Raw genomic sequence first — 72,089 nt, 5'->3', positions numbered from 1 at the left:
CTTGCTGATCTCAGAGCCATCCCAACCAACATACTGCAGACTGTAATTCAGCTGTATCTGATTCAGACCGAGCTATATCTAGAACTTTGAGACAGTTTGAGAAATCTCCTGGAGTATTTTTGTCTGCAGCATATAAACTGTATCATTTGAGTCCTCTTCATTTATCCTCCATATGATGCACAACTTCTGCTCATGCCAAAATAGGACCATGCAGCTGCTTTCACCCTGGTAGTTCACCCTGTGGCCTCAGCTGTACATCCTGTAGGTCAGAGATGCTCCCAAGGTCATATACTGTATAGTCTAATCTCAAAAAAATATGGTCTCCAGAGCTTCGCCAAAAGACAGCTGAATTTCAATTGTTAATGTGACAAGAGGGAAATTAAAACAAGAACTTGCCAATCTTGTCTGGGCCTGATTAGTACTTCGATGGGTATTAGATAGGATAGCATATTTTGGATAGACTGGGAAGTTTTAAAAAAATCTTGGGGTGGGGGGGAACAGTGGCAAATCATTCTCATATTGCACCAGCAGAAACTCAAATGGACATATTCATGTACATCATAAAGAACTGTGCTTGACTTGAAGGCATTTTAGCTTACTATTAGTAAAGTTCTTACCTTATTCCCTCATATATTCAGAGCAGGACTTTAATCTGTTTCCTTTTTTTTCCCCAAAACGAAGGAAATTGAATAGAATACAGGCACCCAGATGACAAGGCACCATAATTAATTTTAGAGGGTGCTTTCACAGAAGGATTGCTGAATAGACTACAATGACACTGCTAGATAATGGGGTAGAAATATAAGGAAAGTGGTTGTTTACAGAGATCATCAATAGGAAATATCGTGCTCTGCCAAGGAAACTATTGTTGCCCTAACTGAAGTGTTTAAACAAATAGGATTTTTAAAAAGCCTTTAACAAAATACTGTATCTCCAAACTTCTGTGTAGAGTATGTCTATACATGAAAAGTAAGCACAATTGCAGTATTTCAGTTAAAATGTTTTAGGGAAAAAAAATCACTGAAAAATTCTTATAATAGTGTTAATGGTGAATAGTTGCCTGGGACCAAAAGCTCTCTCTTAGAAAGAAACATATTTTCCTTCTTGTTTTCCTTACAATGAAATAAACCCCTACATAAAATTAACAAAAGCAATTCATTCTCTCTCTGTCTTTGTGTGTGTCTCTCTATATATCTTTGTGCCTCCAAGTCAGTGTTGACTCCAGGCAACTGTCTGAACAAATCCCTACAGTTTTCTTGGCAAGGTTTTTCAGAAGTGGCTTGCCATTGCCTCCTTCCTAGGGCTGAGAGAGAGTGACTGGCCCAAGGTCCCCCAGCTGGCTTCGTGCCTAAGGTGGGACTAGAACTCATGGTCTCCTGGTTTCTAGCCTGGTCCCTTAACCACTACACCAACCTCACACGTACATACAGAACACACACAAATTCTATAAGCATTTATTTATATGTACATTCATTTTTTTTTAAAGTTGCTTCCATATTACTGTATATGGGATTACAGCCTAAATTTCCCTTTTTAGAGGGTAACAGTAGACTTTTTTGTGTGACTCACTTTTTGTACCAGTACAGGAAACCAACCTGATATCAGGTCTGTCTGTTACCAAAACAATAGACAGATAGAAACTGGCCTCACCACTGAAAGAGAGGACAATCTAGCCCATGCATAGCTCAGGCTGAAGAAAGAGGCAGAAGACTGGGAACATGGTTGCATTATAAATAAGTTTGGCATTTGATACACAGTAATCAGTGAAATTCTTTCATAAAGGCTTCTTAGTTTTTCTACAGTAAAACTTCTTATATGAAGTTCCTGGCTTTTTATATGCCTGCTTAATGGGTTCCAGTCTAGGCTGCCAAGGAAGCATGGCATTTTTATAATTAAACAAACAGATAAAAAAGGGATGAGCAGTGCTAAAAATGACCCTTTTGAAAATATTTTTCAACTTGTGTAAGAAAAAATGGCATTGTTCAAAATCCCTTTTTATCAGATACTTTGTGACGAACCTGACTCCATTACTGCACAGCTAGATTGCACGTCTCTCACGTAGCCTCAGAATGCTGTATATTCCCTTATAAGGGCATGACTTGTATTTCCCTATTCTCTTTGTACTCACTCCCCCGCCCTGATAGAACTGCTGAATAAAAGGAGGTGGGGGCGTGGCACGCAGGAGGCAGTACCAGCATCCTCCTGAGATGTAGCGTCTCTCACCACAAAAGAATCCTGTACCTACCGTTGTTTTTTCGACCTCACCCTTGCGAGGGAATCGTTGGCTCATTCCCCCCCCAGGGAATCCCATAGACCGAAGGGCGAAGGACTGGTCGCGCGACGCGACAACTGGGGGCTCGTCCGGGATTCCTTCGGTCTCACGGTGTGATCTCTGTCTAGAGGTGCACTGCCTTCACTCTCGTTACTACGCACCTGGAAAAGGCTCTGCAATCGTAAGTAATGGGCTCCCCACTCTCCAAAGTTTCGTCAGTTCATAGGGACGAACTTTATGATTTAGTGAAGAAGGCTAACTCTTGTCAAAAGGCTAACGGTACGACCATCTTTCCCATTTCAAAAAAATCGGTGACTCAACTCCTAATGTACATGGAGAGACACTGCCCTGTCTATCCATCAGAGGGGTCGCTCAAAGCATCCACTTGGGAAAGGATAGGAAAATATTTTCATGATACCCCACGAGCACCCGTGCCTATTCTGACTGCCTGGAAGGCTGTCATGGCGGCCATCAACACTCTTTACCCTCCCCCGTCTTCCCCGGAGACTTGCCCTTCTCCTCCCGACCCAAAAATCCCACCCCCTCTTGCCGCCCATCTCGATGCTGCCTCACCACCACCCCCTCCATACCCAGCCGTTCCTCCTCCCCCTTCAGCTCCAACGCCCGACTCCCCTCAACACCACCCCCTCGGAGGCGCCATCACTGAACTCCTCTCCTCCCCCCTCTCATTGGAAATGGAGAGTCCCTCTGCCTTTCCCATGACCATCGGCCTAGGGGCGGCGGGAGGAAATTTGTATAACAATATTGAACTTAAAGTTTTGAAACAAATCAAAGATGCTGTAACCACCTACGGCTTGCACTCTCCTTTTACTAGGGGAGTTTTAGACTCTTTAGTTACTGCTAACACTGTTATGTTATTGTATGATTGGAAAATGCCTTTTTCTATGCTTATGACCCCGGCGCAATACGTTGTGTGGCAATCTGAATACGACAAAGGGGTGGAAGTAGAAATTAGAAGAGGTCTTCCCGCAGGGGTGACCGCAGATCAATTATTAGGAAAGGGACAATTCGCAACCTTAGTCCAGCAACAGAACTCCCCCCGTCGTAGTTTTGCTATCATTCACATGTGCGCCATGAATGCTCTTAAAAGAGTGGATGATTCCGACTCTCAATCCACCCAAACGTTTCTGAAAATTATGCAAGAACCAAATGAACCATACGCTTCCTTCATAAGTCGCCTTCAGATTGCTTTAGACCGACAAATTGATAATGCCACGGCTAAACAAGAGCTGCTAATGAAACTTGCTTTCTCTAACGCTAATCATGACTGCCAGACCATTCTGCAACCCGCAGTCAATCAACCGGGTATAAAACTTGCAGACTTCCTGCAACTTTGCAGAATCGTTGGTACCACCTCTCACAAAGTGAGCGCTCTCGCTGCCGCCATTACCACCTCGCTGCCTTCTACTAACCCCTCCCCTCAGCTCCATTCCCCGGAAGCCCTCGCAGTCACTCGTCATGGAAATTGCTTCAATTGTGGGAAGCCGGGCCACTTTAAGAATCAGTGCCGTGCACCCGGGGGAGGTGGTGCGCCCCCTTCCACTCAAAGGGGGCCGCCCCCCCCTTCCAAACCCAAAACTCCTTGTCCCTGGTGCCGCAAAGGCTACCATTGGGCCTCGCAATGTCGCAACAACTCCTCCCTTCACCAGCCTTCGGGAAACTAGATCGGGGGTTGTCAGCTAACCCCGCCCCAAAGGCTGAATTACCCATCACCAGCTTCCCTGTGGAGTTGGCAGAGGATCTTTTGTATGACGATCCGGGGGCTGTCCTTTCCCTTCCTCTCGTTGTCACGCTGAATAAACCCCTTCCTCCTCTTACCCCTGCTTTGCTCATTCCCAACTCCTCGCTCACGCTTGAGGGAATGGTTGCTGCTCCCTACTTGTATGACTCGTCAGATCTGACACGAATTGCTCTGGCAGGAGTGGGAGATAGGTGCTTTTCCTTAGATAAAGGAACAGTTGTCGCCACGCTCATACTTCTCCCTTCTCCTGATACGCCATCATTGTTTGCCTTGCAGCAACCAGTCCAAACCTCTAAACCCACCCTCCTTGTCACACTAAATGGTCGCTCTTTCGAAGGCTTGATTGACACCGGCGCCGACGTCTCTGTCATTCGTTCCGCTGAATGGCCCTCCTCCTGGCCTCTCGCCGAAGCCTCCTCGGTGCAAGGAGTAGGCGGAGCACAGGCCGCTAAGGTCAGCTCTCATTGGCTTTCTGCTGCGACTGCTCATTCTAATATTACAGCTTATCTAAAGCCTTATATCCTGCCTTTGCACTGCAACCTATGGGGCCGTGACTTGCTTTCACAGTTCCACGCTTTTATTCAACTTCCCTAATGGCTTTGCAGGACCCTTTAGGGTCTCTCTCTCTCTCTCTCAAAACCTCTGTGCCGGTATGGGTTGATCAATGGCCACTCACCAAAGAGAAACTGGACGCCTTACATATCCTGGTCCAGCAGCAGTTAATTGAAGGCCATATCGAAACCTCCACCAGCCCATACAATACTCCGGTATTTGTCATCAAAAAGAAGTCTGGCAAATGGCGCCTCCTACAGGATCTTAGGGCTATCAACACTATCCTTCAGCCCATGGGACCTCTGCAGTGTGGACTTCCCAACCCCAACTTGATTCCGGAAGGGCACGACCTCATTGTAATAGACCTCAAGGATTGTTTTTTTTCCATACATTTGGCACAAACGGACAGAATTATTTTTGCATTTACGGTACCGGAGCTCAACAATTCAAAGCCTACTGCTCGGTACCAGTGGAAGGTCCTCCCACAAGGCATGTTGAACTCACCCACAATGTGCCAATTTTTTGTTGATAAAGCATTGCAACCCTATAGATCCCAATTTCCGCATTTTCTTGTGTATCATTATATGGATGACATTTTAGTCGCTGCTGAGGGCCCGAAAGGGACAGTTCAAAAAACTTTTCCTACTCTTTTAGCCACCCTAGCAACGGCAGGGTTACACGTTGCACCAGAAAAGGTCCAGTCTCGTTACCCAATGCAATATCTAGGCCACAAAGTTTTAGCCTCCACGGCTGCCCCACTTCTACCTATGCTCACGCTTCCCCAGCCGACCACTTTGGTCCAATTACAACAATGTCTGGGGGTCATTAACTGGGCCCGCGCATACCTCGCTTTAACTACACCCATGTTATCACCTTTATTCCAAGCGTTAGTGGGTTTGACAAATCCAGCTGACAAGGTGTACCTTACAGAACAACAATTGCATGCCCTACAACAGGTTAATGCCACCCTTACGACCCAATGGGTGGACCGTGCGCTCACTGACAAACCACCCTCTCTTGCCATTCTCTCAACACATCAATTACTGACTGCCATCATTGTCCAAACGTCTGATAAAAAACATCTACATATTTTAGAATGGCTACACTTGCCACACACACCTAAGACATCCATCATCACCAGAGCAGCACAAATGGCCTCTCTTGTTGAGAAAGGCCGGAAGAGGATTAGAGCCCTAATGGGACTGGATGTTTCCACCCTGTACATTCCCCTTAAGGTTACTCAATGGGAACCCCTCCTACAAAACTCCACTGCATTGCAGGATGCCTTGGAGGACTGGTGTGGCCAGGTGTCATGCCATCTTCCCCCTGATCCTCGATTGCAACTGTTGCGAACAGTACCCTTCACACTAACCTCGCCGTTCGTTCAGCAGCCACTCAAGGAAGCCCTCACTGTTTTTACAGACGGCTCCAAAACCATAGGGGCTTGCATATGGCAAAATAATCGCAAATGGCAAAAACGCCTAACAGCCCCACAAGCATCCGCCCAACAGGCTGAATTAGCCGCTTTTCTGTTAGCCTTGTCTCTTTTCCCAGAACAGCCTTTGAATGTTATATTAGATAGTATGTATGTCACTCAAATGGCTGTGGCCATGTTTGATGCATATATTTCCCCTGTTACCCCCCCCTCTCTCATGACGCTTTTTTTGCAGCTTCAAACTTTCCTGAAGGACAGAACATCCCCTTTGTTTGTAGCGCACATTAGAAGCCACCAACAGCTACCCGGTTTCCTGTCCGAAGGCAACCACATGGCAGATGAGGCTTGCAAAATTATGGCCTCTTCCCCTCTTCCTCCGCAGCTTTTAGCAGGGGACAGCCATGCTTATTTCCACCAAAATAGAAAGGCCTTGGTGCGCCAATTTGGCATTACATATCAAGAAGCTACCGCCATTCTTCAACAATGTCCAACCTGCAGTTTGCAGGCAAAGTGCATCCCTGAGGGTGTTAATCCCAGGGGTGTCCAAGCTTGTGACACATGGCAGATGGATGTCACTCATTATCCCTCCTTTGCACCTTGGAAGTACATCCATGTATCTGTGGATACTTATTCGGGATTCATCCTGGCAACTTTGCAAAGAGGAGAAGCCACGAAAAACGTAATCAATCATTGTATTCGCACTTTCGTCACATCGGGATGTCCCAAAACTTTGAAAACTGACAATGGCCCTGCTTACGTCAGCACTCCCTTTGCTGAGTTTTGCCGTAAGTGGTCCATTACCCACAGATTCGGTATACCATTCAACAGCCAAGGTCAGGCTATTGTGGAAAGGGCTAACCAGACTCTAAAGAATGCCCTTGATCGGCAAACGGGGAAAAAGGCCTTAGGCCCCCCGAACCTCCCGATGTTACAAAATCTCCTTAACCTCACCTTGTTTACCTTAAATTTCCTTAATCTTACCGGTACCCCCTCTGCTACGGCCGCATCTCGACACTTCTCTAAGCCAGTAGTTCCCTCTTCCCGTCCCCTTGTTTATTTTAGGCAACTGCCCAGCCCTGAGTGGAAAGGCCCTGCGCAACTCGTCACCTGGGGAAAAGGCTACGCTGCTGTGCAACTTCCTGATCGAGTGCTCTGGGTTCCTGCTCGCTGTATCCGGCCATATCATGGGCAGCCTCCTGACAAGCACCTCCTTGATCCTCCTTCTCTGTTATCTCTCTTCCATCTCTGCTCCCCTCACAACGAACCCTAAAACAACCTCTCTCATTCGAACCCATCGTTTACGCTACCCTGCCATCATCGGCCACAGCTCAGCATCCAACGCCATGGAATGTCTTCAACGCTCTCCCATCAAAAGCAAAGGCACCTTCTGGCGCTGGTTCCGCAACAACACCCTTCTCCAAGATGGCGATTCCTACTCCATCACTTATCACTTCCGCCAAACTACCCTTGCTGTCACCAACGTACAGTTGACCGATCTAGGACATTACCACTGTGAAATAACAAAGTTAATTAAGGGGTTCGCCACCTCATCTCGCCTTACGCTCACCTTGTTTCAACTCTCCCTTCCTGAGCCCGCCCGTTGGCAGGGACGACGCCTGCTGGCATCCGACGCCCAGGAATCGCATCGCCCTTACAGTATCACCTGGACAATCCGCGATGCCTTGGGTCAGGTCCTGAATACCTCCTCCTGTTATAGCCCAATTGCATCTTGTTTCCCTAACCTGTATTTTGACTTTGCAGAAATGCTTCTAGGAGTGACAGCCTATAGGAGGCTGGACGGCACCCCAGCGCCCAGCCACTCCATCGTTAAAAGGTGGCCCCTGTATGTGTGTCCAGGACATGACACCCGCCCTGATCACGTGCACGACTGCGGAGGCTTAGCAGATTATTTTTGCAAGTCTTGGTCCTGCGTTTCCACCGGCCACATCGACTGGACCCCTCCATATAAGACTGATTACATCACTCTCACTCGGTTGAGAGAGGACATTAGGTGCACCGCAACCAGAAAGGGTGCGGCAGGACAGGGGGGTTGGAATAGATGTAATCCGGTTATTGTACAATTCACTGCTGCAGGGAAAGCTCTGGGGAATGCCTGGGACTCAGGTGTAAAATGGGGAGGTCGTATGTATGCCAGATGGCCCGGGGTTCATCGTGGCAACATATTCTACATCCAACGACAGGTCACTCTCCCTCAGTCCCCACCTGTTGGGCCCAATGCCGACGACATTCACTCCACCTTTCTTAAACCCCTCAACAAACAAATAAACCCCCTTGTCTCTCTTCTTAACTCCTCCTTTTCCCTCGTTCACACCGCTTCTAACACATCTCAATGTTGGCTTTGCTTGTCTTCCTCTCCACCATTCTATGAAGCAGTCGGTTCTCCTGACCCTATCCGAAACTCTACCTCAGCCTCCTCCTGCCGCTGGCAAAACACCACGTTGACTATCACCTCTATAATAGGGCAGGGCTGCTGCCTTGGCCGTGTTCCTGCTAACTATACTCAATATTGCCTTAATTCTTCTCATGATCACTGTGCCCTCTATCTTCCAAATAATCGCTTGAACATCAACGGTTACATCGGCCATGGTGGCTACGGTGTACTCTACACTGCCTCTGGTAATATCTCTGCCCGATTGACAGGGCAATACTTCATCCCTGGGAACAACTCTGTTTGGGCATGTTCTTCTGGCCTCACCGCATGTGTATATGGCGATACCTTGTTACGAACTAACGCCTTTTGTATTCAGGTGCTCCTACTCCCCAAAATCTCCATCTATTCCCCTGACGAACTTATCTCCATCCTAGAGCCCCCTCATTACCCCCTCAAGGCTAAGCGCGAAGTAGTGACTGCTGTAACTTTATCAGTCCTACTGGGCTTAGGTGCGGCCGGAGCCGCCACCGGTGTGTCAGCCCTTGTTGTCAATGATCAGAACCTGCGTCACCTTAGTGCTACCATTGACGCTGACCTTCGCGCCATCGAACAATCTATTGTGGCGCTACAAGATTCCCTTACCTCTCTATCCGAAGTGGTTTTGCAAAATCGTAGGGGTCTCGACCTTCTGTTCCTCAGACAAGGGGGACTGTGTGTTGCTCTAAAGGAAGACTGCTGTTTTTATGCCGACAACTCAGGAGTAGTATTGGACTCTATGAAAGAGCTAGATTCCCGTTTAAAAGCAAGGGAATCGGAGCGCCAACAATCCATGTCATGGTATCAAAATATGTTTAGCATTTCTCCGTGGCTAACCACACTGTTGTCCACTCTGTTGGGGCCCCTCCTTTTACTGATTCTCGTATGCACCATAGGCCCCTGTGTGCTGGGTCGCGTTCTCCGCTTCTTAAAGCAGAGACTTCATACATTGGACTCAGAGGTATCCGAGACAAAGATTGCTGTTCAACACCTGGTCACTGCTGTAGGTATGGAGAAAACACCACTCTTGGGATGGTCCTCTGATAGTGAATCGGATATGGACAAGGACCCCCAGTCACACTACCCCCCGGAAGAGGAAGCTGGGATGGGTCTCCTTGGACTGAAGAGTCCCTGGCTCCCCGACTCAGACCCTCTGGGGGGAGGACTAAATTAAATAAAAAAGGTAGAAATGTGACGAACCTGACTCCATTACTGCACAGCTAGATTGCACGTCTCTCACGTAGCCTCAGAATGCTGTATATTCCCTTATAAGGGCATGACTTGTATTTCCCTATTCTCTTTGTACTCACTCCCCCGCCCTGATAGAACTGCTGAATAAAAGGAGGTGGGGGCGTGGCACGCAGGAGGCAGTACCAGCATCCTCCTGAGATGTAGCGTCTCTCACCACAAAAGAATCCTGTACCTACCGTTGTTTTTTCGACCTCACCCTTGCGAGGGAATCGTTGGCTCATTCCCCCCCCAGGGAATCCCATAGACCGAAGGGCGAAGGACTGGTCGCGCGACGCGACAATACTTAACTAATAATAACTATTTATCTGACTTCTTTATTAAAAAGAATTCCAAACATCTCAAAAGTAATAATGGTAATAGTAATAGTAATAGTAATAATAATAACAGTATAAAATCAAGAACATGGTGTCCATTTTAAACCAATTTTCACACAAACACAGACTTGCTGATGTCCAGTTGGCTGATGGTGAATAAATGTTTGCCATTGTGCCAATGGCACAGTACAATGTCCTATATAACCACCAGAAATGCTGGTGGTGCAACAAAACAAAACAAAAGTTTTTGCTCAGCTGAATTGGAATGTTATAGGATTTATTTATTTATTTCAATTTATCCCTTAGTACTCAATGATTTTTGCCTCTTTTGATTTTTGTAAATAGGTTTTTGATCACTGTTGAGTGCCTGAGGCATATCTAGCTGGAGTCTTGGCTTTAGAAATAGTCACAGTGAACTTGGCCAAGTCATCTCCTTTACTAGGGAGAACAGCTGATAGCTCTGAATAGCTAGCTTTGACAATGGCTAAAGAATGGCCAGAGATTATTCCCCTTTGGCTGAGGAAGCTATCATCAAACTATGTATAGGAAGAAACTGCTGTTTGAAGAAAGCCTGGCTGAGTTGGGTCTGGAAACATTTGAGGATCTTGGCTGTTCCCCTAGAAATACGTCATGGGAACAGTGAACATTGAACCATCTGTCAGATTGTTTAATGCTTCAGCTCCCCCAGTGTTCAGCCTACATATTTATAAATAAATACAAATAGTACAAAAGACCATAAGTCTCTTGCAATGCCTCCTCCCTCTAAGAAACTCAAACCAGTTTCATGTTCTAGAACTTGTTATCGCCCAGAGGATTGGGTGTATACTTAACATCATTTTAGAATGCATCATGAAAAGGTTACAAATATTTGAAATGAACTACGGTAGCATCTACTTGCAGAGCAAGCTGGTACAAACAGCTTGCTATATAAAAGAGCCCCCACATAAAAACAATTCCAATAGGCTGGCATATTAAGAAAGCTCTATTTTTTTTTTTTTTTCATTTCCATACCATGCTGAAACATTATTAGATAAACTTAATGAAACTTTTATAGCTTTTGAAAGGTTCATAAGAAGAGTTCATCCATAAGGTGTGTTTAGACAGGGATGTAAATGCATTCATTTGCCTTGTGCATTTTGAGTGTGTCAGGCACTGCATATACCATCTAGTTGGTGGGATGCAGGAAACTACAGTATATTTGTTTCTAGCTTAGAGATATTAGCTTACATAGAATACCTTGAGAATGCAATACCGTGGGTCCCCGGTTTAAGAACATCCCAATTTATGGACAACTCCTGGTTAAGAACGGACTGCCATAAAGACTACTATATTAAAAATTTGAGTTAAGTACAATGTTTTGGGTTACATACACAATGCTTTGTGTATTATTAAGTTTAAGATGTTTTAGTGTATTTGGAAGGTTTTTTTAGTGTTTTACGTGCGTGGAAAGGCAAAATATATACTATATACTAAGACAAACATTTGATTAACTGATGCTAAATAACTGTTCTGACTTACATACAAATTCGGCTTAAGGACAGACTTAGGAATGGAAATCGTTCTTAACCTGAGCACCTGCTGTATAGTGATTGAGAAGATGGTGACTTTACAAATTCAGGAGATTCTGATTATCTAGACCATTCTAATCAGGTTTAAGCTAGGATATGAGACAGAGATGGATGGCTGATGTCAGAAACTGGATAGAAGAGAATACAGCCCTGTATGTTTTAGATACATACAGTACCTATGTGCATGGCAGGGTTGGGAATTGGAAGCATTATATATGGTATCACTGGAAACCAACTTTTTGCCCCTGTAGTTTGGTGGTGTGAACCTGGGGTGAGAATGGGTCTGGAATCACCAAAGTGGGTCTGGGAGTCCACGCGGGCTTCCTATTTTACAACCCAATCCCTGTATTTGCATTTTGTACATACTTATTTTGTTTCATTCTTTGTCAGTTTCATGGACAAACATCACAGTACAGATTGAAGAAAACATTTCTTGAGGAAAGTAGACTTTGGCCTGGAGATTATTATTATAGCTTATGTATGGTTATTCTCTATTTTGTTCATCAGACCTAATCCTAGGAAAGTGTGAGAAGTCATATAGCAGAGATGGGAGGTTATGCCTCTCCAGCTGTTGCTGAACTTCATACCAACTCATCGTACTGACAACAGCTATTGGAGTTGTAATTCCATCGCATCTAGAGGTCACAGGTTTCCACATTTCTATGGTGCATAGCTTATCTGGTTTGTGCTTAGACAGTAGACTACCAGGCAACACCATAGCTGCAGAATTACCTGGGGAAAATCATCCTAGAAGACAAAGCCACTTTCCATATCATTGCCATGGAAACCACAAGGCGATACCATAAAGTTAGCAGATTTTGAGCTGACTCAAAGGAGGCTTTGCTTTGACCTGCTATGTGTACCTTCCTGGAATGAAGTCCTACTAAACTCAATCAGACACATTTTTTAGTATCATATAACACTGCCCAAAATGTAGGTAGGCTTTAATAGGAATGAATAATATTACCCTACATAAAACAGGTTCTTTGAAAATATGGTCAACTCTCAATCTTTCCTAGAGAAAATAGTTTGGTTATCTCAGATTTAATCACAACAATGTTTCTCCCTTTGTTTCACACCTGCCAAGTGGAAAAGAGCAATCTAAGCTAAGCAACTTTAAGAATGTACTAGACCAAAGTTCTCAACCTTGGCAGCTTGAAGATATGTGGACTCCCAGGATTTATGCTGGCTGATTGAGGAATGCTGTCATGATGGCTGGGGAATTTTGGGAATTGAAGTCCACACATTTTCAAGTTGCCAAGTTGAGAAACACTGGACTAGATTAACCTCATAGGGCAGGTGAGCATTGGGCACAATTTCTGATGACAGGCTGATAATGAAGAAGTGATTTGTATTCCCCTGGAAATAAAAACGTGGGGCAGAAAGACACAGGGTTAAACAGTCTTTGCTATCTAGAATATGTTAATGCCTGATGACAGTGAAACAAGCAAAAATAAAAAGAGGAAAAATGATGGACTGCTAAGAATATTTTGTGATATATACACAGACATGCACATACACACCTAGCTCGAGTGGAAACATCTAGTTGATCTTGGCCTATCTAAAAAAAATAAGCTGGGTTTGAGCTAATGACTACTTGGATGGAGAACCTCAGGAAATCCCAGGGCTATATGCTAGACTAGGAAGCCATCATCATCATCATCATCATCATCATCATCATCATCATCATCATCATCATCATCATCATCATCATCCTGAAAGAAGGTAATGATATGTCCATATTATTGCAAAGCAATTTAGATGGACTTGCCCATGTGGTCCCCAAGAGTGACTAGAGGGGGGCTTTGCATTGCCAGTTCTTGTACCAACACTTAAGAAACTACTTTGGGCTAAAAACACTGACAAACTGAAAATAGATCAGAGGTGAGGAGCTGTTGAATGCCAGTTGGAGGGTATGGTGGGTATGATCCTCAAGTTTCTATGTTGGGCAGCCTGATACAATTTTGATAAATAAATAAGTTAAAAATTGTGGGGGCTTCTAATGGGCAACTAGTTATCAAATTCTAGAAAGAGGATATTGGAAAGGAAAGGATTTTTAATTCTGTATTCCTGATGAAGGTTTATTCAATTCAATTCCTTACAGGCCAGGATACTTTAAATAGCTGGGTGTAGGCAGATTGACAGACTGAAATATATGCCCTGCATGCAAGTTCAAGCCTGCATTGATAAAGTTTTTGGGATGCAAGTGTACCATTTTATTATGGTAAAACCCACCCTGTTTTCACTGCAAATAACCAGTGTCAATGCATTTTCATAATTGTTATTCTCAGCTATTCAAAAGTTAATAATGTTTGCTTTTCTTACTGCTTAATCATGGGGTTCTTGATGTATTCCATCGACTGGAAGTAATGTTTGCAGTTCTTCATCTGCATTGTGATTACCAACATACCCCTGCCATCTGGGTCAAAAATTCTGGCCTACAAAGTAGACATTTATTTCAGCATATACTTGGCCAGAGCAAAAACAACCCCTGCCCAATCTGCCTCCTTGTTCACAGGGAGCAGAATGGGTCAATGTGGAGGGACCAGAGCTATCCATATTGATATTTTCCATTTAAGCTGCTTTAGTCCTGTGTTCATGCAGGTTTGATGCCAAGCAGGCTTAAAACAGCTTGCAATGCATTGGGTCTGGACTGCTGGCTACCATTACCTTCTACCTTCCCACTAGAAATCTCTCTTGCTGCTGTGCTCCCCACCTTTCTATTTCTAGAAAAGCATTGCCAATTGTTCCCTTCCTCTGGGAAGATTCTTCTGGACATATATACCTATTCGTGCATACTTATTCTGTGTGCATGTGTTTGTATGTGTAAAATTAAATGAAATACATATATACAAAGCCAATGCATCAAAATTCACATACATGCAGGGATAACAAATAGCTTTTAAAAATACCCTTTCTTACTACTGTGTTTCTTTCTAAAGCTTTTAGACCCATCCACTTTTATATTTATGATTCATCCTATAGTGGAAAAATGACCAGTTGCCAGGATTCAATTTTGCACCATCCTAAAAATCCGGGATTTTGATGGAGGAGGTAAAGGATGCCATGATAGATCTATGAATCATCAATGACCTGAGGACTCTTCAAGACTATAGTGTAGAGTGGTAGTTCTGGAAGTCTCCAAATTAGTAGGCTGGATCCAAAGTCAGCTTTGATCAACTGCCAGAAGTCTGAAGTCTACCAGTGAAGTAACTGATTAAGAGGTTCATCGCTTGGAGTGGAGGTGGGGATTCATTTCTGGATCATGGTTAGGTTAAGAGCAAGAAAGGTAATGGAATTTCCATCTTCTATATAAGGTCTCAATTAGAACTGATTCTTTGGTGAAACAGCAGTTCTTTTTCAACTGCATACATTTCAACTGCAGTTTGGTCTAGTGGTTAAGGCACTAGGCTAGAAACCAGGAGTCTGTGGGTTATAGTCCCACTTTAGGCATGAAAGCCAGCTGGGTGACCCTGGGCCAGTCCCTCTCTCTCAGCCAAACTCACCTCACAAGGTTGTTGTTGTGGGGAAAAGAGGAGGAGAAAGGAGTATTAGGTATCTTTGCTGCCTTGAGTTATTTATAAAAATAATAAAGGCAGGAGAGAAAATAAATAAATAAAATAAAAATCTTACCCTGAGTAAACATATACTTATTATCCAGAAAACACTGCTTTCTCCTTTCATGGACTTTATTTACCTCGAGTGATATGAGCAAATAGCCAAATTTATGTAGCCTGTATTATATACTATTTTTATTTCACTCTGGCTACTGCATAACTCTTGATTAACTAGGATTTCCCTTGAAAGAAAGAAAATCTGCAATAGATTGCTAAGTAAGCCTAGAGCAGAAAGAATAATGCAAGAAGCAGCCTTTAAAAAAATAACATTTCTAAGTAAGGATTTGGTGGGAAAATTCTCCCTCAACCCCTCCATTCATTTATTTGTGGGCACAATTCAGACTGGTTGTCAATTACATTTTTGTAAAAAGAGTTACATTTTCAATCCAAAGGTTTAAACTGAATGATAAGAAGTGTTTAAATATGTATAACCCGGGGAAAACATTACCAGGATATTAGTTTTGTTAGATCTACTAGGAAGACACCTAGGAAATATAAATTACTAAGAAGTCAACAATGATTATTTGGAAAAGCAGATTATTTTTCTGAATTATGTTTTGTTTCTTTCTTTAATAAAGTATTCCCTTTGTCTAAGATAGTATATATACAAGAGATCCTCCTGGAGAAAAATCAAGATATTGGGGTAATGAAAGTATATAATTTAAAGCAACATATGGATCTAAAAATATTCATACTTTGTCATAGAATACACTCTTTATGATTTATGTTATCATGGTTACCTATTATATAAAGGAAAGCCATTTTCTTAAATCAATGGTAGCACAGAAAATCTTACTGTGCTTGAATTAATGGAAGTCAAATGATATCACACCATATTCTCATTAACCTCTGAAGCTGTTTTTGAAGAAAAGTTATATTATAGGCCTCTGGAGTCAACATGAACTCTAGATACATAATCTAACAGGAATTTTCACCATAATTTCAGCTAATCACATAATAAGGTTAAAAGAGCAAAGTTACATTATTTTCAGTTTCTCCCTTCTGTTTATCTTATTCCCTCTCATTAGTTCTCAGTCTTGAGTAGAAATAATTCATCATTTATTTGACCAAATATGTGACAATTGCATACATGAAAAGATAGGAAAACTACAATTTGATTAAACTTTTTTTAAAAAGAAAAGAAGGTAAAAAGGATCAGCTTCATATAATATTGGCACTAGAAGCACCAGATGAGCTTATTTTAGCAAATATTTGGACCTTCAAGGGTGGCCTTTTTTATATGATCTGAAAGAGAGAGTGATAGATATAGACCAGGGTTTCTCAACCAGGGTTCCCTAGAACCCTAGGGTTCTATGAGAGGTCACTAAGTGTTCCCTGGGAGAACATGATTTTTTTTTTAAAAAAAAAAAAATTCTAATTTGGGCAACTTGACATTAAAGAGGTAAGTTTCATTCCTTATTTTTAGTTTAAGAACACTGTGAATGCCTGTAGTATAGGACTACCCATGAAACAAATATAATAATTTTGTAACTTCTGGCCTATATTTGAGCCTGAATGTGCAGGGGTTCTCCAAGGCCTGAAAAATATTTCAAGGGTTCCTCTAGGGTCAAAAAGTTGCAAAAGGCTAATACAGACTGTTCACCATGGGAGTGGGAGCGTAGATCAAGAGCTAACAGATTGCTGATTTGCAGTATGTCAGCAAAGGTTTCTGCCAAGGCTACCCTTTTGTTTTTGCTTGTTTCTTGGTTGCAGTGTTTTCATATGTGTAAAATCACAAAAAATATTATTTTCTTGGACAAGATCTTTTTGCACCTCTCCCTGGCTACTTCGAGACCTGTGGATTAAGAATCCTTGACCAATATATTCAGATGTACATATGTATTTATAGTTGTCTAATCCGATGTGCACAGTGCCATCCATGGAGGGGGTGTGTTTCAAAAATTCAAGATGGGAGCCAAGACTGTGCTATCAAAATCACTATCTTTACTTTTTTGGGTATCCCTCATGGATGTCCCTGGAAATGCAGCATTTGCTGTACTCCCTGGGCTACTTCTTATTAACTTATTCCAAGCTCTACTAAGTAGCCTCATCATTTTACAGCAAACAAACTATTAAAAAATGCATACAAATCTGCAATCTGCCCAGTCTTATTTTACCCTGTTTAGTTATAAATGTGTAACTATAACACACTGGAATTGAGCATGGTAGCCTCTTTTCTATCTACTATATAGCTGAACAACAGACAGTAGTGAAATTTTTATTCCAAAAACAGATTTATAAAGAAATCATTGCAACATCTATGCCTGTGGCTAAAAGCTCACAAACTGCTGACTCTATTACACTGTCCTTGTTTATATTAAACTTCTCCAGAAGTTATTCTTTTGCCCCACCAATTCCATTGTCTGATGCAATCAAAGAAACTTTAAAAATACTGCTTATCTAAATTTTCTTCTACATTTTTGAGTTTTGAATTATTTTTGAAGGAGATGTAATAGCACAGGAAAGAAGATGACGTCTGAGCACAGCAAAACTAGAAAATGTAACAAATTTAAAGAGCAGCTTGTTGTTTGGTTTGGATGAAAAAGTGGGTGCTGCTGAGAAATAGCAGGCTTTTGGAGTTAGAAGGACATGACTTGAGATTTGGGTGGCATGGATATTTGTGGTACAATAAAGTCAAGGGTAAAGTAGATTTCAAAAATCATTGTGCCATATTGAGAATATGGAATAGATACAAATCAGGCTGTGCCCAAAACACCTTTCTGGCTCTCAGCACAAGAAGCATTTTATAGACAAGAAATAATAGGCAAATGCAAACGGTTAACATATTGTGAGATGCTAGAATTCTGTCAAGGGGAATATACAATAAAATCAAGAGAACAACTGATGGCGGAGGGACATAGTTGTCAATGGTTTCCTTATTTACAGTTATCAGAAAGATTTAAAGTAGACTAAAGAATTCATGGTTTTGAACATTGTAAGACTGAGTTTGAAATAGAATTGTGTACAAATGATGAACATGCAATTGCTAAAATATATAAACTTTTATTGAAATTTGAAACAGAAGAAGAACAAATGAAAGAATATATGATAAAGTGGGATAATTTTTTGGTAATAATATACATATGGAATAATGGGAAGATATGTAGTTGAAAGGATTGAAACTTACACTATGTTATAATCTTAAAGAAAACTTTTATAAAATGAAGTACCATTGGTATATGTCACCAGAGAAACTGTCTAGAACGTATAAAGGCACTTCAAATTTGTGTTGGAAATGTGAACAACAAGAAGGGCCATTTTATCATGCTTGGTGGTTGTGCAAAAAAGCTAGAAAATTTTGGTTCAGGGGCTTCCAGTAGGAATGGAGGACTGAACGGCTGTGCTCGCTAATTTGGCAAGCGGATCTGACAGCATGGTTTTTTCTTTGAGCTCAGGGTGGTTCTTCTGAAGCCCAAAAATGTTCTCTGGATCAAGAACTCCTGGAATTGTCCCTCTGAACAGCTGACCGTAGCCAAAGATTGCAAACAGAGTTTCGCATTTGCCAGGTAAGATCAGCTAGGTGGCATGGGATTGCACCATTTCCAGCCGCACTGTAGCCTTAAAGGGACGCTAAATCCAGCCACCCCATTTCTTAACCATATATATATGGTTACTTATGCATGCATAAGTACCCTAAGAGAGACTTTCTACAGTGAGGAGAAGCTGGTTCTCTTGGTGCCTAACATTATTTCTGGGATTACTTCTTAATAATAATAAAAAAATAAACTCTTTTTAGTTTTGGATTTCATTTTCCTCCCAAAGGAAACAAAGATTGAGACTAAAGAACTGTCTTCCTGTTAGTATCTTTGTGCTAAATTTGAAGGTATTGGCATTTTTTTATACACATTGAATCTGCTGTTCTGAACTTTCAGTTTCCTGTGGTTATTTTCCCTGGGGAATTTTTTGTTTATTTTGCTTTCATTAGACTAAATGCACTCTTTGATATTTTTGACTTTCTTTGGCTAAGTCCCTAGGGGGCACCATAATTTACTGAGTGAGACATGGAAGATTTCAAACAGATATTTTCTGATATTCATCAAGATATTAAGGAAATTTCTTCTGATTTTTATTGTGTTTTTATGCAAGACATCCAGGACATTGTGGAAAATATGAGATTCAAAATGTGCCTTCAGGCTGGGGATGAGGTGGATGAAACTGAAGAATTTAAGAGTGATAGAAATGTTTCTCTTAAGACTGAGATTGGAATTACTATTGAGATGCTAGATGAAGATTGGAGAAAGGACTTGGAGAAAACTAAGGGGTGAGAGTGATCTGCAAGCCATATGCAAAATTGATTTCCTGGTGGAACATCCTGAAAAGAACCTGGGCTGTTTGAAGGGGGCAGTTGGGCTGGTTGATTCTTGTAAAAGGAAAGTTTTCGGCATACTGTGGGGATATGTAACTGCCTTGGTCTACTACGAAGTGGGATAAGGGTTGAAACATCTTTATTTGGTTTGGTTTAAGGATTTGATTGATGCTATTTGTCTTTAAAGATTTGGCTTTATTGTTTTGAATGTTTTTTATGAGTTTAAAATGGCTAAAATTGTTGTATTAGGGTTAAAGAATGTCTATCTGGTTATTATTATTATATGTTTTAGTATTAATTATAATAGACAACTTAAGTATTTTAAATTGATTTTTTATTATAGTGGACAGAAATGCATAGAATAGTGGTAAAAAGGGATTAGTTAAATATGTTTTATTTTCTGGAAGGAAGAATGAGGGTTAAGGTTTATATGACTTTTTCTTTTCTTTATTTTAATATAAGTGGGAGGAGTAACTGTATTTAGGATTTTTATTATGTGATAAAGTGGATTGATTTATAGAAATAATGTGGTGTTTTGGTTTAATAGGGAGTAAGAGATTGATAGTTGAAAATTTTGTATGTCCTTGCTGTTTAAAGTTAGAAGCCACAATTCTTTGTAAAATTGGGAAAAAATTATCTCTTTTGTGTTTTTGCATTTTTTAAAGTTTTTTTCTCTTTGTAGTTTTTTTTTTTTAGGTTTTATCTTTCTCTTTAAATCTAATAAAATTTATTGCAAAAATAAAGTAAAATAAAATAAAATTTTGGTTCAAGTACATACAGTGATTCAGAGGATTTTTAAAAAGCCAGAAAATTCTGGATTCAGATACCCACAATGATTCAGTGGATTTTAAAGATTAACATTCAGCTGAAACCAGAACATTTCCTCTTGAGACTGATGGATAAGCAGTTGCAAAAAGTCATGGAACATTGTTTTTGGTATGATAACTATAGCGAGATTATTGTATGCACAAAGATGAAAAGATTCAGCATTACCCACAATGGAGGAATGGTTGGTGAAGATGGTGGAACTCACTGAGATGGCCAAATTGACTTCTTTGATCAGAAAAAAAGGCAATATCTATGTTTACTGCTGACTGGAAACCCCTTATGGACTTTTTTGCATAAAAAATAAAAAAAAAATCAGCAAAAGGAAACTTTACAATGGACAAAGGTCTATGAAATTTAGAGTTAGTTTGCATTTTGTGTTCAAATATAATTTTGCAGGAAATCATTATTTTTTCTAGAATATTTTCCATGTATTGATGCAAAAAAAGGAGGTGGAGAGAATATTCACACTGATAGTTATTTTTGAATTGAATTTAATGATAACAATGAATAATTTATTGCTTTCTGTGGCTGAAAAATCTTGCAGTAAATAAGAAAGCTTAATAACTCCTTGTGAAATATTCATATCACCAAGTAGAAGCTCTAATGCTCTAATTTTCATAGATACATAATAGTGATATCTATGTGAACACAGGATCATAATTCAAAATATCCTTTTCTAATCTTTTGTAAACCCAGTGTACTGGAAAGAAGAGCTAGTTCTGGATTGTGTCAATAATAAAACCTAGTATCTAATAGGGATATATGTGCTTCAAAAATTATTTGGAAGATGTACCTGAGAATACTTCTGTGGGGACCTGGAAAGATTACCTGCTATAATGAATTGCATTACAGATGTAGCTGCTTTAATGAGTCAATTAATTAAATCAGTCACATCCTTTTTTTTTTTCAGACTTTCATGGAAGCCTGAAAACAACACTGCCATAGCTGCTTTAAAGAAATAAGAAATTCTTGTTCTTGCGTGATCCAAAGAACTTCCTTGAAATCATTTTCAAAACATACATAGACCTAATATCCAGATTTATCAACTCATGGACCATGAAAACATCAGTAGGCAGCTGGTGATCTTAAGTTTCTATATGGCCTTTCACTTAATTTCATCAGCCAAATTTCAAAACTCATAGATAAGACGTCAGTTCAAAGCTGTGGTAAAAGTTATCTGCTCTTCTCTGGTGCTTTGGGGAGAGCAATGTATTAGAAAAAAGGGAGTATTAAAGAGATATTAAGGTACTACAGATAGCATATGGAGGGATCAGGGGAAAGCAGATGTAATCAAAGCAGAAAGTAAGAGTGTTCTGTGTAAAAAGGCCACAGATATTGCCCAAATCCCATTCCAGATGAGTTTTTGTGTTAATCTCCAAGGCTGAAATGATTTCCAGTTCCACTTCTAAGCTTTCCAAATTCTTCCTTCTTTGAAAAAAAAATAGCAACTGGTGATACACAAACACAATCATTGAAAACATAATGTTCCAAATGGGAGATATTCAGATAGTATTAGAAAAGAAAAGAAAAAAAAAAAAACCCTTAGAATTTGCTTTTCTCAACAGACCTTGTAACTTTATGGAACACATTTTGAAAAGCTGTGTAAAACAAGTACATGCTCACAGGGCTTGCCTTCCTAGTGATTGTGCCTTTTCATTTTAGAATTATTTACTTATTTAAACTTTTGCTCTTTTAATTTGCTTGACATCTGGAAACAGAAAAAAAAAACATGTATTGGCTTTTGTCAGATATTCTCTCATGTGAACCAGTGCAAGTGCAGTATATAAAACCTGGTCCCATGGTCTAACAAGCCTTGTAACAAGCCTGATACATCCTTCAAAAAAGCTGGAGGGAAATTAATGGTCTTTGTGGAATTCAGCATGGAATTATCAGCCTGATGGGGTAGAACCCTTGAATTTTTATTTTTTATTCTAAAGGAAATAAGAAATACATACATGCACAGACACACACAGACACACAACTGGAAAACTAAGAGCTTTCCACCACTGGATGACACTTAATTGCCATCTCATGTTCTTGAACATAAAGAGATAAAGTGAGGTTAGTAACCTTGTCCTATGACAGTCTGTGATAATCTCAAATTCTGCTTTTTTGTTTGTTTTTCTGTTTTAATGACTATCTCATCATACGGAAAGGAGATATTTGGAACTATACAGTATAGAATAGAACATTTTAAAAACCCGTTGATTAATTGTTCTAGAATAAATACACAGTTTCTCATGTACATGATTCATTGGAGACACAACTTCCTTCGTTTAATTTGTTTAAATCTAAAAGCCATGTGCTTAGTAATTCTTAATTATTTTTCCCATTATTATTACTTGGGACAATGTAATAAAGATCTGTTTCAGGGTCATGTAACTTGTTACATTCATATTTAACAGAAACCAAATCATTCAGGAGATGGATAAGATAGGTTGGATAAAGTTTTTAAAACTTTCCCTTTTTGCAAGTTAATGTTGCAATCATTCCTTCTTCCTGTGAGAAGAATATATAATACTATGACCCCTAAGAAATGCTTTTGCTGTATCAAGCACAGCAATGAAATTGACTCTCTATTGAAATGAAAAAGTTCTATCTCTTGTTCCATCTGCTTAATAACATGATTATCATTCAACAAAGATACATTCAAAAAAACACAGAAAAATGTATGTAAATTATTGTCAAATGAGACTGTTAATTGCACAGGAGCATGAGGCTGAGATAGTTATGGCATCTATCTTGCATGCATTAATTTTAGAGACTTTAGAGAATTTAAGGAATGTGATATTAGGATATAATCTCACCTGAAATTGTTTTTATCTGCAGAAGAAAGAAAATTATTTTCACAATGGGAAGGGTTAACAGAATGCCAGAAATTCACAAGGTTAAATTTATGCATTTTGAGTCCTGTAGTTCTTTCCCTTAAAGAGATTTACCTTTTGTCTTTCATTGTTCTGTTCCTGTAAGGGGAAAAATACCTACAGACCCCTTTCGTTTTAAAAGTTAACATATGGAACACCCACTGCAATTTGGATTGTAGCATGCAGAAAAAAATAAAGAGCATTATGTGCCTTCTAACTGAGAAACTCAGACAAAGCAGCTTACATACAAATGCTGGAACTATGAATTAATTTTGAAGTCTAATGATGGACTTTCAAAACATGATAGTCAGCAAGCTCACTAACAAATCATTTGTCCCATTGCAGTGCGGTACCTGACTATAACTACTGGACATTCCTGCATTCCAGAGAGTGTATGTCTATGCATATTTGCCTAGAATCAACCTTCACTGAACACAATGGGACTTGTTCCTCAGTAAAGCTAAGTTCCATGTATTTTGACTATGAGAGGTCTTGGGACAGTCACCATCTGCTTCTTGCACCTCTTTGCCTGGTTCTTGCCAAATAAAATGCTGCATCACAGCAATGTCCTTGGGGAGAAAATGTGCTAGAAATCAAGTCCAAAATCTGAGACTAGTGTACTCTACCCATTCTATCAACCACCCATTTTTCATCTAAAAATAATCATATTTGTATATCTTTCTGGTGATTTAAAAGAGGAATGTACGCCATAGCAGGATGGGTCCTTGAGGTCCTTCTCTAGCATTTCTATACTCCAAGAGATTTATTAGTATATAGCAAAAATGAATACAGAAAAATATGTATATTGAGTCAGTGGGAGACAAATAGATAAGAAATCGAGTTTATTTTTTATTTTTTATTCTTTTTTATTTATTTAATTTTTATCCCACCTCTATTATTTTTATAAATAACTCAAGGTGGTGAGGATACCTAATACTCCTTTCTCCTCCTATTTTAACTAAATTTAAAATTAAATTTAAAATTAAATAATTTAGTTAAACTAAAACATTAAGAACAGCAGTAGAGATGCACTGCTGAATTTATTTCCAAGACAAGAAGCTTGGATTCAACTGGATTCAACTGGATCTCAGGTAAGTTGGTATCATGAGAAGCCAAATTCTAAGATCAAAGGGACAAAGGCAAAGAATTCTGAATGGAATACTAAAAATGAATCTAATTAACCTAAAGAGCTCTCTACCGATCATACAATCTTCCAGAAAAAGGAAAAAAAAATAAGCTCAGGGAGTGAGTAGAGCTGCACAGATGGAAAAAATAAATGAAAAGAACCATTATACTGATCATATTGATCCATGGATAAAATTGTTTATATTGATAACAAAAGATACGGTTATGCTTTTGAAGGACTGGAAAAACTGAGCAAACAAAACACTGCCAGATTCCACACTAGCAAAGAATATCCATCTTCTCCTGTTAGCTGTGATGCTACATAAAAAGTGTAATTCTACATACCATCCAGAAAAGTAGCCTCTCTAATTCAGCCTAATCCTTCAGCTTCATCATTTCACAGTTCTATAACAGGATCACTTGGTTTGAGCAGGTTTTTGTCCATCTCTTGAAGTATTAGACTCATCCACCATAGGTGAAAGTAATTATGACAGATTACTATGAAGTTGTTTAAGGTGAAGAGCCTCTTTAAAAAAAAAAAAATGGATGGAGCCAGTGTGGTATAATAGCAAACACATTCTTCTAGGACCAGAAAGATGAGTGTTCAACTCTATTCTAAGCCATGGAAGTTGATTGGGTGACTTTGGACTTGTCACCACATCTCAGCCTAAGCTCCCCACAGAGTTGTTGCTGTGTAGAAAATCTGGCAAATGCTAGATATACTACCTTGCTCTCCCAGGATATAAATTTAACAAATAAACAATGCATTCTGTACTATCAACATGGCTCAATGCACAATATTTGAAATCCAGACATTTAAAATCAAAACACTCTACAGGATGGATCTCTCTCTCTTTTTTTTCCCCCCACATGCCATTTTTAAGGTCAAGTCCTTTCAGCCTATTATATCCAGAAAACTGCAAATTTGGTAAGTACAATCAAATAATACACTACTGTTTGATTGTACTTACCAAATTTGCAGTTTTCTGGATATAATAGACTGAATAGATTATACTACAACAATCTTGCTACTGTTAGAATTTGAAAAATCTAATGAGATGAGTTGCTGAAATCTTATAGATGTGGTCAAGTAAACATAGTTTTATGAATGCCTTTTAACCTAACATGATACTTTTTAATGGCATCCATAAGGAGAAGTAATCTTTTCTTTTTCTTATATCTTTTTTAGAGTATCTAGCCCTTCCTTAAACTGAATATAAGCCAAAATGTGTGTTATAGAGCAAATTGATAGTATGGGATTAGTTGATGTCCAGCCACTAAAGAGTTGGAAAGTTGCTAAATCTTAAAAGTATAAAGTATAATCGTACAAGATACAAGACATTCCAAGAAGTTCCAAGGCAATATGTGAAGGGATAGAGAATTCTGGAAAATACCATTCTTGTACTCCCTTCCATCATGATATGGTCACTACGGACATCTTGATAACTAATCATATTATTAGATGAATGGCCACTAAAAATTGATGAATGGCATTGAGGAAGCCAATAATCCAATTAAGGTAATCCAGTATTGCCTATAAAAGAGAGTTGGAAGGCAGAAAAAATTGGAGTCCCAATTTCCATTCCACAGAAGATCATATCAGAGTCCTGGAGGGCCTTCCCTCACCCTTCTCGTTATGTGGCCATTGCAAGGAAGGGTATGTATGGTCAGAATGATTGTGAGAGTAAATGTGAGATAATCGCTAAAATAAAGCTTTTAAAATCTACTGGTAGACTTCAGGTATTGTTTGGTAGTGTTCACTGACTATCTAATTCTATAGCACGGAATTAGTACGTGTGTAATTATTTTTCTTTCTCCTCTGTTCCTGCTTTTCTGTGTTTTGGACAATAATAACAAGTTCTAGCAGGATCTGAAATGCATATTGTCTGGAGCATGAAGTTTCTGGAAGACTTTTCTTGTTTGCTGTCACCCTTTTTTGAAACAAATAATTTCTGTAGGCCAGTGTTTCTCAACCTCGGCAACTTTAAGATGTGTGGACTTCAACTTCCAGAATTCCCCAGCACACTGGCTGGGGAATTCTGGGAGTTGAAGTCTACACATCTTAAAGTTGCCAAGGTTGAGAAACACTGCTGTAGGCAATAGCTACATGAGTCTACAAACAACTGCCTTAATGAGTTTGAGGCAGGTGCTGCATGTGTACTCCCATTGCTCTGAATTACCTCTTTCCAATCGAATCTTGTACTCTGCTAAAAGGTCCACAGTTGTTATGTAGTCTGCTAATATACTGGGGAGAATTAAGGATAGTTGAAATGGATTGTAAAAGAAGTATAATTTGTGAAAGATTGGAAGAAGTTGTGCTTTTGAAATCCATCTTTCCAGGCTGAATGTATTTTATCTTTTCTCTTGGCTTCTTCATTTCTCCTAGCTAGAACTACCAAATCTGAGCAGCAAAAATCCAGACAATCAGTAGATGGCAACAGAGAGAATTTTCTCCATCTTGTGGGTGCAGCAGGCATTTTTACATGATCCAGATCTAGATTTCAGAAGAGGCCTTTGAGCTGAAGTAGTATGGTACAGTATTTTATCATGTAATGTAGCAGTAAAAAAATGCATTATGATGCTGCCTGGATCACTTGCATTTGACCTGCCAAGAAAGGGATGGCAAGCTGAGCCCAAGGGCTATTACACTGTTGAAGAATATCAGGGAACACATTTACTTTTAAGTAGGAAAGCAAGATGAAGATACTTTGAATAAATTAAATAGATATTTTACCTTTCACTGGTATTGATGCTCAAGGCACCTAGTAATAATAACACAAAGATCAAGCTGAATTATAATTAAACATAAGGCAATTAAAAGAAGTAAAAATGCATTCACTAAAAAGAAACAGAAAGAACCTCCTCAACGTCAGACACATGCTTGAATAACAATGTATCTGCCTAATCTACTATTGTAGTGTATTCCAACTGGTAGTGGCAAGCCTAAGAGGTCTCTAAGATAATAAAATCTAAATGGCTTCTACAGGAGAATGTCATCATTTGGTATGGTTCCAAGTCAAATAGGATTTCTGGATCATAGGCAGCACTTTGAATTTCATCTAGAAATCAACTGAAAGTGAAGATCTTTTAACAAGGGAGTTGCCTATACTACAAAATCTGTCTGTTAACACACTATGCAGAGCTTTCTAGGGGCACTTTGACTTAATGAAACTTTGATCAAAGCTTATTTTTGAAGCAAAGTGCTAAATTGAAGCTGCACTTCTCTTCAAAGAGCTAGAACAGAGAGACCTGCTCTCTTCATTCCAGATGCTAAAATGTGTTTAAGTCCATATGCCATCCATGCAGAGGTCCTTTCCACCAAATCAAGGCAGCTGGCTGAATTGAGTTAGTCCATTTTGACACAATTTTGAGCATGAAGGCAAAGATTTTCCAAGTCAAGGCACCCCAGAAAATTGAACACTATGCTGGTCCAGATCAAGGTGACAGCTCAATGTAGAGTGATATTATATCAGTCATCATTTAATAGCATAAACACAGCATTCTGGATCAGCTAAACTTTCCAAACACTTGGAGCATAAGGCAGTTTCATATACAGCAGACTAAATTATTTCACATGCAATGCAACTGAGACATGAGTCATCATGGCCAATAGAGATAATTACTGTTTATTATTTTTGTTAGATCTAGTGACTGAGAGGGACACGGTGGCGCTGCGGGTTAAACCGCTGAGCTGTCGATCGGAAGGTCGGTGGTTCGAAACTGCGCGGCGGGGTGAGCTCCCATTGTTAATCCCAGCTCCTGCTCACCTAGCAGTTCGAAAACATGCAAATGTGAGTAGATCAATAGGTACTGCTTCGGCGGGAAGGTAACGCCGTTCCGAGTCGTCATGCTGGCCACATGACCCGGAAGTGTCTATGACAACGCCAGCTCCAAGGCTTAGAAACAGAGATGAGCACCGCCCCCTAGAGTTGGATTCGACTGGACTTTACATCAAGGGAAACCTTTACCTTTAGTGAGAAGCTCAGGCAGCAGGTCAGGAGTGATATACATAGATATATAGACTTTACTTGATTAAGTTGTAATACCAGGCCAATCCATCTTTTCTCAGTGGGTAATCTGGGTCCCAAAAAAATACAAAGATACTTGGATTTGGAGCCAAGGGAACAGCTCAGCAAAGATTGAGTACCTGTTTATCCAACACAGGTTAAGTTCCTTGATCTGCCCTTTGAATGACCAGGAGCACTTAGGTTGAAAGTAATGTGAAACATAAACTCTGGAAGGTATAGTTTCTCTATATCCCAAATGGAAGGGCTGTAGTTCAAGGGTAGAGTCTATGTATTGTGTGCAGAAAGTCATAGGTTTAATTTCTAGTCTCACAGGTTGGAGCTGTGAGATATTTCAGTTGGAAAGCTGGGAGAGTGGCTGTTACTCATTGAAGACCAGTGTTTCACAATATGACAGAATGGAGAAGATAAGCATTGTTTGCCATCCTGTCAATGATCTCCCAGACATGCAAACTGTATTTGTACCTGATATCTTGAGTCTGGGACAAGAACCACAGCTGAGAGAAGAACCACATATAAGATTTTTATTTCCTCTCACTGATGCAGAGTCTCTCATGGGGAAAGGAAGCTGAAATGGGCTAAGACGCAGGCAGGAAGTTACTACTGTTGAAATTGGAATGGGAGAAGAAAAGTATCTAGCAAGCAAAGATGTAATTAGGGTGTCTTGGATTGCTGGTGAGATGAAAGTTCTAGGCTGATTCAAGAATTATGAAGAGGAAAGTTCTAGGCTGATTCAAAAACCATGAAGAAGAAAGTTCTAGGCTGATTCAAGAATCACGAGGAGGAAAGTTCTAAGATGATTCAAGAATCATGAAAAGGAAAGTTCTAAGCTGATTCAAGAATCATGAACAGGATGATGCACTGTGGAATCTGTCTACATGGTACAGATATCCAGATAGAAGAGAGGAAAATTATAATCCTACATTATGGATTTGCCCCCACCCTCCAGGAAAAAATAAAAATCTAAGGATGCACTTTGCAACTTTTCCCAATCGCAAAATGAAATACTCCCCCAAATAATTTTTTTCTAAAAAAACACAGTCCAGAAAACCAATCCAATGAGCAAAAATGAGCAACAGAGATACCATTGCCTAAGGCTAATAGAGACCAGATTGATGATGCCATGATGACAAATGGACCCTCATTTTAAATTCTGTCTGCAAACTAATTAGTAATGTCATTGATAACATTACTAGCTCTTCCTTCAACTTCATCACCAGACTATGCTCATTGCTCATCTCCCAGGCATCCCTTTTATCTTTTCAGTCATGGATTCTTGAACCTCAATAGAATGTGTTTTAGTAACTACACAGGGTACAGGAAAAAACTGTTAACCATGCAGAGATGGTCTCTTACTAAAGGTCAAGCAAACTTTTATTGGAAATTGCATTGGTATATTTTTATGCAGCAATTTAAAATGATAGTCTAGTACTACAGATTTTACTCAAGCAGGTTTTCAAAACTGGATCTCAAAATATAACGAAATAAATGTTGGTTGCACTTGCAGCCTGCCAGAATGATAGATTGCTGAGTAATGACTTGGGTTGGGCAATGTGTCCAAGCCATATTGTATCCCTCCAGCATGACAGAACAGAGCTTTAAGAGGAAATAGGAGAAATGCATTCTTCCACTTGCCTCCCCACCACCACACACAGGTACACACAGGTACACACAGACACAAGAGCTCAGGAAAAGCCTTTCAAAAAAGCAAGCCTGGGTTTCTGCAGATTTCTTTCTTTATTTTCAGAAGAGGCATTTCTGTAGATGTAATTTTTTGCCAAATTTCTCATCTTACTGATCACAAATTCTGTTCCTCTCCCCTGTTTATGGATTTAGCATGAAAAAAAGGGTCTATAATATTGACATACAAATGGGCACACTTTTTATGAACCTTTTTCTTTTTCATATTAAAATACATTTTGGGCATATTTATACTTGGAGACTGCATCGTTTCTTTATGCCTATGGGCTGTTTTTGACCACTAGGGCAAATGATGTGAGAGACATAAGGGGAAAGTCTTCATATGCTGTCCTTGTATTTGTTTCTCACCCTGGATTTTGTTAGTTCAATGAGTCTCTATGTTTAAGAGACAACGGGAATTTCCTGTTTCCCTTTTTCTCTTATATTGATATAGCTTAAGTGTCCTGTCCTATATTAATAAGAACTAATAAATCAAACTTGGATCACAATGAATATCGGTTAGCACTCACTGATAGCTGGGCTAAGTCCATATTGTGCATCCAAGACAATTATATTACAAATATTTTTATTTGGTATTCTTTCTGTCCAGGAGCACATCTTCTAACAGAGGTTCCTGCTGAATTCAGTTCTCCAATATTTTCTTCCAATGGATGAACTTCTTTATGTATCTCTGAGTTTCAAACCCCACCTACATCATTCTAAAAAGTGCCAATTTCCATGTGCATACATCTTCTACGTACTTTTGGTGGGTTCAAAACTGAAATCATTATCTGTAAATTCTGTTGGTCCTAATTTTCATTCATCTGTACTTTTCATCACTTGTTTCCATTCTGTGGAAAGGTAATACACATTCTGCTTTCACTAGGTATTGGATTTGGGAAGAGATGCCCATCAGAAAAACTTGTTTTAAAGTGTGAAGAGACATAGTTGTTTTTACCAATATCATAAGCAGATTCGTTTTTTCTTGAGGACACTAGGGCAGAGTTGAGTCTGTAAAAATAAACTTGGTTCTTTCCCTTATTTGTACTGTTCATCAGTGGTTTATGAAATGCTATTGGTTTATAGAGAGAAAAGAGAAGGAATCTATCAACATTATGCTTTGTTGAAAGCCAAAAGACAGTTCTGTTAGAAAATATTATGTAGATAGTCAGAAAAGCCTCATTGAATTATAACTCACCAAATTGCTACCAAAAAAGTAGCTTTAAAAAATAGCTCTAATGAAAAGCGATTTGATCCAAACTAAACAGCTGTTGTCCCTGATACAAGAAAAGTATAGCTTGTGTTGCTACTTCAGAAAATGGAAATGAACTGTAGTATATTACCCCAGGGTAATTTGCATGTTTCAGCTGAACAAGCCTTAAGAATGCTAATTTCAACTGATATCTTACAGTTTTATTTCATCACAGCCAGTGAAGCAAACAGCTAGGGTTAGGGTTGAAATCTGTTTTAGAAATAAAATGAGCTATTGAATGGGATGGTGTTCAGGATTTTTTTAATAGAGGGACTTTCATTTAGCTATCTGTCCATCACCATTGTATTACCATGCTATCACTCTGCATTATATTTAACAGCCTTTAAAAAGTAATAGTACAGATCACTACCCAATGATTTTTGAAAGGAAGAAAGAAGAAGGAGATGAATGACAGAGCAAATATATGACCAAGGGAAGAAGAAGGAAGCCTTTAACAATAGTTTGGGCCATAAGTAGATGTTCACTTAGTCAATTTCTACTTAGAAAATGTGTATAGAATTGATGGACATATTTAGGATGATTCAGAAAAGTCAAAGGTTTTTATTACCAATTTCATTAGAACTCAGGTGGTGTATTAAGGCCATCATCTACAACATGGTTGTAAACTGGGGACTGGTTCTCAGCTGTTGGCAATTTTCCATAATTAAATTAAACAATTTGTTTTCAGACTGAATAACATTCAAGAAAAGACATTTACTCAGGACATTATTCTTGTTGTGATTGTGTTTACTTGCCCCTTATCCTTTCCAGATGCAGTATCCACATCTATTCCACAAAGCCCACCTAAAACTTAATTCAACCAAAATGCTCTTGTGATATACAAGCTAGTAAAAGGTGAGCTGGTTGTTTTGCATGAAGAGAAAAAGATGAGCTGGCATGGAGGACCTTTGTGGTGATAAGAGTTAGGAGACTACTGTCATGTTCACTGATTCAATGTACACTATACATTGTAACGTTTCACATGCCATGGCGCTGACACACATTTCTGTTTGGGAGGGAGCTGCTGTGAAACCTTGTACCAAGCTCTGTATCTATGTTCATTTCAATGGAATGTGTTTGGGTTATGTGCTCTGTTCAAGGACTTTTCCCGCAGACCATCAGAAGCCATTAGGAGCACCTGGGATTGTGAGCTTGGGAAGATTCTACGGGGGGAGGGATCTCATTTGCACTGAGGGTTTTTAGTTTGCGTTTGGCGTGCTTTTATCATTCTCAGCTTTCTTTGTGATCCTGCGTACTATTCTTTAATAAATCAGATATTTTTGCATTCCTGCTCATGAGTCTGAGTGTTTTAGAATAGGCATTAATTCATTCAAAGATCTTAAACCTACCATCTACACAAACCTTTTTGCTAATAAACTTCCACTGAATCTAATGCAACTTTCTTTCCAGTAAATATGCTTATTTAAGCCACTTGTATGTTGGTCTAAATAATGGTCCCATATTCTTATTGTTTTGGTAATACATTTGCATAATAAGAGTAGAGAAAAGTGATTTTTCCTGAACTTACTGTATATCACCACAAAAATATATTCTAGTGCACTGCAAATGGTGTCCATGACATTACCTACTACATCACATTATATCATCCACCCAATTAATTCTTGCTTATAGATTCCTTTCTTTACTTTTAACCAAATCAATTTTTTCAATAGTCATTCTCTCATGGGCAGGTATGTGTGGAATTTGTGTCTTATGAAATGAGAGAGACAGAGAGATAGTTTCCAATATTTTATTAAATCTAGGAAGTTGCTTTCTGTAACAGTAAATATAATCAGTACAGGATTTAGGCTAATTACATGACCAATAATTTGTGATACAGTGTTTAGCATTTGTTGCCAATCTATTTGCATGTATTGACTCCCTCACCATATAGGATTAATGTCTGTTTTAAACATCTTACAATGAAAATGATTAACTGAAAACATCCTCTTGAGTCTTGGTGGAGTTAAATGCCATCTAAGCATCAATTTATATTGTATATCTCATACAGAAAAACTGATGGGCATATGCTTAATGGATTAACATTTATTTTTCCCATTGTTGAAAATCCTTTCTTCACAATCCATTATATGTAGGTGTATTATTATTACTGAGCATGCAAATCACATTAATGCTCCAGGCAGCCTTTAAGCTCTTCACCTGAGAGTATTAACTTAATATTTGCAGGTTCCCTAAGCTGTTTTGGACCAGCTCTAAGTTGCAGATTAAATAACTCCTTACCTAGAGATTCTGCAAGTAAGGCTGACACCACAGACTTGATTTTGACTAAAATTATGTCTGGTCAGTATTTAAACAATTGCTTCCATTAAGAAGCTCTCATGTAATACATTGCACAGAAAGGGAAGAATCATGTTTATACTTTCACATGATTTGTATAAAATAGACAGAAATTGTGTTTCTTTAATAGGGCACTGCAAAAACTTTGCTTTGATGAAGATTTGTGTAAAACACATCTCCAAATCCTCTTGGTGAAGCAATGAGATGTCTCAGGGTTTGAAAACATAGTGCTCTGGTGATGCTCCAAGGTGTCAGTCAATAGTTCCAGGGGCAGGAAGAGGCAAAGCTCCTCAAGAAGATCAACCAAGGTCATCATGGTCCCTCTGTAAAGATAATCACATCATTTCCATGGTGCGAAGCACCTTGTCAAGGCAAAGCAGAAGAGCCCTCCACACCCCTATGAATTAGTTATGTCCAGAACGTGTTCAACAAAACAGGGCCTGTCTTTAAAAAAGATTGTAGAAGACTGGGCCCCTAAAAGCCTTGTAATACCACCAGATCCCTAGAGAGATCTAGACCCATGCTAATACAGAATACAGTTCTCAATCCACCGAGTCAGTATTTTTCTTTATTTGTTCTGAAAATCATAGGCACTAATTAAAGAACTAGGCACTAATTAAATAACTAGTAAATAACTCTAGATGTTTTTACTTATTTCTATATAGGGTTTTATCAGGGAGCTCATATTTTATGTAGCTAAATTAAATAAAGATACTTAAATTGCTAAAGTACTTAGGAGCAAAAAAGATTTTACTTGCACATCCACATCCATACCAACACTTACACATCCATGCCAATACATCATAACATGGCTAGGAGTTAATCCTTGTTCAGTTGTTTTAGATTCCCTGTTTCACATGCAAAAGATTAAAGAGTTCTGACAGGACAGGTCTCTTGTTGGTACACAGGCCCAGGACAATTCACCAGCTGACAAATTCAGTGGTTTGGAACCTGGAGCAGACAGCAGGCAGCCAACAGAGACAACTTTCAGTCACACCTCCATTTTAGAGTGCTTGAAACAACAACACAATTTTAAGGCAAATAGGCTCAAAAAGAAACCATCTCCTACTTTTCAGCACAGCTGAGGACTCCTAATTTCAGTCTTGTTCAGAAATACCTGCTTAATGAGAAAGCATTCTTATCTGGAAGATCAAACAGCAAAGAGGATTTCTTCATATGTGTATTTGTGTGGTTTTGATCTCCCATTTCCTTCTTACTTTGCTGTAAAAAGCCATATTTGATTTTTCTGAACAGTTAATTCTATATTCTCCACCACAGATAAATTGTTTTTGAGGAAATGTCCAGTATGAATGCTGTTGTCTTGAGATAAATGCCATATAAGACATTTTGTTATGTGACTTGAAAGACAAAATGGCATCTTCTTCTGTCATCTTAGGCTGCAAACAAATGCCAACCAGAATGTGAATTCAGGGTTACCACTGCTTATGAGGTCAACAGTTAGCTTAATAAGCTTGTGACACACACAACACACAAACACACACAGCCTTCCCTCTGAAGGAAAATGGCCAAGAAAAAATGCCAGGTATTTTGGAGAAACAGCTAGGAGGGCTGACACACAACATCCTCCAACTGAGACAGCTATCCTAGTGTCCTTTAAAGGTAACCCTTACCCTTGGAGATGAGTAACTGAGATATTCTGGGCAATCTTTATAGCAGTGATTGATGACTTAGAGACCAAAGCTCAGTACCTGCCCCCAGCACCCTATTTGTGGTCCAAGAGCTGCCAAGGTCCTCCAGAGTGGATGAGGCCAACATTTTCATCTCCATTTCCAGGTTTGGTGAGTTTGATGGTCTTGAGTGATGAAGCATGCACCTTAAGATGCCAGTATCATAATTCCCTTATATAAATCAATGATGCAACTGCATCTGGATATTGTGTGCAGTTCTGGTCACCATACATTAAAAAGAATATAGTAGAGCTAGATAAGTTTCTAGAGAGCAACTAAGATGATCAAGGGGATGGAGCAGCTTCCGTACGAGGAAAGGTTGTGACATTTGGAGCTTTGTAATCTAGAAAGGAGGTTAATGAAATGGGACATGATTGAGGGATTCAGAGTTATACAGAGTGTGGATAAAATGTATAAGGAGAAGTTATCTCTCACTTCCCAAAATACTAGAACAAAAGGTCTCTCAGTGAAATTGAATCCTGGAAGAATCAGGACAGACAAAAAGAAATATTTTTAGAAAACATGTAATTAAACTTTGGATTTCATTACCACAAGATATAGTGCTGGCTACCAGCTTGTCTACCTTCAAAAACAGGTTGGACAAATTCATGGAAATCATGAGGATCAATGGCTATTAGCCTTGATGGCAGTGTGACTGCCTTTGAAGGCCATCTGCTGGGAGACTAGCAGGCTTCCTTGTGCTGTTGGTTGGCCACTGTGAAAACAGACTGCTGGACTAGATGGGCCAGGGGTCTGATCCAGCAGGGTACTGCTTATGTTCTTATGTAAGTCTTGCAGAAGATTTTTACTTCTTAAAAATCAGAACCCTAAAAAAATGGACTAATTCTTTCTCCCTTGGAGAATGGAGGTGGGGATAAAATATTAAGAGGTGTCACATCTCTTAAAACTTTCAAAATTAAAGAAAAGTGTCAAACTTTCAAGAAAGGCTGAATGTCATGGCATGGCATTACTAGCCTTGTCCCTGTGGCTTCCAGACAGAGCAGAAAAACAAAACAAAACAAAACAAATGAAGCTCTCTGGCTGAAAAAAAGGTTGCCTATCCTGGCCTTATTGGGGTATCAAGATTTTTAAAATACCATCATGGTTAAGTATCTGTCCACTTCTATAATGAGAGAGAGAATGAGATGCAAGATTTCAGTCAAAGTCCTTTCTTCAAATCTTTGCACTGTGCATTGGAAACACAGAGTTTTTAATCAGGTTGAAGATGAGTGGTTGTACCCTTGTGCACACATGTGTAAACTGAATAGACAGGCTAAAGTACTGGCATAACATTGCAAACAGCTGCCAGAGTTGGCAGAGAATTGCTTTCTTAATATCTTTTTTCTTCTCCCTTTAGTTCTTTCCTTTCATCCTGGAGAAGGCCATGTGGCCAACACTGACTTGATGTCAGATCAGTCAAGCAAGCAAGCAAGCAAACTTTTTTTTTTGAAACAACAGTGTACAACAAAACTTACAAAAACAAATTCATGTCCATGTAGTCTATTCTCCTATTCACAGTGATGGCCATCCAAATTTTCCTGGAGCAAAAGAAACAAAAGCAGTTCCTATTTTTGGTTGCACCACAGCAACTGGTATCCAAGGGTTTTTACTGTTTTTCTGTAGCCCTGCTTCTCATCTCATTCTTGTCTCCCTCTATCCTTACCCATTTCAAATGATAAATGCCCAAGCTTGTGTCACCTTTGTTTGCAAGTCCTTGTGGTTTTCAGAGGCTTCAAGTCAACAGCAAAGGAGTAACACTAACAACAAAAGCTTAGCAAAAGAGCTGGAGGGACAATTTGGGTGATGCCTTAATTAGAGGGTTGGATATGCCCCATAAATATATAGCACTTAGGCTAAGCACATATATTATTCACATTTTGTGATGGCCCTGCTAAGGCTGTAATTAAGTTTGAGAGTGCACTGTGAGAGAGATTAATGTGTTGGGTGTTGTATGCCATCTTATCTGTTAGAGGCAGAAGGAAGTTCTTTGAGGAAAAAAACGTAGCATCTGTCACCACAAGAAGCATTCCACTATGTACAGGCTTACTTACAAGGCAATAGTACAATGACATAAAAGGTGGAAAGAGGAGATTCACAAGCAGTAGATTTACAAATAGATTTGCAAGACATGACATGAGAATGATTTTCAAAAGCTCTGGGCTAATAGAAGTGTCTTCGGGTTGCAATATAATAACTTTCACACCAAGCAAGGTAGGAGAATAACTGGGAAAAAGCTGTACCCGGATATATAGGCTCTGCAGTATAAACATATTTCTATTTCCTAAAATGAAACAATTTAGGAACAATTTTGTTTTACTTGAGATAATATAAAATGTTTTGGAACATAGAAAAAGATAGATGTCCGAGAGTCCAAAACTATGCATGATTACTTGAGAGCAAGACACATTGGACCTAATATAATTTACTTTTAAGTAGGTAATCTTAGAGTTATGCTATCTGAGAGGCTCAACCAGCTACTTCTCACTAACAGAGATACACTGAGAGTTGTAGGTTGTGTTACATACAAAATAGGCTTATTTTAAGACTAAGGGATTTAGATGTTTGTTGCTTCTCAAGGTGTGCATCAGAACTCAATGTCTCACTGAAAAGTAGTAGTTTAGGTGATGGGCTGGGACTGGGAAAACCCAGGTTTAATCATCCCTCAGCCATAGAAGCTTACTGGATGACTTTGGGTCAGTGACTGTCTCAGCCCAACCTATCTCATAGAGTTCTTGCTCTGAGAATAAAATTGGAGGAGAGATGTATAGGCAGAAGGAGTAACCTTGAGGAGCAGGAGGAAGAGCCACAACCAAGACAATGGTCAGATAAAAGAACTCTGAGTCCAGGACAGAAATGTAATTTGGGAAGGCATCTCAGATGGGACCCTCTCTTTAGGATGAAAGCAGGGAGGGGAGAAGCACATTCAGAGTTGCATGATACTGTTACTGTAACCCTATAATGAAAGTAGTTTCAGTATTCATGACTTTGGTGGTCTACCTCAAGGGCTGACAAGAGAGCACTAAATTCCCTGCCCCGAGTTATGGATATAAATAAATAAATATATAATTTGACCACCACCACAGGAAGGATTGTGTTCACATCATTACCTACTTGTGTCTTATCACTACCAAGGACAGGTTCTCCCTGCTAAAGTGATGAATCAGATTCCAGCTGTTCAGGAATGTGAATGTTTGTAATTTTCACATTTCACAGCTAAATGAGAGACTCCATTTGTTGCCTGAATTAGGAAACGTAGGAAGAAACGTAGGAAGGTAGGAAGAATCGGACTGAATTTCTGTTTGGCTCTGATAAAAAACTCAACCAGTAAAGAACTATAATGCTTACTGAATATTTAACTGAGCAAAACAGGCCACTGAGAATTATAATCTAAGACAGGGAATCCTATACTTTAGTTGCATCTCTAATTGTAACAGACACAAATCCCTTTGCCCTAAAAGCAACAACTAACAGTGTGGTTTTATATTTTTATTATCTCATCCATTTTCATAGTGATGTCTTTCCTGCACTTTAGCTAAGGTCCCAAATGTTCTTTAATTTAGAAAGTTTCTAGATTATTTATCAGCCTGCATCTCCCAAGTTCAAAAATTGGCTGTACACCATGCACATTTAACTGACAGTTATCATCGAAAGGTTCAAGGTTTTTACGAAACCTTGGACCCAAAGTTTGTATGTGTAACAATCTTTCCAAATCATTCCTTTACTACAGATAACTCAGGGAGCTATTGTGATAAAACTACAGAGTGCATTCACTGGAATAAAAGAATACTTCTACCTAACTGGTGAACATACACAAATCTACTTCTCCCATGTGGATAGTGACTGCTGTTCCAATATTCTACTTCAGCCCTGGAGATTTTCTACCAAGAATTAAGGAAGTATAATAATATAACTTTATTGAACATGTCCCACCTTCCAGATGTATTGAATTATAGTTCCTATTTTGCTTCATCATGCAGCCCAAAATAAATCACAGTTGTATTTCAAAACATTGGAAGGGTACTATATTGGGAAATGCTGAAATATATGGACATATCAAAAACACCACATATAGAAAAACATATCATACCTGTTATAGAGGCAACGGTGGAGAAAAGAAAAAGGAAATTATTTATGGCATTGTTGGCAAATAAGGTTGATGCTAACTCAGAATAGCTCCAATCAGCCTACATAATTTTACAATCAAGCAGAATGTTCTAATCAATAGTATCAAAAGTGGCTTTCCATTTAAGCAAAATCAAAACACTTCAATAGTCCAAATCATTGTATGTTGTAACCATCACAAATTATACAGCTGTTATAAAACTAGATTAAAAACCATCCAACCTACATTCAGATTGATGTTCTGCAAAGACATCAATTTGGGTTAATGCAAAAAGAAGTAGGATTGTTCCACAGTGGGGAATGGTAACATATCTAGCCATATATCTAATAAAAACTACAAGAGTCAGTCTGGTGTAGTGGTAAAGGTGTTAGACTAAGAAAGGGGAAACCCAAGTTTTATTCCACCCTAAACAGCAGAAGGTCACTAAGTGATTTTGGGCTATTCATTGTCTTGCAGTGCAACATAACTCACATTTTTTTTTTTTTTTTGGTCGGGGAGGAAGCACTATTACACAATCTTTAACTATATATACATCTAATAAATAAATAAAATTATTTAAGATAGTATGATAAAACTAATCCAACATTTTTTTGTTATTTATTAAATATGTTGGTGAATGCTTTAAAAGGATTAGGTTCAATTTTATTACCCTGGAAGAATAAAATGAAGGACAGGGCATTTACACATATGATTTGGTCTTGCCCCAAATCCTATTATTCAATTTTAATTCAATATTCATATATTTATTAATGTTGTTTATGAAACACTAATATAATTTAAATATATGAATGTGTCTTTGAATTATATACCAAGATTTTGGAATGTATTATTATATGAAGCACTATGGAATTAACCAAACATGGAGTATAGCAGTATGTATGTATGTATGTATGTATGTATGTAGCTAATAAACTGGCTCTTTATTGACATAACAGAAAGACTAATCAATATTATTCTGTGTGATCAAGAATTAATACTTTCTTTAAAAATTGAGCTTTCTTTTCCTACATACTGTATATGTACTTTGTCTCTTTTTCCCCTTTTTTTGTCTTCCCTTTTTATTACTGAAGTTTTAAAAAACAAACTGGTAACCAATTCTGTAAGTGAGAAACAATAACCCTCTACATAGTTTGGTGTAAATGTCAAAATTTCTTCTTCAAGATGTTTCATGACAGTTAATGTACAGGACATGTATTTTATAACAGACATATTTAAGACATATAGTTTTGAAGTATGAATCCCTGAGGTGGATCAAGTGATACACCAATGTTAAGGTTGTCACTCTCAAGGGACATCATTTTGAATAAAATGAAGAGGGCAAAGAAGGAACAGGAATGATAAACAGATGATGCAAACATCAAATAGGTGGCCACCGTAAACATCTGAATAATGGCAGCACAGTGATTTCGACAAGCCTGGGTTTACTGTTCTTCACCCCTTTTTTGAAATCCTTAAAAAAAAATCATTTTTTCCCCCTTGCAGAGTGTATCAAAGCTTCTCTCAACTCAGGTAATGTATCTGTAATTTCAGTCTGCCATCCCTATGCTTCTCTTTTACTAAAAGCTTTCATATGCTTGAGAGCATATGTATGTCAAAAAGCGGTGTGCATAAAATTAATCAGACAGACACCGTATCTGTATTGAGAACAACATTCTTCTCTTAAGCCAGACTGTCAGTAGATTCCTCAGTCACAATGACTGGCAGTTCATTTGATTACACTTAAATTGCTCTTTCATCTTCATCTTGAATAAAGGCACGGTGAATCTTAATGTAGGCAATGCTTCCCTCCTTTTTAAAACTTCTGTTCCTTGTTTTATTTAATCTAGACATAAACTAGGCCTACATGACCTGTAACGTCAGCTGTAAGTAACTGCCTATGGCAGGATGGGTGGGTATGGGGGCAATGAAGTCCATGGAGGGACAAGGGGGAGACAAACAATGAAATATGCATAGCTCATGAGCCTGCATCAGGTGTCAGGGCACAAGTACATAATGGCAGCTATGTGTGGCCACATCATCATGCAGATGGCAGCTTGATGGCATCATTAGGGTTTATGATGGATGCTGCTGAGTGGGATAAGAGGATTTATGTCAACACTATAGTTGCTTGGTAGAAAGTCTGTCTGGAACTGCAAAAGGGAGAGATTGGTGGTATTCATCAGTAAGTCTTCAGTAAGACTTATGTCACCAGTATTCTTCAGTAAGTCACATGGATAAGGATAGAATGGGTCCAGTACTATATATTCATTTACGTTTTACAGATGTTCTTGGGTCTTCAGTCTTGAGTTTGTGATCAAAATCTTGGAAAATTCCTTTTCCAATCTCTGACTACAAAAATCAAGGGGAGCATAGCCATTCACTTCAACAGCATCAGGGCTTCAGCTTAAAAAGCCATGAGGTTCCAATCAGATGTTTCAGCGAACAGTCCTAAGCAGTGATGAAAAATCATGGGCTATCTCTTCTGTATTACTTTCTCTTCTCTCTCTATTACATTTTCTGGAATACTGAAGTGATCGCTTCTTTATAAACTCATTAATGCCCTTCAGAAAATTATGCCTCTGAAAATGGAAGCTTCATAGTATGCAGAGCTGGATTTAACAAACTATTCCTGCAACTGTATGACAACATTGGCAATGCAAATGAACACAGCTAACACAGCTGACACTGGAAAGTCTCAAAGTACTTAATTACCTATTGCAGTTGGAAAGGGAATTTAAGCAATTAAATGTTTGGCTCTCTCAGCTACGGGTTACTTTTCTCTTTTTCTATCGCTAGAAATGGGAGATCTCTGAATATACATTTCCAAGGATGAAAACCAAACTCCATGTCGTAAGTCCCAGATTTCACTGAAATGGGATATTGATGGAGAAGAATAGACAACAACAATTAAAAAGACGTAGCTTCTAGAATGACTTTATCATTTTCTCCTAAATTCCCTGAGGCTAGATCTAGAACTCCTTTCCCCTTATTCAACTTGCTCTAGGTGGTAGACAATTGCTTTTAAAATTAAAAAAATAAAACTATTAGTCAGAATGTTAGCTTATTCGTGGAAAGTTGAACAAGCATTATGGTGGATTGCTGAAATTGATTATATGTCTTTGATAGAAGTATTGTCATGAGTACTGATGGTGAGCAGGAGGGGGCCCATATCCATGGGGGAAAATGCATGCGTAGTTTAGAGGCTTTGAACTTTCCTTCAAAGAAACTCAGAGCAGACCCACCTTGAGTTTTGGGTTTATCTATGTGGGTTTCTCATGGTCTTTCATTCTGGCAGGATTTTCTATCTACTAGAGTAGTTCAATAAACACTAGAGACCAAGATACCATCTCAGCATGGTTCTTTGCTCTAAGATAGAACAAGTATGCTTTGGAACAAGGTTGGATAAAAGACCCTGTGAAATCTTTCTGACAGAACATTGGATGAAAAAAGATGGATTCTTTAGAAGGATTATAGAAGTAACTCTAAATCAACATAGAGAATTCAAAGTCAAATTCAGGAAGTGATGATAAATCAAGTCCATTTGAGACAAAGGGAAAAACAAAACATATGCATTAAAGTTCTAATCCTGCACTACTTTGATCCTCTGCCCATCATTGTGCAGTATTTTTTTCCCCTTGTCCTTTATGAGTTTTTAGGGTCTGATCACTAACTGATGTATGTGGATAACACCCATTAAAGTTAATGGAATTTGCAATTGAAATTAATGGAAGAATAATCCCTTTAATGAGATAACAGGCTAGCCCTAGTTTGTAGATTACTAAATCATTAAAGGGGCAAAGTGAGACATGAAAATATAGTGTTAATAAAATCTTGCAGGCAGCTATATATTGATTTCCTTTTTGTTCTCCTTTCCCATTTCTCAGGAGTCCTTGATGGCTTTTTGCCTGGAGGCTATGAAAGTTCATCAGTACCACCATTAGACAGAAATGTTGTAGAAACTTTGATGACTTGGAAACTTGGAGTTTATTCCCACTGATTTGGACATTTTTTTTTAAGTTTGTGACCTAATATATTCACTGTTTTTTTTAAATAACTTGTATTATTACCTTTGATGTTTGGCATGCAAATTTGTAACTTCAGCATACATCTTTTAGTCCCAAAAGGCTAGTTTCCAATATAAAGGTCCATTATTAATCTAATGTTTTTATTGGAATCAGTTAAGAAGTTTCACCAATACATGAACCAAGTCATTAAAACTAGATACAATTATTCATGTTAAATTTATCAAGAGAGAGATGAAAGTGGTGTGGTGGTTAACATGCTGGGCCAGAAGTGAAAACACACTGATTCTAGTTGTCTTTTTGGCACAGAAGCTGTCTGGGTGATTTGGGGGCAGTCATTCTTTCTCAGCCCTAGATGAGAAATCCCAAAACATCTGTCTACCAACCCACACTGGACCAATGTAGCAATTTATGATCTGTAACCTTGAGTGAAGAAGCTTTCATCCTGGGGTGGATTGGTTCAGGCTGATGATAATAGTAACAATAAAAATAATTAACCAGGTGGTCATGTTTCTTTAATTGTGTATTTTAAATATTGTAAGCCATCCTGAGCGTTTTTGGAGTAGGGCAGCCTCAAAATCCAAAAATTAAATTAAATTATATTATTAAATTAAATTAAATTAAATTAAATTAAATTAAATTAAATTAAATTAAATTAAAAATGTGTGTGTGTGTGTGTACACACCTATGCACACCCACACAGAGATAATTTACTAATCTCTGTAAATAGTTTTAATTAAACCAGTCATATACTTATGAAATTAGAATCTTCACTTGAAACATATCCACTGAAATATTGAACAAAAATCAATCGTTCTACTCCTCGCTAAGTACTTTGTCTTAGACTATTGGAAACAGATGGAGAAGCCATTATGTGTCTACCTTCTCTGGACAATTTTTCATAAAATCAAATTAAACAATAGCTATTAGTTTTACTTTATATTTAAAATGTAGAACATGTTTTATGATGGATTATTGAAACTGACTGTATGATTATAGTAGAATAAATTGGTTGTTCTGGATCAGAGCTGTATAGGTCATGTCTTAGGAGATGAGATGCAATCTTTTAGATACTATACAGCAATCCTATGTCTATTCAGAATTAAATGTTTTTAAGTTAACAGAAACCTACTCTCAGATATAGGAATGGTGCATGGCTTATTAAAGATTACTGAATTGATGGTAAATTATACTAAACATGAAATCTAAACTTACAGTGTGCTTAAAACTTGCAGGTAGATATGGGATACATGGTTATCTATTTATTTATTTATTTACTTGCTTACTTACTTATGACATTTGTAGACTGCCCTAATTGTAAGACATGTGGATGATGTGACACAAGCCAAGAAGAACAAAATCAACCTCTATTAAAACTGAAGGCTCAGGTGGAATCTTCACAATAAATCAATTACAGCCAAAGGCATGGTGGAATAAAAATATTTTAACTGTCTTGCAGCATGCAAGGATGGAGGCTGCTACATGTATCTCTAGGGCAATTTTGTGACAGGGCATGGGGGGGCACTACAGAGAATGCTGACCACTGAAGTCAGGAGCTATACATTGTCCCTAAAGGACAATCAGCAGGCCCTCTGGATGGGAAGAATAAATTTTGGCAGGACAGTGCCTGATGTTAACACGTGCTCCACCTTATTAGGAGCAATTTATTTTGGTACCTTTGAGTCTGAGTCTGAGTCTGAGTCTGAGTCTGAGTCTGAGTCTGAGTCTGAGTCTGATGATGATGATGATGATGATGATGATGATGATGATGATGATGATTCCTGGAGACTGGATGGACAAGTCCCTGCAGTTTTCTTTGCAAGGTTTTTTGGAAGTGGTTTGCCATTGCCTCCTTCATTGGGCCGAGAGACAGTGACTGGCCCAAGGTCACCCAGCTGGCTTTGTACATAAGGTGGGACTAGAATTCATGGTCTCCTAGTTTCTGGCCTGATGCCTTAACCATTACACTGAAGTGGCTCTTTAGGAGCATTAGTGTTGTTGTTTTTGTAAATATGGATGACAGGAGAGACATATAATTACAGCAATCTGCATATTACATTCAGAAGGTCTTACTCCTATGCAGATTTAAATAGACTTCAGCCTTTATTGAATAAAAATAAAGATGTTGTGTTGTCATTGTTTCTAAGGTAAAGGTAAAGGTTTCCTTGACATTAAGTCCAGTCATGTCCGACTCTAGGGGGCGGTGCTCATTTCCGTTTCAAAGCCGAAGAGCCGGCGTTTGTCCATAGACATTTCCATGGTCATGTGGCCGGCATGACTAAATGGAATGCCGTTACCTGCCGGCTGAAGCAGTACCTATTAATCTACTCACATTTGCATGTTTTTGAACTGCTAGGTTGGCAGGAGCTGGGACTAGCCACAGGAGCTCACCCTGTCACGCGGATTTGAACCGCCAACCTTCTGATCGGCAAGCTCAGCAGCTCAGCGATTTAACTCGCAGCGCCACCACGTCCCTGCCATTGTTTCTACATGCAGCATAATATGGAGCATTTACACAGAATGCAGAAGTGGAATAGAAACAAACCAAAGAAAGGATAATATGCCCAGGATTTAGTGATACAGTGCTCCTCACCCTCTTGAAACCAAGCATCCCCAAAGCCTATGTACATCTTTATATATTCAGACACAATTATATGGTTATTCATTTCCAGAGTGAACTGCCTCTTTAGATGCATTGCTGTTTTTTTCTCACAATGTCCAAAGAAACATTATTCAGCCTCATTCCACAACAGGCTATTCTCAAACATCAAGTGTGATATTGATTTCTTGGTTGAGAGGGAATAAAAAAAAAAGATATTGATGACACTTTCCTTTTACTACAGTTTTTCAGGAGTGGGGGAAAGTAAGTGCTGCCTCACATCTTGACTTAAACTGATGGTTTTAGATAGCTCAACATGGTTTCTTTTCATATCACTCTTTTTTTGGCAGGGCTAGAAACAACAACAACAACAACAACAAAAGGCAGAAACAAAACACATTGATAAGTGACATATCAGGAAGTGTGACACACAACTCTTAAAAGCACACACACCCAGAATCACTTGAGCTGCTTATTACTGAATCCTAAAATCCTCATAGATGGGTGAGTCATGCCACACATAAATTACTTCTCAAGAAATTTCCTGAGCCAAGGCTTATTTTCAAGCACGCTCCCTAAAACCTAATGAAGCCACCACCAGTATTTGATTGAACTCTCACAAGGGATTGATAGTAGCATAACTTTAGGGACTTGACGTGTGTTTGTGTATGTGTGTGTTCATCAAGATCAAGCTTCTCAATGACTTACTCTCAGTTCAGGCATTATACCAAGCAAGGAGGCAAGGGCTTCAACTCAACCTCCTAGCCTTCTGAAGTTCTACAGTCTGATGATACAATGATTTAGCAGAAGGAATATGGCAGAATTTTTTTGTCCCCACCCCACCCCATTAGTGTTATTATGGGAAATTAAGGGTGGGAATAGGAGCAGGAGGCCTTTGGAAAGCAAATTACTAGAATTCCCTTCATAACCACCTCTCCACCAAAAGGCCTGAAACTGCATTGTCAAAATTCATCTATTTTCCTCTTAAATTTCAACAGCACAAACTCAGATTGTTGGTGTTATGGTGGGGTTACATGAAGCTACAGAGTGTCCATTCATGACTGAAGCATAGTATTCAACACGTGGGTAAGAATGAGCATATGTCTAAGGCTGTCTGAAACATTTTGCTGCCTGAAGCAATGCATGAAATAATGCCTTTCATTTGATATACAAAAGCTGATTGGTCTGACAATAGAGGGTTTTTTAAAAAAAACATTACCAAATAGAAAATAATTCTCTACTTCTTCTGAAGATATCATGATAGTTAATGGGCATTGGTTAGACTCTTTGGTCCATAATTTATGCTGTCATTCTACTACATAGTCCATATCTTACTGCATAGTAGCATCTACCACTTGAATCAGCCACATCCATTTAGGTCCAGCCCTGGTCCTAACATGAAACCCTTCTTCACAAGCTTTCCTAGCCATCTCCATACAACTGTCAGAGAGGAACCTTCATGGGTATAATTTTATGCACAGAAGTTTCTTCCAAACTGCAGAGCCATTACAGTAAGAAATTCTTGCTTGCACTGAATCTTCCCTGTGTACAGCAGTATTTAGAAGTAAAGCTACTTCTGAAGATACTTTATTGCTAGGGGTGTCTGCAGAGAGGTGAAAAATGTCAAGATGGCAACAACAACCTTGTGACCAAAGCCACACCCCTTTTTACATGCATCATGATGCATGTTATAAAGGGCAGGGGCTTCAATCACCTGGTTGTAGACTCCATCTTGACTTTTTTGACCCCTACCTGAAGACACCCCTGATTATTGCCAAAGGAAATTTACATCACTCATGATGTCAGAGGGAAATATATATCATATAAATAATGTCAGTAGGTGGAGTTACTAAGTGTGATCCAACCCCAGGCATGTGTGGACTTAATAATGACTATTTAACCATTGAATGAATGAATGAATGAATGAATGAATGAACGAACACACATGCACACACACACACACACACACTGTGTGTGTGTGTGTGTGTGCATGTGTGTGTATAATGCAGGCAGGAACAGTGTACACTGAATGGCACAACCAAGTAGCTGGCATTGTGAACAGGAACATCTGCACAGAGTATGGCTAGACCCTCCCAAGTCCAGATGGGAGATTCCACAGAAGGTCATGGAGAATGACAGGGCTAAGATCCTGTGGGACTTCCACATCCTGATGGACAGGCAGATACTTGTCAATCAACCAGACATTGTGGTAGTTGACAAGGACCAGAAGACAGCTGTAGCAGTGCCAAGTGACAGCAACATCAGGAAAAGGGAATATGAGACATTGTAGAAGTACCAGGGCCTGAAGGAGGAACTAGAGAGGATGTGGAAAGTGAAGCTGGTCCCAGTGGTGGTAGGAGCACTCCTAAGCTGGGAGACTATCTCCAACACATCCCAGGAGCAGCATCAGAGCTCTCTGTTCAGAAGAGTGCAATGCTAAGAACAGCTAAGATACTGCACAAAACCAGGCCTCTGGTAGAGGACTCAAGGTTCAGGGAGAGACATACCACCCGTAGGGGTGAGAAGGGATTTTATGTATATGTATATGTATGTATGTATAATAGAATACTCTGGCTTGTTTGCATTCTCTTCTTGAAGCCCATTGCCCTTCAAGTGAGCTATTTATAATAAAAAATATCACATTTCACATTTCTTTGGCTGGGTAAAATATGCCAGATCCTTGTTAATCTATTTTCACCAGTAACTGACATAACACCCTTGTCATTGATTAAGGGCTATTTCATCTTTTGTTCTTGAAAAAGTAAGATATGAAAAATGCTGGTTAGTTGAGAATGAATAGGTTCTAAATTCATAGATCAATAAATAGAAGGAGATCCATCATGTACCGCATTAGCACACTTTCACTTAGCCTTTTCAAAGAGTTTGTACAAAGAACTTTGTTTCTACATTCCAGAAATCCAAACTATGCACTTTTAGTTCACTCAGAATATATTATGAAAATACCATTAATTATGCAATTGCAATTTGACCTAATAAATCAGCCATGCTTGATTTATTGGGCACAATCTCCATTTGGTATTAGTAAAAGTGGTAATCATTCCCTTGAAAGTGTGCTATTCATGCTTAACTTTGAAGCTCAGTGCAAATAGTAGAAAAGAAAGACAGGACAAATGTTGGACCAGGCTGTTCAGTACTTGCCTTCTGACACATAAACTGTGTGTCCAGTCTCCATCTCTCTCCTTACAGGGGTCACCACCCCACAACCTACCCCAGCATGATTAGGTGATTGATGTCTATTCTGAATAAGCTTTAGGATAATGCATAAACTGCTTTGTTTAAATGGTCATTTAAATGCACTGTGTTTTTTTTTAATAGTTCCATTTAAAACTAAATAGGAAAAGGTATAAATCCAACAGATTAGAAATATCAAAGGCAGCTTTTTGCCAGTCTTCATTACAGGTAATGCTCACTTAACAACTATTCATTCAGCAATGGTTCAGACTTATGATGGTGCTGAAGAAAGACTTGTGACTGGTCCTCGCAGTTACAGCAGTCACAATCTCCTGCAGTTGTGTGAGTGCCATTTTAGACCTTCCTAGTCAGCTTCTGGCAAGCAAAATCAGTGGGGAACCATGTAATTCATTTAATGACCACATGATTTGCTTAACAACTGCTGCAAAAAAGGTTTTAAAATTGGGTCAGATTCACTTAATGACCAAAATTCCAGTCCCAGTTGTGATAGTTAAGCAAGGACTGCCTGTAAGTTATGTACTTCCTGTCACTAGCTATGCTGCTACCTTTTATCAACTAGAGCATTAAAGGACCTGTTTTAAGGTTTAGCTTATTTTTTGCCATTCGTAGAACTTGAGGGAAGCATCTGTGGCAGTATTCAACTTGGGAAGTCTGAGAAATCAGCTTGAATGGAAGTTTATTTATTTATTTATAAATCTATTCACCGCCCATCTCTCCCCAACAGGGGGACTCTGGGCGGCTTACAAGTTCTTCCATGTGCTCACAATACATGTTCACTGAAACCAGAAAAAAACACATCTTTTCACTTTTTTGGCATCATCTGGATTTTGCCATTTGTTGAAAATGTTACATTTGCTGTCATCTCTCAAACAGGTAAGTTTTAGAGAAGTGGCTGGTAAAACAATTTAGCCCCTATCAAACCAAACCTAAACTTCAGACGTTCAACAGCAGCTAAGAAGCTTGTGACAGAGGATAGAAATGCTACCCTTGAACTCCTGAGATTTACAGTATATTTCAACTTCTTGGACCCTGTCTTTACTAAATAGTGTTCCTATGGTCACAGAAATCAGTTCCGCATTAAAAGAGATAAGGCATAGGATAGGAAAAGATTAGGGAAGAGAAGCTACGACAATACAAATTTCACATCTCTTTCCTCTGGCAACCGAAAGCTTCTGATGGACCAAGCAGATACTATGAATCTTTCTTCTTCTGAATTTCTTCCAAAAGCTTCTGAAAGTCACAAGCAGATACTATGATCTTTCTTCTTCCCCAGAGTTCAGGTCTCTAACCAAAAAAGGCTTAGCTCCCTTGATGCCCAGTTGCACTGCAAAGAAAATGTCCCCGCAGAGCTATTTCCTTAGTGCCATATTATGGTTTGGGAAAATAAAATTACGTAATAAAAAGAGGGTGACAGTATCCAGGAGCTGTGTTTAGAAAAATAATAAACAAATTGCTTTGGGCTGAAAAGTAGAATTGCCAAGGTTCAACACCACTTCACTTGGAGTAAAACAAAAAACAAAAACAACCTAGAAAAATGGATTCATGAATGTGGTGAGGAAATATTAATAACCCTTCTTGCTTTCACTTTTTCTTTGCAGGAGGCCCTGGAGACAATGGAGCTCATTCTATTATTAGCCAATGTAGGTCTCCCCCACCTGCCTATTCTTCACTAGCTGTAAGAAGGAAAGAATAATAGCTTCTAAATTTTCCTTATCACCTTTGTTCACACTTTCTCTCTCACACACTGGAATGCCTTTGGGGAAATGAGAACCCAAGCTTCAGAGTTTCTGTCCTGAACCCATTTCTAGCTCTTGCCTCTTACCCACCAGGCTGAATACATATAGCTTAATATAGCTGCAACCAGAACATTATTCCTTCTATCTTTGTTCACAACAGCTCTCTTAGTTCGGAGTTCCTCTGACAATGCTCATTTTATGAAATGATGAAGAGACATTTAGTGGATATTCATGTCATTGCCCTAGTTATTAGTTACACTTCACAAAGAGTATTTTTTTTTTCCAAGTAGGCAAGGGATAGCTAAGGACGTTGTATTATTTAAAAGCTCTATCATTTTTATTTTATTTTCAGCTCTTTGGATTTTGCATATTATCTCAACTCAAAATGACTTTGGGTTAGAGATGTGCTGATGTTGATTCAACGTACCTGGGGGCTGGAGTTGGGGTAATTTAGATTGGATTAGGTTTTCTTTTATAGCCAGCAAAAAATTCTATATGCAGATAGTTCTCGCTTACTGACTGCAACCATTCGAAGTTACAACAGTGCTGAAAAAAGAGACTTACAACCAGTCCTCTAAGTTGAGGCCGTTGCAGTGTCCCTGTGGTCACATGATCACAACTGAGGCACTTGGCAACTGGGGCACATTTATGACAGTTGCAGCATCCCACGATCCCATGATCACCATTTGTGACCTTCACAGCCAGCTTTCGACAAGCAAAGTACACGGGGAAGCTGGCAGGAAGTCACAAGTCATAGTCATGTGATGTTGCACTTAATGACCATGGGTGATTTGCTTAATGACCGCAGCCAGAACTGACAAATTGATGTTGTAAGTTGCTGTGATCACTTGACATTTCACTTTATGACTACATCGCTTAGTGACAAAGTTGCCAATTCCAATTGCAGTCAGTAAGTGGGGACTACCTGTACTGATAAGACATAAATCACAGGATTTGCTTTGTGGTATCACAATGCACATTTTATCACTTGCTCCCCCCTTGTCCCCTCAGGATGTCTATGGACATCTTGTTCCCATGAAAACTATACACATACCTGTTTCTGTCCCATGCCTTCAGCCCGTCCCTTCTTCTCTCCCTCTCTCTGCAGTAACATCCTATACGTTGCCCATGGAAATGACTTATGGTCCCAAGAAAGGTGTATAAGGAGTCAATGATGCCTGCTCCAAGATTTCGAAATACATATCTATAATTTTACAAAGCAACTCTTAAATGTACCTACTGTAATTAACCTGAATCTCTAATAGTTATACAACTTCAAAGAAGAAATAGACAATAATTCAACATTTATTATTATTTTAATTATTGATTAGATTTATACCTGTCTTTTATTCAGAAGCTCATGGCAGAGCACAGAGAGCTACCTCTTATTTTTCTTCACTTTGTTGATCCTTTGAGATTGATTGTACAGAGAGAAGATGACTGGTCCAAAGTCATTCAGTGAATTGTTTCCTCTCTTTTTTGGGTGGGGGTTCTCTGCCACATGTTACAGTTGTATCTGGAATTAATGATAGTACGGGATTAAGTTGTATCCATCAGCCTTCATTCACTGATGTGTTGATTTTACCTCCAATGAACTTTGCTTCATTTCTGCTTCTGTGATGGACTATACACCTGGTCCTGGGGAAGGAATAAATGAATTGTTAAGGAAGGAGAAGGTTCAAAAAGCATCATTCAGTCCTGGAAATGAAGGAAGCATGAGAAAGAAGCTCAAAATACCTCTCTTTTGATTTTGTTTGGTATAAGGTATAGTAAAGAGAAACTTGGACAGGCTTTCAATGATTCTGTTATTATATCCCATTACAGTAAACCTCTCCTGCTCTGTTTACCTTGCCTACCTCAAAGTGCTGATACTTCATTCATTGATTTCCTAATGTATTTATTTTGTTTATTCATTAGATTTATCACCCACTTTCTTCCAGGAGATCAAGATAGCATAAAAAATTCTCCCTCCAGTTTTAATCCAATTAATTTCAGTAATATTTATTCTATCAATGACCAGCAAAATTTAAAAGGAGAAAAACAAAGTAAAACAAAGAAAATAATATACTACCAACTTATAAAATAGATCACATAATAATATAGCATTCACTCCTCTATTACAATATTAATACATTTGTTACCCAGGTAGTGTGAGTCTAAAACATTAATAAGTAATTATATATATACAGTGTGTGTGTGTGTGTATAATCTCCCCAAACAATTTATTAAGATATTTCAATTTAAAAGTAATATTTAAAACAAAGGAATTACTTCTTTAGCCAGTTTTGTCTTATTTTGATTGTGGCAACACAAAATTTGGCACATGTAATGTATGGTTTTAGATCCTGAAGAAGATGGTTCACATAAAAATTATCTGGAATCTCAGGGAATTTATCTATTAAGGGCAAAATGTAAATTGACCTAATATCTCTATAAAATTTACACTGCAGCAGTACATGTGAGATGGTTTCAACCTCTTCTTCACCACAAGGGCAGGTATGCTCAGCTATAGGGATTTTACTATGCCTGCCTTGAAAAAGTGCAGATGGAAGAATATTGAATTTAGCTTTAAAGAATGCAATCCTCAGCTTAGGGAAAGTTAGATTTAGCAAATAACTTGCTGGTTCCCATATGCCCCTGTTTACCCAAATTCTATAGTGTTAGGTTTTGTTGTTTATTCATTTAGTCGCTTCCGACTCTTCGTGACTTCATGGACCAGCCCACGCCAGAGCTTCCTGTCAGTCGTCAACACCCCCAGCTCCCCCAGGGACGAATCCATCACTTCTAGAATGTCATCCATCCACCTTGCCCTTGGTCGTTCCCTCTTCCTTTTGCCTTCCACTCTCCCTAGCATCAGCATCTTCTCCAGGCTGTCCTGTCTTCTCATTATGTGGCCAAAGTATTTCAGTTTTGCCTTTAATACCATTCCCTCAAGTGAGCAGTCTGGCTTTATTTCCTGGAGGATGGACTGGTTTGATCTTCTTGCAGTCCAAGGCACTCTCAAAATTTTCCTCCAACACCACAGTTCAAAAGCATCGATCTTCCTTCTCTCAGCCTTCCTTATGGTCCATCTCTCGCAGCCATAAGTTACTACGGGGAACACCATTGCTTTAACTATGTGGACCTTTGTTGTCAGTGTGATGTCTCTACTCTTAACTATTTTATTGAGATTGGTCATTGCTCTTCTCCCAAGGATTAAGCATCTTCTGATTTCCTGACTGCAGTCAGCATCTGCAGTAATCTTTGCACCTAGAAATACAAAGTCTTTCACTGCTTCTACATTTTCTCCCTCTATTTGCCAGTTATCAATCAAGCTGGTTGCCATAATCTTGGTTTTTTTGAGGTTTAGCTGCAAGCCAGCTTTTGCACTTTCTTCTTTCACCTTCATCATAAGGCTCCTCAGTACCTCTTCGCTTTCAGCCATCAAAGTGGTATCATCTGCATATCTGAGATTGTTAATGTTTCTTCCAGCAATTTTAACTCCAGCCTTGGATTCCTCAAGCTCAGCAGGTCACATGATGTGTTCTGCATACAAGTTGAATAGGTAGGGTGAGAGGATACAGCCTTGCCGTACTCCTTTCCCAATCTTAAACCAGTCCGTTGTTCCGTGGTCTCTTCTTACTGTTGCTACTTGGTTGTTATACAGATTCTTCAGGAGGCAGACAAGATGACTTGGTATCCCCATACCACTAAGAACTTGCCACAATTTGTTATGGTCCACACAGTCAAAGGCTTTAGAATAGTCAAGAAAACAGAAATAGATGTTTTTCTGAAACTCCCTGGCTTTTTCCATTATCCATTGGATATTGGCAATTTGGTCCCGAGTTCCTCTGCCTTTTCTAAACCCAGCTTGTACATCTGGCAATTCTCGCTCCATGAGTTGCTGAAGTCTACCTTGCAGGATCTTGAGTGTTACCTTACTGGCATGTGAAATGAGTGCCACTGTTCAATAGTTTGAACATTCTTTCGTGTTTCCCTTTTTTGGTATGGGGATATAAGTTGATTTTTTCCAATCTGATGGCCATTCTTGTGTTTTCCAAACTTGCTGGCATAAAACATGCATTACCTTGACAGCATCATCTTGCAAGATTTTGAACAGTTCAGCTGGGATGCCGTCATCTCCTACTGCCTTGTTATTAGCAATGCTTCTTAAGGCCCATTCAACCTCACTCTTCAGGATGTCTGGCTCTAGCTCACTGATCACACCATCAAAGCTATCCCTGATATTGTTATCCTTCCTATACAGGTCTTTTGTATATTCTTGCCACCATTTCTTGATCTCTTCTTCTTCTGTTAGGTCTTTGCCATCTTTGTTTTTGATCATACCCATTTTTGCCTGGAATTTACCTCCAATGTTTCTAATTTTCTGGAAGAGGTCTCTTGTCCTTCCTATTCTATTGTCTTCTTCCACTTCCGCGCATTGCTTGTTTAAAAATAATTCCTTATCTCTTCTGGCTAACCTCTGGAATTTTGCATCTAATTGGGCATATCTCCCCCTATCACTGTTGCCTTTTGCTTTCCTTCTTTCTTGGGCTACTTCTAGTGTCTCAGCAGACAGCCATTTTGCCTTCTTGGTTTTCTCTTTCTTTGGGATGTATTTTGTTGCCGCCTCCTGAACAATCTTGCGAACTTCTGTCCATAGTTCTTCTGGGTCCCTATCTACTAAGTGCAGTCCCTTAAATCTATTCTTCACCTCCACTGCATATTCCGTAGGAATATTAGTGAGCTCATATCTAGCTGATCTGTGGGTCTTCCCTAATCTCTTTAGTCTGATCCTAAATTGTGCAAGAAGAAGTTCGTGATCTGAACTACAGTCAGCTCCAGGTCTTGTTTTTACCGACTGTATAGATGTCCATCACCTTTGGCTGCAAAGGATGTAGTCAATCTGGTTTCGGTGTTCTCCATCTGGGGAAGTCCATGTATAAAGCCATCTCTTAGGTTGCTGGAAGAGAGTGTTTGTTATGCACATTGAGTTGTCTTGGCAGAATTCTATCAGCCTATGTCCTGCTTCGTTTTGTTCACCCAGGCCATGCTTACCTATAATTCCAGGTGTCATTTGACTGTCCACCTTAGCATTCCAGTCTCCCATGATGAAAATAACATCTCTTTTAGGCGTGTTGTCCAGTAGGTGCTGCAGATTCTCATATAACTGCTGTACTTCAGCTTCTTCAGCATCTGTGGTTGGGGCGTTTATTTGGATCACTGTGATGTTAGATGGCTTGCCCTGAATTCGAATTGAGATCATTCTATCGTTTTTTGGATTGTACCCAAGCACTGCTTTAGCCACTTTACTATTAATTATGAAGGCTACTCCATTTCTTCTGTGGTGCTCTTGTCCACAGTAGTAGATTTGGTGGTCATTTGATGTGAAGTGGCCCATTCCAGTTCATTTCAGTTCACTGACGCCCAGAATGTCTATCTTTAATCTTGACATCTCACCAATAACCACATCCAATTTGCCCTGGCTCTTAGATCTTACATTCCAGGTTCCAATGGTGTGTTGATCCTTAGAACATCGAATTCGCCGTTCACCACCAGCACCGTCGGCCGCTAGCCGTCCTTTCGGCTTTGAGCTAGCTGCGTCATCACGTCTGGGGCTAGTTGAACTCATCCTCTGTTCCTCCCCAGTAGCATTTTGACCATCTTCCGACCTGGGGGGTCTCATCTTCCGATGGTATACCGACATATCTCTGGTTGTACTGATCCATTTAGTTTTCACGGCAAGTATACTGGGGTGGGTTGCCATTACCTTCCCCAGGGATCACATTTAGTCTGACCTTTCTGTCAAGACCTTCCCGTCTTGGGTGGCCCTTCACGGTTTAGCTCATGGCATCATTGAGATTCTCAAGCTCCAGCACCATGACAAGGTAACGATCCTTTGCTGAAGATAGTGTTAGGGCAGCCTGTTAATTTCATTCTGGAACTCCATGCCCCTTATTCTTTGAATGATTACTTGCTTAGCTTGGTCATGACCTAATAATATTAAGAATAGCAGAGAGAGCCCATATGAAGCCAGTTTATATTCTACCCCCTGCTTCCAATTTGGAGACACTTATGTGATGGATTGGGCTAAGATTTAGTGATTTACACATGGTTGAAAGTGGGCTTGGCCCTGGGTTTCCAAAGCCCTAACCTTAATTAAACCTCTGTTTGCTACACAATTTTATTCTGTACTTTCTGGTTCTTTTTAGGAAAATAGACGAAAAAACTGATTTTTAAAAATGATGCTGTGATCACTTAAGAGTAGACTTCCTTATCCAATATTTGAAGGGTGTCTGGAGGTGGAGGAAATGAAATAATTGATGAGAGTGGGCAGATCTAAGGGAGATGTTTGCTGATATGCTGATGCAGATAGAAATTTGTGATTGACTCTTGGTAGAACTGTCTTCCCCTGAAAAGCTAACTTCAGCACTTGATAGATTCCTTTGGATTGAACACTGTTAGTTCATCTGGTCATTCATCATAATAAGATAACTAATTGACTTCAGATGACTTGCAAGGTGAAAGAAGTAGATCCAGATCCAACTACAGGTGTATATTACAAGTTGTTCCTAAACTGTAATACAATACTGTTTTATAGCAGAGATCCAAAATCTACAACTGATCAGAATGATTGTGGGGACCAAGTAATCTCAGCAAATTGTAGTATATCAGTGCTGTTTCAAGCTTTAATTCTCTGGAAAGTTTATTTAATGACTGTAAGTAAAACTGAAAATTGATTTCCAAAATCCTATCTTATGATCTGCCTATGAAAGTTGGTAGATTCCAGGGTTGCAGTAAAAAGGCACAGAATAAACCTTACTTGGGGTCTTCTGGTCTCACTCCCTGGCATGTTGAACACTTCAGAAACATGACATTATGGTCCAGGACCTGGTATACTTGGATTGCTCGGTGAAAAAAGAAAACTGGGATATTAAAGGTACTAGGTAAGAACTCAGGTGCTCTTTTAACATTTCCTTTAGAGTCTCCAGCATAGCTGTTTCCAAAGCATTCAAGGAGGCCTCACATGGACATCAACTTACAGACTATATGGCATACATTATGATATGACAAAATTCGTATTTCAGAACAGGATGATAAAAAATTTGGCGACATCATTAGATGAGCACATCCTCAGTGGTATAATGTGGGTTTTGCTGCTGCTGCTTCTTTGTTTCCAATATATTCCTCCTGTGATCTATTTCATCTCCAAATTCAGCTCACATTTGCATTCTGTAAGACTCTGGGGCAGCTTCTCCACTGCATTTATGGCCCTGTGCGGAAGTGAAGTGAAGTGATAATAGAGACAGTGAGAGTGAGAGACAGAAGCAAGTGTGGGGATGCTTAAAACAAAAAAAACAAAAAACAAAAAACCTTTGGATACTTCAACTGACAGTTGCAGGAACTTTATCTTACATAGCAGGCAAACATTAAGCTCAATACAAAAGAAAACTGATTCTGAATTCAGTAACAGGAATTGCTTCCAGCGTCCTGCTATGTGTTCCCTTGGTTTATACTTCCTTTATCTGAGGTCTTTGCTTCTCTCACACATTCATTCCTCGCTTTTGATTTCTGCTGGCTCCCAGTCTTGACACTGCTTCTCTAGTAACACTTACAACCTTCTTTTCTAAAGCACATTTGGTGTGATTTCCTTTCCTTTCTTTCTCTCCCATGTGAAAGGCATGTCATATCTTTCAAATATTCACCCTGCCAATAAGCCACTCTGGAGTACATGCAATTTTGCACACAGAGACAGAAGGCTAACACACATAGCCATTTTTTCCCCTTGCAAATGGATTGATGTACCAAGTGAAATATCAATTACTTTTTCTCTGTCTGTTTGTCTATAACACAAACTCAAACTAGACATAATTGTAGTTATAAGTTTGTTTCCTTCCTTTTTTTTTTTTTTTTTTACTGTCAGCCCATAGCAGTCCTGGATTAAAGTAGCTTAAAAATGGTTGAAAGCTTAAATATAAGAAAAAGAGTGGAGAAATTTGCTCAGAAAGAGTGGAGAAAAAGAGTGGAGAAAAGAGTAGAGAAATTTTCTCAGTCCTTCCTACTCTAACCATTTCCTTCAGATTTGGTCTCTTCTTCAGGCACTGTCCTACAAGGGGTGGCAGAAATCACTTGGGTACTAATATAATTTACAGTGGGGATGGAAAAGAAGCTATAGGCTGTGATGAGTGTCTGTGCTTTTGAACAGAACTTTTTATCAATACAGCTATAAGTTAACAGATGCCATTAAGCTCAGGAGTGAACAAGTCATAAGTCATGACATCACCCTAACAAGATGCCATACAATATATTATTTAAGATTTTTTATATTTTCTAAACTTATAAGAGAGCCAAAAAAGCACATTTTCTACTTTTGCTGTTCAGTTCACCAAACATACACAAGTATGCACATGGACAAACACACTTATATATGCACTTTGCTTGCATATGTTCTACTTACCTACTACCTACCTACCTATATGTACTACAAATTCAGGCAAAGTGCATGAAATTATAGTGTCAAATTTGCTTGAAACAAAGTGTATTTTAGAAGGGTGTGCCCAATTTGTACACTAATGACCACATTTTCATACAAATGTTCATGTCAGACTTAAAATCTACTAAATTGGAGAACTAAGCAAAAATAAGGTAGGTGGATTATTTACTTAGATGATTTCTATGGATATTCAACTTGCAATAGCAATTCTGGGCAGCTTCTGTATGGTGAAAAGCATAAATACAAAGGGAACAACAAAGCCAACAGACTTGGGCATTCTTATTTGCTTCAGCATGATGGCATGCCCTATCTATCTAAATATCTATCTATCTATCTATCTATCTATCTATCATCTATCTATCATCTATTGCTATGGGTCATATTCATGTTCTTTACCATGGCAGATCTTATATATGACCATTTACGTTTGAAATAGAATATAGTAACCAACAATACATACTTTTGTGTACTGTTGAAGAGGTGCAGATGATTCCAGATACCTCTGTGGAGGTACAGATGCCCTTGAAGATTAAATTTCTGATTTGGGAGAGGTGGGGCTCATCTCTGCTGCTCATCTTGTAAATGTTAACCCTTTCCATAATGCACAAACAGGGCTGCTCTTTCTGTTCTTTCATCCTGTCCAGTTCCCTGGGCCAGCTTACCTCCTTTCTGTTGCAGAATGCTGGGAAAGCCTTTAGCCCAGGAGAGATCAGAAAAGTCACACATCAGGCATTTCTATAAAAATAATTTATTTACAAAAGGCAAAACAAAAGCAAAACATATTTAAAGGACTTAGCTCTCATTGAGAGCTACCTAGTTTGGCTACATATCGGCACAGAGAAAAAAAAGAAGTAAGAAACAAGTCCGGGCAGGTTCCTCCCCCCAGGTGATTTGCATCAAGCACGTGAAAGGAGACAATCAAATACAATCTCTTCACCCAGCCAAAATGATTAGGTACAATAGCAGTCTTAATCGTTAGTAGGAAAACATCAACATTCCCCTTTTTACACTATAGATTAAGATGCAAACCAATCTTTTCTGACAACTTTATATGTCTTTCCATTCACATTACTTTACCATTATCTCCCCTTTGGTTTAACAGAAAGCTACCATTCTTCTTCCTGTGTTTTTCCAAACCTAGGTTGTTATAATTCCAAGGCTTTTTAATGTGAAATGGCTTTTCATGCAGGCTTCAAAATCAAGCCCCTGTCCCTCCGTTGATGTGGACAGCAGCAAATCATCAACATAAATGCACAGATACATACAGCCTTGTTTGTCCTTCTTCATATATGCACAGGGATCTGCTTTTCCTTTTTCAAAACCAAAATTCTGCAGTTTTTCATCTACTTTTTGGTTCCAGGATCTAGCAGCTTGTTTTAACCCATAGATTGACTTTTGCAGTTCACAGACTAGATTCTCCCCTTTTTCATAGCCATGGGGTTGCTGCATGTATAATCTGTGATCTAAATCTCCATAGAGAAATGCAGTTTGAATGTCATAGTGGTTAACTGACATTCCTTTCAGTGCATCAACTTTTAACAGTAATCTAATTGATTCACCTTTAGTAACTGGTGCAAAAGTCTTGTCAAAGTCTAAATCTTTCCTTTGAGTGAACCCTTTTGCAACCAACCTTGCTTTATATTTTTGGATTTTGCCATCAGCATCCCTTTTCAGTTTGAAAACCCACCTACAACCCAGACAGCGTTCATTGGGAGGTAGATTTACCAGTTTCCATGTTTTATTCTTTCAAGGATGCTAATTTCTGTTGCATGGCAGAATGCCAATTTTGTGCAATCTCAGGTGGTAAAGCATTCACTTGTTCTAAAGACTCAGGTTCTGTGAATATGTGAAAAGCCTTTACTGTTTCAGCCTGAAAACGTGATGGAGGAATGCCTTTATTACTTCTCTGAGATCTGCGAGGTAATACAGGGCTTAAATTTTGACTCCTATCACTTTCCTGAGAAGCATCTGTCTCATCAGACAGATCTTCAGTTTGCTTTTCTGGTTTAATGTCCTCATCAGGCAAAAGATCACCATCAGCAAGTCCTTGCTGTTCTCTTGTGGTGGTCAGATCAACTGGAGAGCTAGAATTTAATCTCCCCCAGTTTTGTTCAGCAAAAGAAGCACTTTTGCTAATTATTAATTTCTCTCCCATTATGAACCTGTAGCTCCTCTGGCTTTGTTCATAGCCAACAAAGATGGCTTTCTTTGTTGTGGGGCCTCATTTCCTTCTCTGTTGTTTTGGAATATGAACCCAAGCAGTGCTACCAAACACTCTAAGATGATTTACCTTTGATTTCACACCATAAAACAAATGGAATGGAGTGTCCTGAATCACAGAGTTATACAATCTGTTTTGTACATAAGTGGCAGTAGATATGGCCTCTCCCCAGTACTTAAAAGATAATTGTGAATCTTTAATCTTGCATTCCATCGCATTTTGCAAGGTTCTGCCCTTTCTTTCAGCAACACCATTTTGCTGAGGGGTGTAAGGGTTAGAAAGAATTTGTTCTATCCCCTTTTCCACTAGGAACCTTCTGAATTTGTGAGAAAGGTATTCTCCTCCTCTATCACATTGGAGTGCAGATACAGGCCTAGGGAATTTTCCATTTGCCCATGTCACAAAACTTTTAAATTTCTCAAATGCCTCATCTTTGTGTTTTAAGATGTAGATAAATGTGTATCTTGAGAAATCATCAATGATTGTCATTGCATACCTTGCTTGTCCAAGACTTGGAGCAAAAGGACCAATAATGTCAGAGTGTACAATTTCCAAAGGTCTAGTTGTAACTCTGTCACTGTGCTTACTCACAGGAGCTTTGAGTGTTTTGCATTCTTTGCAAACTACACAGTCTAAGTATTTATCACAGGGTTTTATCTTTAGGTCAGCACACAGCTGTGGCATTTGTGCTATATACTTGAAATTAGCATGACCAAATCTCCTGTGCATCAGGTGTACACATTGGTCATGATATGGAGTGTTGCCAACTGCAGCCTTGCAGCTTGGCTTCCTTGCATTTTGCACAAGGTACAAGGAGTCTTTTAACATACCAGTAGCACACAATTTCCCATGTTTACGTATCTCACAACCATTTTTCTTAAATGTTATGATATACCCTGTTGCAGCCAATTGTGCCACAGATAAAAGGTTTGATTGTAAATTTGGCACATACAACACACCTTTTACAGTTTCTCCTAAGCAGGATAAATACAAGTCACCTTGTCCCATAATTTTGGTCACAGACCCATCAGCCAAAGATACACTTTGTCTTTCAGTTTTAGACAGTGACACAAAAGAGCTTTTACAATTACATAAATGACAATTGGCCCCAGAATCTAACACCCATACATCAGAATTACCCTTCTCAGCAACCTGTGCAATTTGGGTTGTCTGAAGAGCCTTCTTCTGTGTTGCCCTTGTGTTCTTCTTCTCTGTCTTTCTACTCTTGGGTCTCATGGCACAGTCTTTTTGCAAATGTCCAGCTGAACTACAAGTGAAGCATCGCTGGCTGGCTAGTGCTGTGGCCTTAGGTTCCTTTCCCTTCTTTTCCCTCATTTTCTGGTATTGCAGCTTTCCAGAAGAGATGGGGGGGGGGGGATCTTTCTCTCTCTTCTCCCATTCAGTGAGTAAGCACTGTGTAACATACGATGGGGTGAGGTCTGCTTCAGTCATAGCCTCCAGGGTACAGATCAGCGTGTCCCACATTTCATTTAGTGAGGACAGGAGGATATATGATTTTGTGAGAGGTGTAAATTCCATTCCTCTCTCCTGCAACTCAACAAACAGCTGCTGAATATAATGCAGGTGCTCAGGAAGGCTATCTCCTTCTGCAAGGTAGGCTCTGTACAGCTTTTTCGTCAGAGTAACTTTACTCCCTGCTGTTGCCTTTACATATAAGTCTCTCAAAGCGTCCCAAAGTTGCTTTGCAGACTGCATGCCTCGCATGTGGACTAGCTGATTGTCCTCAACTCCCAAGATAATGGTGGCTCTAGCCTGCTCATCCTGTCTCAGCCATTCAGCACTGGGATTTTGGGGGGTTTGCTCACCAATTGGCAGCCAAAGATTATCTCTGCGAAGATACATCTCCATCTTCAGGGCCCAATTCAAATAGTTGGTCTCTGATAGGCGCTCCAGAGGCATCGCTGAGGGCTGGGAGGTAGCCATGGCTTCTTCCTTCTTTTGCAAGTCACCTCAGCTGGCTTCTTTGTCCTGTAGACCAGCAGTTGCTGGAAAATCTCCAGGCGGCTCCAAAGAAAATCTTCACAGGTCTTTGCTCCCTGCCTTTAAATTGTGCATGAGGTGTGGAGCTGATCTCTCTGGGTTTTACTGGGCTGTTTACTGGGCACATAACCTGTTGCAGAATGCTGGGAAAGCCTTTAGCCCAGGAGAGATCAGAAAAGTCACACACCAGGCATTTCTATAAAAATAATTTATTTACAAAAGGCAAAACAAAAGCAAAACATATTTAAAGGACTTAGCTCTCATTGAGAGTTACCTAGTTTGGCTACATATCGGCACAGAGAAAAAAAAGAAGTAAGAAACAAGTCCAGGCAGGTTCCTTCCCTCAGGCGATTTGCATCAAGCACGTGAAAGGAGACAATCAAATACAACCTCTTCACCCGGCCAAAATGATTAGGTACAATAGCAGTCTTAATCGTTAGTAGGAAAACATCAATACTTTCTCCATTTTTCTTCCCTTCTCATCACAGTTCAGCTACCATCATGCATGTCTGTCCTGAGGCATCATTATGACAAAATGATGTGATGACCTCATGACAGAAGCACCACCATTTCTTACTTGTGTCATGAAGTTGCACACGATGTACAAGGGGTGGAAATTGCTTGCAATGCAATTTCATATCATGCTCCCTTTGCCCCCTTCTGTGACTAACACCTCTTAATATTCTTTTCTTCTTCCTTGCTGTTGCTTCTTCTGGGACAAGGGAGTGGCATGAACTTATTAATTTATTTACTTATTTTCTTGCTGTCTGTATTTCTCTGTATATGGATATTTCTGCATGTGAGAATGATTTGTGTGTGAGAGAGGATGCTTGATATATGCTGACAGGACATCAATGAAATTTATTTATTTATTTATTTATTATTCAAATTGTGCTACCGCCCATCTCCCCCAAAAGAGGGACTCTGGGCTGTTTATAAATGGTATATCTCATTTTACAGGTAATTAATTTAAAACCATGGTATTTTCTAATGGTATAGATTTAGCTACACTTTCAACCAAAATCTATTCTCTTATATCCAATTTTTTTCAGCCACATAACTGATAATTATTGTAAAGTATGCCATGCTACCACTGTTTTTCCCCCTACCCCCATCAATTTGTTCTTATTTATCCAAACAAAAGAACACTCTATAGATTAGATAGCACTTAGCCCAGTCCAATACATGAGACAGTTCTGTGCTTAAATCTTCTCATTTGGACAATTTTCATAATGGCAAACATTCTTATACTCTTGCAAAGCAAATACAAAAAGCTTTTTAGTACAGCAGAAATGTACACTAATTCAAGTGAGTACAAAAGCTTTTCATTTAGCCTGACTATGTGTGTGAGAGATTGAATTCTTGTGAGATTGAATGCATTAGACTCAAATATGTTCTTTTTTTTTAAGTGTTGAGCTCAAACAATTCCTGAAGTCTCCATAAATTTATTTCCTTGAGGATTTTTTAAAGGCAATTGAAATGAAGGAACGAAAAACATTGTCTAGCTTTCCAATGACAAGAAAAGTGGTAAGTATTAAAACATGTTGCTTGAAATATAGCTAACTACATATTTTTCATGAGAGATAGAGGTAATGTGGACAAAAGTGTCTCTTTCTTTCATTGAAGTATTTGTAGAATCCTCTAGGAATAAAACTAAGGATAATAGCAATATCTTTCCAGTTGTAGTAAATATGCTTTTCTCCCCCCCCCCCATCCCTTTTTTTCCATTTTTTAAAAGGCTTAATGCTTCCAGCCAATTGTTTGAAAAGAGAGAAGAAAAACAGTTTTTACTCTAACGATTAAAAATAAACTTCAATAAATATCTACCTTACCATTCCTGAATATTTAACAGTGACATTCTATCATGCTTGGTGGATATGTAAAAAAAACAAAAAAGGATTCAAACACACACATTGATACAGAGGATTTTAAAGATATATATTCAATTGAAGCCAGAACTTTTCCTTTTAGGACTGATGGCTGCACAATTAGAAAAGTGTCATGGAAGATTATTTCAATATATGATAACTGCAGTGAGATTTTTATATGCACAAAGATGGAAAATTTGGCATTACTGACCTTGGAGGAATGGTTGGTGAAATTGACACAACTTGTTGAGACAGAGGAATTGATTTCTTTGATTAGGCAAAGGTCATTATTGATATTCATCAATGACTGGAAACCCCTTATGGACTTTTCGCATAAAAAAGAAAATTGTTTTATGACTTATGGTTTTATGATTGGAAATAACAGATTATAGAAAGAAGGGAATCATGATGTAATCTTAGAGAGGTTTGATTAGAATTGCATGTATAACAGCCAAGAGAAGATTGGAAACCATTTCTTTATATTTCTTGTCATGTTTTATGTTTTTTTTTTAATTCTTTCTTTTTTCTATCTCCTTTTTTTCTTTGCCTCTTTTTTCCTTTCTTTTTTTTTCCTGTTTCACATTTACTATATCATTTTCTTTGAATGTACTTATTATATACTGTATGTAAAATCTTTTAATTAAGAACTTTTTTTTTTTAAAAGATAATTGCCTTGGTTGTACTATTTAGCATTAGAAAATTTAATTTTGGTTCATTCTATCTGCAAATGTAATAATGTGTGTGTTGAAGGTAGTGTTTTTGAAGACTGGGACAAAAGGTAAAAAAGTCATTTTCCCAATTTCTTTTTCTTCATTCTGGATCCCCCCTATATAATGTAGATTTGCACACATTCTGCTCGTCTAATTATACTTGCCCTCAAGTTGCTTAACTTTAAGGGCGTTCAACTTCTTTTGGGCTGAAGGCTGCAACTGGATTTTTTAAATGGCCTGCCAGGATCTGTTCTCTGAAAAGAAGTGGGTATGGCCTGGAAAAAAGATAGCTTGATTTTAACCTATATTTAAATTTAATTAAATTTGAATACTGTTAATATGATTACCCTCTAGCCTTCTATTTAATAAGTCTTCCCTTTTGGCACATTAGAAATGACAATTGGGTAGCAATTTTCCAAAGCGTTTATAGGCACACCAAAGAGTTAGGGAAGCAATTCTGAGGTCTCAAACTGTAAATCTCTGTTATAAACCATAAGCCACTGCCTTTATCCTACCCTAGCTTATTCTCAATCACAATTTCCTTCTCAGCAAAATTCTCTACATTTTTTCTACCAGCTTAAAAGAGAAGACACTTTAGAAGGGAGTAACAACTTTCTAAGACATTTTCATGGCTGAAGTGTGGTGTTCTTCTACCCTTTTAAATAATGAGTTGTCAGGGTAGGTGTGAATATCCTGCCTTACAACACACCAGTGAGTTGCAGTGTCTCTGATCTCCTGTTGCCGTTGTTTTCCTTAGCTGCAGGGTCTGCTTGTTTTCCACTGTACTTGGCTAATTCTTACATCAAAGCTGATCTGTGCATGATGCAACAAGAGATTTTGTTTTCAGAGGACTCATTGCAGACCCTGATGCTGATTTTTGCTGAGAGGGAGTGACTGGCCTGAGGTCACCCAGCTACCTTCTATCCCTAAGGGAAGACTAGAACATGGGGTCCCCATCTCAAGTCCAGCACCTTATCCACTGTGCCATGCTGGCTCTTTCTCTCTGACTTCCTGTGCTTCAGTTAACTATCAGAAGAAGACATCATGGCATAATGGGGCTTTTTGTTCTATGGGCTTTTCCAGTTGGGGTGTCCCTTTTAATGGGGGAGCCCTGTTCTTGTGAAACTCAGGTAAATCATTCACTCACTTTTTTTACCCAATAATTGTTGAAGAATTTTGAAAGGCCAATTTTGTCCAGATGTAGCTCACTATCTGTGACCTGTTTTCAGGTGCACTAGAGTTATTTTTTAAATGTTCAGAAAAATCTGATCTAGAATCCCAAAGTAGTTTTTCAAGTTCCATGAATTTGGCAAACAATTTTGAGATGTGAGTATATCTAAAAAGTAACCCTACCTCACCATCTATTACTTCTTACCAATTTGCTCTTTGAGAAGCTTCTTATACTTCTACTTTTATACTCATAGCTCCTTACACACAGATAGTGGGATTTCATACTTTCATACTATCAGTTCCTTCTCAATGATTTAGGATGGTTAAAGATATTGTTGTAATATATGCTCTGTTCCAAATAATGCAATGTTTTGTAATTGATGCATTGAAATTCCATCCATTCCTGTTGTGTTTTTCGAGATCTTTTGTACCGCACTGAGTGCACCAAACACTATTGGCACCCACTATTTTCTTTTTCTGCCTTTGTTCAATCTCTGTTTGAAGGCCTTTATATTTCCCTACTTTTTTCCTAGGCCTTTCTCATTGATCCTTCTGTCTCTAGCTACCATAATTTTAATTATTCATACTTGTTTCTTTGTAACTATAGGCATGTCTGACTTATTATGGGCTAAATGTTTATCAGTTTGTATTTGGAAGGCCCATAAGATCTTGAGCTCTTCATTGTTGACCACTTTTTCAATATTGAGATTCTACCAATTCTTTCTGGCTGCTAAGATTTCTTACTAAGATTCCATTGAATCATGGTAGCCATTATTGTACCTCTCTGAACATTCCTTTGTGCAGTCATCTGATATCCACCAGTCAGGTGTTTAACAGTCTCCTCCTATTCTTTACATATCTGGTGTTTACTGTCATGCTGAGCTTTTTCAATTTAGCTTTCATTATATTTGTTTGCAGCAACTGTTCTTGAACCACTAAAATGAACACTTCCATTTCCTTTGTAAATGTATCCCTTTTAAACCATTGGCATGGTTTTCATTATTTCAACATTCCTTGAATGTTGTTAATGTACTGACCATGTAATGACTTTTTTTTGCCAGCTTTGACTTATCATCATCAGCTGCTTATTCTTATATACATCCTTGGTTTCATTGCTTTTTAATAAACCTTCCTTTATTAGGTCATTTAGAATATCTTCTTGGCTACCCTTAGCATATTCAGCCAGGGCTTTTTTTTTTCCCCAATTGGTTGCTGACTCACAGCATTCCATGTCCACCTTTACTATGGGTTGTTGTTGTTACTGTTGTTCTTATTATTTCAAAATCAATTCAATGCAGGACGAAATTCTTTTCATAGAAAGTAATGGACGAAAATCTACCATGCTGGTCCAGTATGAGTTGGTAGAAATTTTTCAACTTCCCAGTCTAGAACTGAGAGAGAATGACTTGTCCAAAGTCACCCAGCTGGCTTCCATGCCTAAGGAAGAACAGAATCTCTTCACACCTTGTCTACCACTTTAACCACTGCACCACACTTGTGGTCGTATACATACAGTACATACACACACACACACACACACACACACACAACCTTACTAATTTAGAGAAGTTTTAAGAACAGTTTTGATTTCCAGGGATGAAATAACCATTCATGACTTTTAAGAGAATGTGGGGTGGGAGAATGGATGTATTTGAGGAACATCTGGGTTCATCTCTTTGAATCAAATCCAATATTTTGCAAAGAAACATTTTAAAATACAATATCTTCATTCACAAAGCTAAATAACTAGCTAAAATGGCGTGCTGATGTTTAAATGTAACCTAAGTATTCTACCTGGTGAATCACTCATTGATATTAGTGTGTTTATTACACATTCAGAGATGTCTCCAAAAAAGAATCAAAGGGCAATTAATCTTCCACCTAATCAAGACAGACTAGTAAGGTCATAAATGACTGAGCCAAGCATTAAAATTTCATGCCGAGGACAGTTCTTTATTTTTGAGCATGTGGAGGAAACCCAGAGGACATAATATCCATAATATGTCAACCATGTCAAAAAGATTTTTTTTTTCAAAATAAAACATAAGGGAATCTGTAGATGGCTGCAGTCAAGTAAAAGTCACCAGGGTTGAAATTGTTGTGACAATTGTTCTAGCAAACCTCTTTCTCTCTAGATACTGTCAGTGTTTCATTTGATAAAAACCATTTGAATGACACTGTCATTTCTTCATCCTTCGGGTTCTGCCGTCTGGTTCTTATTCATTCGATGACCTGAAATAAACAAAAAGATGGAATCGCAAAATGCTATTAATAAATTATCTTGCAAAGCATATGATAAAACACAATTCAGCATTCCTGAATTCTCTTCTTCTGTCAATATTAAATGTATATGCAAAATAAATGTCAAACACCATAATTCTAATTTTAGCCAAGAGTACCCTAATAAATTAATAATCCCAGTATAATAAATTGATACTTTTTTTTTTGCAATAGCAATAGCAATTTGTGGCAATAGGAGCATCAAGCATGCTCAGAATATGAATTCACATCTGTGCTTTGTTATGTAGCATGTGAGAAAGACTCCTTAAACTCTGGTCTTAATGCCTTAGGGCTGGCTCACACTTGGTAGCAAATGGATGGCAGAACAGGTTTCCTTTTCCTTCTCCACTGGAAATATTCTACCCAAGCCCACCCTGAATGCTATTTAACCTTTGAAGCAACACAGTTGCACTTCGGAAGGTCTGTTTACTATACAATAAATCACAAGCCACCATCATAATATAAGCTATAAGTGCTGAGGGAATCTCCAGAAAGAATGAACCTTCCTTCCTTCCTTCCTTCCTTCCTTCCTTCCTTCCTTCCTTCCTTCCTTCCTTCCTTCCTTCTCCTTCTCACATTTAGATTTCAGGAAGCCATAAAAATAAGCAGAAACAAAACCTGAGGTTCTTCTACCTTATTGTGTAACTGCAAAGCTCTTGGTTTGAAAGGATTTTATTTAAGATTCTAAGATCTGTCACCAGCCCAGAACATTAGCCCTATTCTTGTAAGCCTCTTATTTTATATGTCTTTCAGGCACTTAAAATTTGGATGGCCATTTTTCTTTTGTGTCCACACAACACAAAGCTTTCTCTTTGGATAATTTTCACCAGGGACTCTCTTGCTACTCATTTTCACTATTTCACTATTGCTGTTCTCTTCTTAGGAACACTGAAAGGAGAAACCCTTGGGGACATTTTTTAGACCTTGTGACTGTCATTTTTCTCCTTTCAAAGACAGCTGTTAACTGGACAGCTAATGGGTTCTTGCCTTTTGAAATAGGCACAGCATAATGGAATATTTAAGGTTACATGCATTACCCTTGAGTGGTTTACATTTTTTTTTTCTTCTCTCTTTTCCTTTTAATGAGCCCAGGGGCCTATGTTATTAGCAAATGTTGTCAAACTCGAATGAGAGAATCATATGAAAAGAGTTTTAAAGGCTATGAATAGCCTGCTGAAGCTGCAAATTAAATAGAAAGAAAGGAGAAGGCAAGTGAATGCTGTGGGTGAATGGCTGTGGTTCCAAGACTCTGTTGTGTTTCCTTAGTGACTCCTGAAGAAAGGGGGCTAAAATTTAGCCCAGTTTCAGTTCATGCTTGAGAAATGTCTGTGATAGATTCTGTAACACCAGCCAACCAATTTTCTAATCAGGGGATCAATTTGGGAAAGCACGTGCTTACCGTGGGAGGAAGCAATTTCGTTAATATCCTGGGCAGTGGGTATTAACCTAAGGATTTGTGAAGGAGCTCCTTGTAACTTAAACACAAATATGGCTTATTATAGGAAATATAAGAAGATGGACAATGGGCATCCATCTGGTGGTCAAGGAGAGCACATGGTAAAAGAAGTGTTGCGACATCATGACACAAACCCTGCCCTCTTATCAAGATGTTACATACAAATATGTAAAGTTTGAAGGATGTATTGTAAGTTTGCAATGCTTATTTCAGCATTCTGAAAAAAACTATTGAATTCATCAGATGCTTCTGGATAGGTGAATGTCTAGCCCCTAGCTAACTACATCTTTTCAGGTAAAAGGCAAGAAAGCTAGTTTGCCTGCAAAAAGGAAGGCAGGATGGAAGCATCCTGAGATTTTAAAAAATGTGACAAAAAAAAAAAATCAGGCCAAGTAAGACATAAAAAGAGAATAGGTGTAATGATTGCCTATCCTAAAACACCATCAGACTCATGAACAGATTCATAAATATATCTGATTTTTTAAAGAATAGTATGCAGGATCACAAAGAAAGCTGAGAATGGAAAAAGCATGCCAAATGCAAACTAAAAAACCCTCGGTACAAACGAGATCCCTCCCCCCATAGAATCTTCCCAGGTTCACAATCCCAGGTGCTCCTAATGGCTCCTGATGGTCCGCGGGAAAAGTCCTTGAGCTGGGCACATAACCCAAACACATTCCATTGAAACAAACACAGATACAGAGCTTGGCACAATGTTTCACAGCAGCTCCCTCCCACCATAAAGGCATGTCAGCGCCATGGCATGTGAAAGGTTACGATGTACAGTGCACATTGAAACAGTGAACATGACATACCGCCCCCCCAAAAGAAAGAAAAGTCCGGCTCCAAGTGATGGCAACCAAGCCCAGTTGTGGTTCAATGAGAACAGTCCCAACTATATCAGCCACGTGGTCAGAGTCCTGAGGCAAACATGACAAAGCATCGGCCAGAAAGTTTTTCTTTCATGGAATAA

This window comes from Candoia aspera, chromosome 7 (assembly GCF_035149785.1).
Source record: "Candoia aspera isolate rCanAsp1 chromosome 7, rCanAsp1.hap2, whole genome shotgun sequence".
NCBI classification, from domain to species: Eukaryota; Metazoa; Chordata; class Lepidosauria; order Squamata; family Boidae; genus Candoia; species Candoia aspera.
Note: the sequence above shows the minus strand (reverse complement) of the source record.